Source organism: Cynocephalus volans, chromosome 14 (genome assembly GCF_027409185.1).
Source record: "Cynocephalus volans isolate mCynVol1 chromosome 14, mCynVol1.pri, whole genome shotgun sequence".
Taxonomy (NCBI): domain Eukaryota; kingdom Metazoa; phylum Chordata; class Mammalia; order Dermoptera; family Cynocephalidae; genus Cynocephalus; species Cynocephalus volans.
The window spans coordinates 10,078,329-10,150,417 of record NC_084473.1 but is presented as its reverse complement, the minus strand read 5'-3'; the positions used below and the strand labels follow the sequence as shown (position 1 = coordinate 10,150,417).

The 72,089-nt window shown below is 44.8% G+C and overlaps 1 protein-coding gene across 1 annotated transcript; it reads right to left on the bottom strand.

Annotated features, from left to right (window-relative positions):
- Window positions 1–19,277: 19,277 nt before the first annotated feature.
- Window positions 19,278–67,596, bottom strand: GRHL1 (grainyhead like transcription factor 1). The gene is made up of 17 exons (XM_063077739.1): window positions 67,577–67,596; window positions 67,147–67,479; window positions 64,362–64,548; window positions 61,597–61,667; window positions 59,330–59,720; window positions 58,188–58,264; window positions 56,529–56,685; window positions 56,225–56,336; window positions 55,166–55,260; window positions 37,518–37,676; window positions 30,496–30,547; window positions 29,019–29,158; window positions 27,899–27,936; window positions 25,133–25,224; window positions 24,695–24,780; window positions 21,963–22,027; window positions 19,278–20,864 (listed from the first exon to the last, which is right to left on the bottom strand). The coding sequence occupies exons 1-17, from the start codon at window positions 67,594–67,596 to the stop codon at window positions 20,750–20,752; spliced, it is 2,190 nt and encodes a 729-aa protein (XP_062933809.1). The 3' UTR covers window positions 19,278–20,749.
- Between the last annotated feature and the right edge of the window lie 4,493 nt (window positions 67,597–72,089).

Below are 72,089 nucleotides of genomic sequence, written 5' to 3'. Positions count from 1 at the left end.
CAGTGGTGTGCTGGATCCAGATCACGCTGGCTCCCGGGGAGGATGGCACGCATTTCTTCTCAATCCCACGTTCAGCGATGTCATGTTGGGAGCTTGAAATCCACCACGATGGGAATATTTACACCACAGAAATTGGCAAACACTACAAATTGCACGCCCCCCCCCCCACCCTGAGCTGCTTGTTAAACGTTTACCAGCACACCACTGCACGAGGCCTGGAGGATAAGGTGGGATGGGGGGAGGGCTCAGCTATCTATTACTGAGGGACAAACCACCCCAAAATGTAGTGGCCTTGAGTGACAGTGGTTTATTATTTCTCACCATCTGTGGGTTGCGTAGGTGGTTCTTCTGCTTTATGTGGAATGAGCCAAGGTCACTCCTGCAGCTGCGTGCGTGCCCTTGCCCCCACTGGGATGGTCTGGCTTCCTGGCAGCATGGCGGCTGGAGGTGGAGCTTCCTCCATGGGCCTGGGGCTGGCACCACATCGCTTCTGCCACATTTTATTGGCCAAGTGAGTCACAGTCTGTCCAGATTCGGTGTGGGAGGGGACTGCGCATAGTGGGAGGTTCGTGGGGGCCATCAGTGCTGCAGTCTACCACAGGAGATAAGAAAAGCGATCTCTGTTTTGATGAGGAACTGGTGTCTCTAAGCAATATGCCTTGCATATTGGTGAGCTTGGTGTGCTGAGTGTGGCCCATAATGAAGGGGTGCGCTGGATACCCAGTCAGGGCAAGGTGCAGGCTTCACCCAGGTTGTCCTGGACGCTCAAAATAGCCCTATGAGAGAGGCCGAGGGAAGCGTGAGATGCTTGCTCGAGGGCGCACAGCTCCTCAGTGGCTGCAGCTGGCCGCCTGCTGGTCTGGGAGGCTGAGGAAGGATTCCTGCTCTAGGTTCCCCTTAGCCAGTGCAATTCTGGGACATGGGGTCTCTGAAGGGGCCACAGCCATCTCGAGGCCCTCCCTGGATATTAAGAAGAGGAAATGCTCACTAAAGAGGGAGAGCAAATGCTGCCTCCCCCAAGCCAACGCCGTTTTCCTTCCCACCTTCCCTGTGACCAGTGGCTCAGCAGCGTCTGGTCCAACTGTGCACCAGACACCAGCCCAGGATCAAGGTCTCTGGCTCTGTGGGTCTCACTGGAACCTAAGGCTGAAACACTCTGGCTTAGCTGTCTACACTGCCAGGCCATGACCCCGAGAAACAGGCAGCGTGCTGACGTGGTTGCTGGGTGCCCTTTGAAAGCCCCTTGCCACACCTGGATCTCGGGTTCCTTACCTGCAGATGGGAAAGCTGAACTTCTGGGTCTCTAAGAGCCACCCATCTCCACACCAGGTGTTCTAGAAAGAGTCTAGAGACCCGCGAGTCCACCCACACTTGGCCAAGGTTTGGCTCCTTGAGTGTCTCTAAGGGCTTTTTTCCCTGACCCTGGATAACCCTTTTCCTTTGCGAAAGTATGGTCACAGATGGTGCATGGGGTGTCTTTGGGCTCCTGCCCTGTGCTGGGCACTGAGGACGGGAAGGTGGACAGGGCTTGGTTTGTGGGGGAGAATGCATGGAACACTTATTAGGACATAAGAGAGTAAGCTGGAGGGAGTGTAACTTTGTACAACTTTCTAGAAAAGTCATTGGGCAATATGTATCAGAAATTTCACAATGTTTATATCTTTAGACCCAATCGTTCCACTCCTGCGAATCTAACTTAAGAGACCAATTAGAAGCCAGGGGAGAATAAGGGGTTTATTGCAGGATTAATTAAAACTTGAAAATAACCTACGTGTGAACAACAGAGAACAGGTTAATTAGACCATGTCACAGATACTTAAGGAAATATTTCAGTTGTTAAAATGGATGCTATAAAGAATTTTTGGAAAATGCTCTTTGAAATAGCATTAACCAAAAAATGCAAAACAGAATGGATGAGACAGGGTTTGAGCTCCATTTAGGAAAAAATAAAAAGAATTCAAAGAGAAGAAATTTAACAGAATACCAAAAGTAATCCCATTTGTTTTGTTTGTTTTTTGGCAGCTGGCCAGTAAGGGATTCCAAACTCTTTGACTTTGGTGTTACCAACACCACTCTCTAACCAAGTGAGCTAACTGGCCAGCCCTCACATTTGGGCAATAGATGATTTTATGGGTGAATTAAAACATTATTTTCTTTATTTCTCAACCGTCTTTTAAGGCCTAGTGCAAAAGGAATCTCCTCCATGAAGCCTTCCATGATTCCCCCAGATGGAAGCAATGTCTGACCCACTGATGCCCGGGACATTTGCTGTGACTCTCTCGTGCATCTGCCATCTGTGCTGTGCTCAGGTCTGTCTTCACCCAGGCCGAACCTGTCAAGGACACGGCTGTGTAGCCCATATCTCTGGGTCCTCATGCCTGACTCCAGGCCTGTTTGCACTGTGCAGCTACTGGCCAGCTGAGGTGCACTTGGACTCACAGTTCTCTCGTTCTTTTGCTTCCAAGAACCCTTTTTAATGTTAATATTTTTTATGGTAACAACTATACTGTCTATCAATCGGAAAATACCCAATGACAAAAGGCACCCTCTCATTGCCCCATGAATCCAACAGGGCTCCTTACTGGTTAATTTTTCTCCTGCTTATGATTCAAGTTTTCTTGCTTTATCACACATTAATAATTTTTTATTGGATGCTCAACACTGTGATACCACATTGTTGGGAGTCTGGATTTTGTTGCATTCTTTGAAAGATTACTGAGTTTTGTTTTGGCAGCTAGTTAAATTATTGGCAGGTCAGTTTTGTCCTGTCAACACTCGCTTTCGGGCTTTGTTAGGACAGCTCTAGAGCAGCCCCTACTCCAGGGCTAGTGTAGTTCTAACCCTTTTCAAAAGGACTGTAATCAGAGCAGTGATTACCAAGGATTGGGGGTAGGGGGAGGAAGTGATGACCAAGGACAGAGGGCATGCTCTGGGTGGTAGAATCGTTCCCGTCCTGACTGTGGTGGTGACTACCTGGCTGTATGCATGTGTCAAGACTCATAGAACTGTACTCCTAAAAACAGTGAATTTTATTCTATGTAAATACCTCACTAAATCTAACTTTCAAAAGAAGGTGACTTTTCTGAGGTCTCCACTGGGTGGCTGCTGTGTTTCACACGGTCCCTTCACTCTGGCTGGTTGGAGCTGCAGCATCTCTGCACCTGTGTGTCCTGCAGGGCCTCCCCTCAGCCCCGCAGCCCCTGGTAGCTCTTCTCTGCCACCCCCATTCCCGTGGAAGGAGGCCCTCGAAGGGGGAGGGGCAAATTGTTTTGTCACATTCTTCTCCCCGTCCCCAGCCCTAGCCCCCTGCCTGGACCCCTCACATCACACAGCTTGGCCCACCCTGAAGCAGGCCAGCCTCTCCCGCCCCACTCGTCCCATCCTTGGAATGCCCTTCTCCACGTCCTCCTCCAGGGAACTCCTGCCCAGCCTTCACTGTCCAGCATCGTGGTCACCTCCTCTGTGAAGGCTTCCCACACTGCATCCACCTGGGCCTCCCCCGGTGCAGTTCCTGCCATTCTAGATGCTTTAACTGCCCAGTTCCCCCACCTTTCAGATTCCTGGGGACAGTGTAGGGCCACCCTGCACCCCGCCCTTCTTGTCACCATGTCCCTTGTTATGAAGTCTTGCAGGAAGTCAGGCTGTCTCCGGACTGGAGCCTCAGGGGGCCAGATCCTGTGTGCAACATGGGCTGAACCAATCGGGTGCTGGGACTTTGCCTCTGCACTGAGCAATGCCCCAGGAGGGGCCAATGGCAGGTACTTGCAGTATCCGGGGAGCCCTGCATCCACCAGCCAGGTGCAAGGTGAGTCCTGGGCAGTTCCCCACCCCTGTTCCTGGGCCGTGACCTTGGCTGTGCTCCTGCCTGTTTTCCCAGTGATTTCCCAGCTTTCTTATCAGAGAGTTTTCTGTTGCTTGCAACCAAGAACACTGACTGATATAAATGGAGACATGCAAATTGGCTGAGTCCCCAGCACCTAGTGCAATGCGCGGAACAAGGTAAGATCCCAGGATGGTCAGTTCCTTCCCCTTCCTCTTTTCTCTTTAAAGGCATCCCTCTGCTTCCAGGGTAACATGCCCCACCTGATGGCAAATTTCCCTGGGGAAGAAACAGAACAGTTAAAAGCATCCCATGACCAGGCTTACTGCATGTCACTCCTTGCAGGGGCTCCTGAGATGCCCCAGGCCCACCCTCCCACATGGCCTCCTTCCCAAAGTTAGTGGCCAGGCCACTGGCAAACCAGACAGCCTAACCTACCCCCCAATGGTCACACGCACATGCCTGTATGCGTGCAAGTAAACACACATGCACATGCATACATGCACATGAACATGCACACACTGCACTCACACACATGCACACATGTACATACAGGCACGTGGGCACACTCATACGTGCACATGCATGCACACAAATGCACATGCACACTCTCAAGTAAGCATCTGCACCACACACGCACATATGCAATACTCGTGTATACACATGTGCATGTGAGCGCACACAGTCACATACACACATACACAAAGGCGCACGCACACACACCTGTCACTGCTGCTCCTTGTCTGCAAAAAGGCCTTAGCAACACCCCTGCCCTGCACCTCCCACCCCCAGCTCTGTGCTCCTGGGTCCCCAAGTCCATGTCTAGGCAGGGCCTGGGGCTGGGAGTCACCAAAGCCCATTGTGTCTGGCACCTGTTTTCAGGGTCTCTCGCCTCTCTGTGCCTCAGTTTCTCCATCCAGCCCTATGTGGTGCAGTGGGGCCTGCTGTGGAGGCTGGCAGCTTTGCCTTCAACCACTCCTGTTGTGTGTCTCTGGGAGGAGGCCCCTCCCTCAGGCATCCTCAGGGACTGATGCAAGGAGCCCATTTTTCACTCTGTGTTGAGGACGGGTGTGGGATGTGAGGAAGGGGCTCCCTGTAGGGCCATGACTCACCGTGGGGAGCAGAGAAGCTGGCTGGGGTGGTGGTCATGGGAACGAGCTGGATGACAGAGGCTGGTGTCTTGGGTGGAGTCCTATGGTAAGGACTGCCTATGGACCCTGCTGCGTCAGCAGTCAGAGTCACGCCTCTGGCCCTCATGATTAATGACATTCAGGGGGAGAAGGTGTCTGTGGTAGAAAGCTGGATAGATCTGGGCAGGTGTGGGGGGCTGTGGGCTCTGAGGTCCTGTGAGCCTCCCTACACAGAGGGTGGGCCTCATGATGGGCTCCAGCCTGGCCCAGCCCTTCAGGCCTTGGCCGGAAGCCCTTGTCCTGCAACTAGGCCCTGCTGCAGGTGACAGGCCCCATCCCTGTTCTCTAGTGCAGCCCTGTACACCCAGAGCAAGGAGGGGGACTAGGGAGGGAGGCCCTTGTGCCAGCGACATGTGACTCCTGTAAACTTCAGGGGCCTGGAATCATCTGGAGGCCAGAGTTGGAAGTGGGGGAAAGGTCGCAGCGTCACACCAGCTGTGGGACTGTGTGCCAGGCCAACAAGAGAAAAGGTGGCAGCAGCCAGCTGGGCCAGACACCCCAGGCCAGCCCCTGCCTGGCCATCAGCCACTGGGAAGGCTGCACATACCTCAGACAGGCCTGGCCAGCCATCTGGTCTCCATGGGCTGGAGGCCCCGCTGCAGCGCCCCCCGCCTCCCTCCTGCACGGGCTTCTCCAGGCTTGGGCCTGACTCTCTTAACAGGAGGGCTTTCTGGGGCCAGCTGTGGGGTGCAGAGAGCCAGAGCAGAGGAGTGGCTGGACAGGGGTCTGGTGGGTGTGAGGCCTCGCCACGGGGCTCCTGCTAACCATCTGCCCTCCACACCTGTGCACAGAGGCTCTCAGAGGAGAGAGGCAGAGGCAGAAAAGAGATGTGGGCAGTGTTCTTCCCCTCAGCTAGGCCTGCCACATCAGGCTGCAGCCAGGGACCCGCAGCACTGTGTCCTGAGCGCATCTGCTGACTGGGAAATAGCTCACTTGTGAGGCCCACAGGGGGACCTGCTCACGATGGCCCATCCAGGCATCCTGTCCTTTCCCTTTACTCAGCCAAGGCGACTGCAAGTCTTCGAGGCTGCCAGGACCACCAAAGCCTTCCACTCAATGCACGTGCCTCAGGGCACTTCACCAGGCGTTGGCTTTTGAACATTGAGGTTGTTTCCAGATTTTTGCTGAGTTTGTTTCAACCAGCAGACAGTTAAGCCAGGCTCCTGCTAAGTGCTTCCCAGTGCATGGATGAAAGACAATGAACCTGGTCCTGCTGCCCTTCTAGAGCCCACCTGCTCCAGACAGAGGCAGGCATCAGTTGCAGAAGCAGAGGATTCTGCTACAGCAGGGAGGTGAGCACGTGGACAGGGAGAGCAGGGGAGGGGACCTGGGGGGCACAGGTGGGGCCTGGACTCAGCCCAGGCTTGGGGGTGGGGAGCTCCAGCTAAGCTGACGGTGGATTGGTGATAACTGGGGAAGGGAGAGGAGCTTTGTTGTATGAGGGACAGGATTGGGTCAACTTTAGATGCAGGCAGACCAGAGCTGGGGGAAATCAGGAGAGGGAGATGATTGTTTTCAGTAGTAGATTCAGGTAATCTTTTAAATTTTTGTAAAATGTGGGGGGGAGGGGGGAGGGAGAGGGAGATGGGGAAAGCTTGGACAAGGGGCATAAAGAAAAATTATGATTTGTAACAATATATATATGTTAGTGATATTGATTTGATCAACATATCTCAATGTTGAACCCCCAAAATGTGTATAATCAATTTTGATTCAATAAAAATTTTAAAAAATAAAAATTATAAATAAATAAATAAATAATTTTTTGTAAAACAGCTCAATTGAGGTATAATTCATATACAATAAGCTGCACCTATTTAAAGTGTACAATTTGATAAGCTTTGACATGTATGCAGCCCTGAAACTGTTATCACAATCAAGATAATGAACATCTTGTACTGGCCAAAAGAAAAAAAAGATAATGAACATCTCCATCTCTCTCCAGGGATTCCTGAGCCCTTTATAGTCCCCTCTCCTGCCCCCACCCATCCCCAGGCAACCACTGATCTTTCTGTCACTGTGTATTAGTTTGCATTTTCTGGAGTTTTACATGAATGGGATTATATAATATGTATTCAGCACAATTATTGTGAGACTTGTGCAAGTGTGTGTGTGAGTTGTTCATTCCTTTATTGCTGGGTAGTTAGTCCACTGTCATCAGTCAGCTCCTGAGGGAGCCTTGAGAACCAAAAGCCCAATCATGATGAAAACCAACAGCCTGGCACCACCAGACGGGTGGAGCTGGCGTGGGCTCCTGCAAAGCCTCAGTCCTGGGGAACTGCCAGTGTTTGTGACCTGTCTGGTGGATCCCTGGAAAACCCCACTTGCAAGGCTGCCTTTATTTGGCCTGACTCGGAGTGCACCCTGTACAAAAAGCCATTTCCCCAAGGGCATTTGCCAAAAAATATTTGGAAGAAATTGTCTAATTTCATGATTGCCTGAGGAGGTGCATAACAGTTGAGGCAGACACTAGGCAAATCAAAAGCTTTAGAGAAAAATAGGGCAGTGAAAAGTGCATTTTGAGGGCTGGCCTTAGCTCAGTTGGTTAGAGCGAGGTGCTGATAACGCCAAGGTCCAGGGTTCAGATCCCTATGCAGGCCAGCCATCAAAAAAAGAGAAAAGTGCATTTTGGTGTTTTGAAAGGCTCGATATATTCCTGGAAACCTAGAAGGCCATGCACATTCATGGGGTGGGCTCATGCTCAGGAAGGCCCCAAGGAGGCCCCAAGATCTCACCTCTGGTTGACCTTGAGGCTCTGCACAAGCAGGAAGTGAAGGCGAAGGCAGAGTTGCCCACTGCCTGGCTGAGTCAAAGGTGAGCCCAGCACCCCCACAAAGCCACTCAGCCAAGGCTGGGAGAATTCAATGTTTAAGGAAACCTGTCCAATCACTAGCCAGCCACTAAGCAAATTGAGCAGAGATTTCAGTGCCCATGAATGACATGGAATATAGACTTTACAGAGTTAGTTCAGAAAAGCCACTAAACAAATGAAACAGCAAGGGCTGTGTGGAAAAAAACAAAACACAAACTGCTTGTTTTTCCTTTGCTCTCACAGCACAGTTAGCAGCACAGAATGCTGACTTCTGACTTCAGTGACCAAATGTGTGGGGATTTCTCCCCACCAGCAAGCCAGTAACTCTCCAGCAGACGCCAGCTGGGCATCCTCTAATGAATTTAATTCCAACACTATCTACCTGGAGAGGGCATCAGCACTCACAGGGTGAGGGCTCAGTCTCCAAGACTGCCCCCTACTTTAGATGCCAGTCCCAAGTCCAGGCCTCTGGAACTTGTGACCCACCAGCTATAAATCAGGGTTCCCAGAACCCTGTTTTGGGGTTTACGTAATTAGCTGAGCAGCTCACAGATCTCAGGGAAACACTTACCTTTACCCATTTATTACAAAGAATATTTGAAAGGGTACAAATAAACATCCAGATGAAGAGATACATAGGGCGAGGTCTGGAAGGATCCTGAGCACAGGAGCCTCTGTCCCTGTGGAACTGGGGTGTGCCACCCTCCTGGCAAGTGGAGGTGAAAACCCCCTGTGTTCGCTATGGGAGGCTCTCCGAACCCAGCCCTCCCGGGTGTTTGTGGAGGCTTCACTGCATGGGCATGGTTGATTAAGTCACTGGCCACTGGTGATCAGCTTAACCTTCAGTCCCTCTCCCCTCCCCAGAGGTTGGGGTGGCGGGACTGAAAGTCCTCCCTTGATCTTTCCTGTGACCAGTCCCCACCCAGAAGCTACCTAGGGGCTGCTGGCCATCATTAGCATACGAAAAAGACTCATCACTTTGAAGAGTCTAAAAATTTCAGTTGTTTGTCAGGAGACAGGGATGAAGACCAGATATATGTTCAAAATATCACAACAAAGCCTGGGGAAGGGGAAGAATCTGATTTCCAGAGTAGCCACATGGTTCTATAAAATGCCCAATTTGCAACCAAAAAAATACAAGACATGCAAAGAAACAAAAAAGTATGGCCCCAAATAAAACGAGTAAATACACACAAACAAAAAAAAGGAAGTATGTCCCATACACAGGAGGGAAAATCAGTAGACACTGTTCCTGAGGTGTCCCAGACGCTGGACTTCCTAGACAGATTTTTTTTTTTTTTTTTTTAAAGATGACCAGTAAGGGGATCTTAACCCTTGACTTGGTGTTGTCAGCACCACACTCAGCCAGCGAGCGAACCGGCCATCCGTATATGGGATCCGAACCCGGGGCCTTGGTGTTATCAGCACCACACTCTCCCGAGTGAGCCACAGGCCGGCCCCCTAGACAGATTTTTAAATCAGTATTTCAAATATGTTCAAAGAATTAAAGGAAAACGTGTAAAGAAGTAAAAGAACGTGTGAGAATGATCTCACACCAAGTGGCACCTCTGGGGTGCTGTCAGCTTGCCCGGAGCCACTTGCTCTCCCCCACTCGTGCCAGGATACAGCTGCCAGGTTGGAAATCAGGGCTGGGAGACATCGAGCCCCCTTAACTGCCCCCACCAGCCCGAGGAGCTGGAGCCAAAGCAGCCGGGCAGCCTGGCCCCAGGAAGCCACGAGTTCAGGCGGGGCGGTCCTGCGGGCTCCTGAGTGGGGCCCGCCTGCTTTGGGGATGGGCTCCAAAAGAATAAAAAGGAAAAGAGGGAATCAGCTATCGGGAGTGGGGTGGAAACTGGAAAGGGCACTGCTGTCTTTATGCAGCCACCCTGAGCCAGGCCCTGGGGACGGTTGAGAGATGGCCGGCTCTGTCTGCTGCTGTGACAAGTCACTGAGCCCCCAAGCCCCAGTGAGCACCTCTGTGAAGTTCCTGCCCCACCTGGCCCTGCCCTCCCACTCACAGCAGCTCTGGGGGCAGCCTAAGGACAGGGCTGTCCTCTCCCCCGGGCTCTCCGCCAGGGGCTTCCGGAAGAGGAGCTCCTGGTCCTGGGGGCACCCTCACCCTGCAGAGCCACAGCCCCCAGCCTGCCAGGCCTGCAGGACATTTGCAAACAGAGATGAAGTGCTGTGTGTGGGCACCTAGTAACGGGCTGCAGGCTCGCTTCGTGCTCCATCCGCAGCGCCAAGCAAGGAGCCCACTGCCCTGCTCTGGCCCCATGGGACGCGGGCACAGAAGAGCGAGGCCAGAGGTAAATCTGGCATTCTGGGAGTTGGAGAACTGCAGCAGGGAGAGGACCTCAGACCCAGAGGGCCAGGTGAGGGCTGTGGGAGGCAGGGCTTCCACCTGGGCCCCCTCCCTGCACAACTGAGACCAAGCTCTGGGCAAACAGACCACTCAGCGCCCACCTTGGGAACAGAGCAACCCCTAGACTCTACCCAGGGATAGGGAGATGTGCACGGTGGCCTGTGCCTTCCCCAATAAGCACTGCTTGGTTGGAGTGAGCAAGACAAAAGCCATGCTGGGACCTAAAACCGCTTGGGCTCTAAAAGATTTTAAAAGGACACAGTTTTGTTTTTCTTAGCATGCATTTTTCTGAGTTCCCTCTTTTCTCATGGTTATTTAATATTTTAAATTTGGTTATAGGGCAAGATGACATGATTTACATGAGTGTAAAGTTGTTTTCCAGGCAGCCTGGAGCAGCAGACTTGCACGTGCTGTCCAAGAGAAACCAAGGAAGACATGAGCAGAGCTGTGCTGATTCCGTGCCTCCGACAGGACGCTGACATAACAGCAAGGACGGGAGCAGAAAGCAGTCCTGGTGAGACTTTGCACCTGGAACCGTACGTGAAGCCCTTGCAGCTCACGTCCCCCTCCCTCCTGCTCTCCACTTCCCTCATTCCATTCCCTCAGCCCCTCCCCCTCAGTCAATCCAAGTCTTTGAGATGGCTTTAGTCTGGCCACTCTCCTTCAGGTTGACCAGAGAGATGGGTGAGCCTGACATCTCCCCTCAGGTCACCAGTGTTCCTGAATAAAAGCTGACTTCCATTTTCACCCACATTTGACTCTTGAGTGGTTTGTTTTTGGAAGGGGGCAGGCAGCCGGACCTGTATGCCCAGTATCAAGTTTATGGGAGCCTCAGCCAGGAGCTGAGTGGCCCCTGAAACATGACCTTGGATGTATTAGGGTTCTCCAGAGAAACAGAATAGGAGATATATGTGAGAGAGAAAGAGACAGAGAGAGAGAGAGATTGATTGTAGGAACTGGCTTATGTGACTATAGGCACGGAGAAGTCCCATGATCTCCTATCTGCAAACTGGAGAACCTGGGGGGGCTCCAGTTTGAATTCAGTGTGAGCCTGAAGGCCTGGGATCTGGGGAGGGCGGCAGGCAGGGGAAGGCCCATGGTCCTGGTCAGGGTCCAAAGGACCGAGAACTAGGAGCACTAGTGTCCGAGGGCAGGAGAAGGTGGGATTTTCAGCTTGGGAAGAGAGAGCAGTTCGACCTTCCCGTTTTACTCAGGCCCTGGGAGGACTGGACGATGCCTGCCACACCAGTGCTACCCTCTTCCAGAAACGCCCTCAACAACACACCCAGAAATCATGGTTTTCCAGCTACTGGGCATCTCTTGGCCCCTCGTCCACCTCTTGTCAACTTGCCTAGCACCCACACGCATCTTCTCAAACCACACTTCCTCTCCAAATGATGACAATGACAAGGTCATCATTCCACCTGATGACACACCTCTCCTGGGTACAATGAAACGCACTAACCCCTTCTGCAGAAGAGGAGGTAAAGTCCTTGAGTGACGTTTACGCTTCTCCTGATATCCCATAACTTAAATCCTAAGATGTAAAGTTAGCAATTCTTAAATACTGATATAAAGTCAATACACCTGATGTTACATGATAAGGGAATAAGAAAAAGATACTTGCTAACATATGTAGGATACACACGAATGACACAATGAGGAGGAAATACTCCTGACAGTCACAGCCCTCACTTCTGTGACGGTCATGGTCACATGGTCGTAGCCGGTTTTCCTAATTACCTTTTCCTACTTCCCACTCTGCATTCTCTCTGCCCTTGGCGAGCACCTCAGCTGTCGTGATTCTTTACTTGGCAGTGTGACCTGAACCTTCATCCTTGGAGAGTCGGGGCCTTTAGTGGTCCTGCCTGGACTGGGTTGTAATTTCCCATTGGCTTTAATCACAGGGCGTGGTGGTACTAAGGGATGTCCTGTATTCCAGACACACTCTTCCTTACCTCCACGAGGAGTACAACTTCCCCTTCATAGTCTGGATCAATCACCTCAGCCAACACCACGACTCCCTTCTTAGCCTGTTGACTCAGAGGCCTGAGGAGCTCAAAATGGCCGGGTGGCAGCTCTAACTTCCAGCTCAAGGGATCACTGTGGTGTCTCCAGGTGGCAGCATTCCTCTCTGGATCCAGGACCTCTAGACCAGCAGAACATAAAGTTGTGGGCACGGGAAGCAAAAACTTTGCTAGTGGGTCCCTAGGGGTGATGGTGAGTGGTGCCACTCCGTTTCCACCCCTTGATTCCTGGACCCGTGAATCCTGGCTATGGGAGAGACAGCATCATACATTGAACGCTGACGCGTTATACTGCCTTCTGGAGAACCTTGCCCCAGCCCTGCAAGGAATTATCACCTAGCTGGTGCAGTAATGGAGTCTTCAATGGCCATTCCACTGTTCTATCAATTAGGTGCTTCAAGATGGTGGGAGACATGGTAACATAGCAAATTCCTTGAGCATGGGCCCATTGCCAAACTTATTTGGCTGTGAAGTGAGTTCCTTGGCCAGAAGCAATGCTGTGTGGAATGCCATGATGTGGATAAGGCCTTCTGTGAGCCCACAGTGCTAGTTTTGGCAGAAGTATTGGGTGCCGGAAAGGCAAATCCATATCCAGAGTGTCTATTCCAGGAAGAACAAAACACTGCCCCTTCTGTAATAGAACTGGTCCAATGTAACCAACCTGTCACATAGCTGGCTGATCACCCCAAGGAGTGGTGCCATATTGGGGACTCAGTGTTGGTCTCTGCTGCTGGCAAATTGGGCACACAGTGGTGGCCATAGCCAGGTCAGCTTTGGTGAATGGAAGTCCACAGTGCTGAGCCCAGGCATAACCTCCATCCCTGCCACCAAGGCCACTTTTCTCATGAGCCCACTGGGTACTGACAGGTAGCTGTGGAAAAAAGCTGACAGGCATCCACAGAATGTGTCATCCTTCCCGCTTGATTGTTGTAGTCTTCCTCTGCTGAGGTCACCCTTTGGTGAGAATTCACATGGGACACCAATATCTTCATGTTTGTGCCCATTCAGAGAGGTCTATCCACATTCATACCTCTTCCCCAAATTTCATTGTCATCAAATTTCTAATCGTGTTCCTTCCAAGTCCCTGAGCATCCAGCCAAACCGTCGGTTACAGCCCATGAATTGGTAGTCACATGTCTGGCCATTTCTCCTTCCAAGCAAAGTGAATGACCACACGCACTGCTTGAAATTCTGCCCACTGGGAGGATTTCCCTTCAGCCGCTGCCCTTCAGGGGTGTCCCAGGAAGGAGCTGTCCTCCCGCAACTGTCCACTTTCGGGTGGTGCCTGCATATCACGCAGAGCCATGTGTGAACCAGGCCTGAGTCTTCTCTTCCTCTGTCAGCTGATCGTAGGGAACTCCCCATGAGGCCACAGGCACGGACTGAGAGAAGGCAGTGCAGCAGGAGCAGGATCCACGGGCATGTGGGCCATGTATTAGTCCATTTCATGTGGCTATAACAGAATACCTGAGACTGGGTAATTTATAAAGAAAAACGACATTTATTGCTTACAGTTTCTGAGGCTGGGAAGTCCAAAGTCCATCTGGTGGTGACAATGACCCAGGGGTCTCACATTGCAAGATGGTGGAAGCAGAGAACAGAGAGGGAAAGACAGACTCTCCTCCTCTTTTAAAGCCCTCAGAACCATGCCCCTGACCACCATTTTTAATCCATTCACTCCTGCGCAGTCCTACAATCCAATCACCTCTTCAAGGCTCCACCTTTCATTTACCATAATAGGATTTCCCACCCTCTTAACAGGCACAGTGGGAGCTAAGTTTCTAATACATAAAACTTGGGGGACACAATTCAAGCTTCAGGGAGTTTTGGGGGGACATAATTCAATCAGGCCACTTCTTCATGTAACTTGGGCCAGATCACGTACATACCACTTCCGTTTGATGATAGAGTGCTGCTGTGCATGGCCAGCTTTGTGGCTGGGTCAGATAATAGGCAGTTCATGATGGGCAGCTCAGGTCGCACAGTAACTTGGTGGCCCACAGTCAAGCGTTCTGTTTCTGCTAAGGCCCAGTTGCAGGCCGAGAGCTGTTTCTCAGAAGAGAGTAGTTATTTGCAGAGGATTGCAGGGCCTTGCTCCAAATTCCCATGGGCCTCTGATGCGCCTCACCTGTGGGGCCTGCCAAGGCCTGCAAGCGGCATACCTGTCTGTTGCTAACTCCTCAAGCACCATCGGGTGTGCTGGATCATGCGGCCCAAGGAGCAGAGCAGCTTGCCCAGCAGCCTGGACCCATTGCAGAGCCTTCTTTTCTGGACACCACTCAAAGCTAGCAGCTTTTTGGGTCATGGAGTAAATAAGCCATAGTAACACACCAAATGAGGAGTATGTTGTCTTCAAAATCCAAAGATGCCCACTTGCCGTTGTGCCTCTTTCTTGGTCGCAGGAGATCCATGTTTTAGCCACCCAACCAAATTTAGAAAGCTCTATGTTTATTTCAACGGATAAAATGTTAGCCACATTCTGCACTTTTCTTTTCTTTTTCTTTTTTTTTTATAAAGATGACCGGTAAGGGGATCTCAACCCTTGGCACGGTGTTGTCAGCACCACACTCAGCCAGTGAGCAAACCAACCATCCCTGTATGGGATCTGAACCCATGGCATTGGTGTTATCAGCATCACACTCTCCCGAGTGAGCCACGGGCCGGCCCTACATTCTGCACTTTTCTTTCCTCCGTTTTTTCATAATGGCTCACCCTGAGCAGTCTGGATACTAAACTGGTGTTTTAAGCTTTTGGGGCTGGAGGAGCTCATATCTCAGCCCCGGCAGATTCTTGTTCACAGAAAGCCCTCTCCTCTTCTCCCTGGTAAACAGTCCACTGAATCTCTTAAGCATTAAGTATCCAGTAATTTCCCTAGTCAGCCATTGAGGTCTCGGCATATGGTAAGACACAAAGAAAGAAAAAATGTTCGAAGGTAATAGGGAATAAAAAACAACTATCTTGCATTATTTTAGTTTTTATCTTCTTTTCCCTGAAAGTTAAGCTCCTTTGCTTTTTTTTCAGTAGGGCAAAGAAACCAGGTCATGCAACAAATCAAGATAATCATGATGTAACTGTGTAAACATATGATCTCAGGCGATCCTGATCATAGGGGCTGGTGTGCACTTGCATATGAGGTGATTTTGCTGGGCTTTGGATTAAATTTTCTATAAAGAGTAACAAGAAAATCAGGCACTAGAAAGACTAGAGGTCAGAAAGGAAAATCCACTTCGATCATTGACATTTGCAGCCTTCAAGTATACATGTCAGTTGAAACTGTGTTCCCCAGTTGGGAATACTTCAAGGAAAGTCAACTTTTCTTTCCTAATCTCTGAAAGAAAACCCATTCACCAAATTTATTACCCTCCTAAAAGTTTGTTAAATAGCCTTCCTCAGCAAATTATAACAGAAAAGAGTGGTAGAGTTCCTCTTTAGCAGCAACATACAAGAGAATATTCGAGAGAAGAGTTGGGATTCAGGGAAGTCCAGTGGTTTTTTTTTTTAAAAGATGACCGCGGTAAGGGGATCTTAACCCTTGACTTGGTGTTGTCAGCACCACGCTCAGCCAGTGAGCGAACCGGCCATCCGTATATGGGATCCGAACCCGGGGCCTTGGTGTTATCAGCACCACACTCTCCCGAGTAAGCCACGGGCCGGCCCCAGTGGTCTTTCAAATACTCTTGACAAACCTTTGTTTCATTCATTCAGTGAAAATTTATTGATCATTATATCAACAAGGATCGCAACAGGAAACAGATGGCACACTCAAAATAGGATGATTCAAGGAAGGATTATTTGTGAAGATGGGAATGCAAGGCCACCTAAAGGGATGGTCCTAACCTCCAGCTGGCAGCAGCTAATCCCTGGAGGAAGTGGCTGCCAGCACCCAGAGGGGCAGAGCCGTGCGCAGGAGACCACCCGAGGCACAGTGAGCTTCAGGAACAGCCGGCTGGAGGTGGTGGGTAGGAGCCAGGGACTCAGTCTCTGACCCCGCTCGCTTCCTTCCATCTCCCCCCACCCATATGGTTGATGTGGTGCACACAGCTGAGTCTGCGGGAGGAGATGGTGGAGAGGGGATCGGCAGGGGCCAACAGGGGACATGGGCACAAGTGTCTACATGGTGCCAGGCACCTTTTATAGGTGTTTAGGATTCATCAGTGAACAAGTCAGACAAAAAATCTTGTTCTGGCAGAGGGAACATTCTAGAAAAGGGAGGCAAATGATGAACAATGAGTATAATAATCAAGTAAAATACATAACAGGTTAGAAGGGATGATTGCAGGTTAAGGAGGGCCATGGGACAGAAGGCGGGCGTGGGCTGAGGAGTGGGGAGTGGGGTAGGGTGGAGGGACCAAGTGGCACTTGTCCCTCACCTTGAGAGAGATGTGCTGACATGCCCCACGTGGCTGGACCCCAGCAGTTTTATTGAGACAGTCCCCTGAATCTCTGTGGGACGTTTCCTGCCCTCCGGCACATTGTCTAGCGAAGATGCTCATTCCTGCTCCCTAGGTCCTTCCGGCACTGTCATCAATGGGATGGACGGACTTGGCATCCTGCGGGAGGGAAAGGTTCCCCAGGTCCCTACAGACTAGATTCTCACCCAGGGCTGGAGAGTCGGGACAGCCCCAGGGCAGGGCAGCAACGTGGGCTGTTGGCTCTGCCAGCTGAGAGCAAACTGCTGCTGACCAGCCTCACCCACTGACACAGAGAGAAACACTTGCCAAGAAGGGCAACCCTGAGCCTCAGCCTTGATCAGCTCGTTACTAACACCGCCAACGTGCCATCAGGCACACGAATCTTTCTTCCTGGTGACGTGACCACGACTGGGTAAACATCTCTGATACCACCTTCAGCAGCAGAAAGCTTAGAGTCAAACCTGGTGGCTTTTGTAAGCTGCATGCCCACGTTTGCTTACGACGTTGTGCAACCTCAGACCCAGCTCTATAGCACGTTCAGGGGGTGGGTGGAGGTGTTCAGCAAGGTCAGAGTGGCTGAAGGAGAGAGGAAGGGACGCGGTCAGAGGCGGGGACAGAGCCCACATACACTACGAGCACTCGACTTACTCTGTGTGCAGCAGACCACTGCAGGGTCCTAAGCAGGTTGAGTTACATTTCAGGAGGGTCACTGTGGCTGCTAGACTGAGAATAAAATGAGGGGACCAGAGGAGGACACAATGAGTCCAGTTCGGTTACTGCAAAACTCCAGGCCAGAGTTGAGGGTGAGAGATGGCTGGATTCTGGATGGATCCCGAAGGGAGGGGCAACAGGGCTTTCTGAGCGACTGGATGCAGGATGTGAAAGAAAGAGGCATGGATGCTGACGCCCAGGTTTTGAACCTGGGCAGCTGAATGCATGGAATTAACCCCCATCTGCTGGTGACTGCTCCGTGCCAGGCCCACGCTGTCACCAGGCTGAGGTGACTACGGAAGGTACGGCGCGTGGCTGCGAGGCTGGAGCAGCATGAGGCAGGGGAGGGCAGGGAGGCCAGGTGACTAAATAGGTCCATACAACATGATGCGATGGGGGTGTCTATCCTTTCCCTGGGGGTGCAGAGGGGCGTGCCAAGGAAAGCTCTCCAGAGCAGGTGGTGGTTGAGCAGAGTTGCAAAGAGTAAGCGGAAATCCTCCAGCCAAACCAGAGGGGGCCTTGAGGCCATGGGAAAGACAAGGGCCAGAGCAAGGAGCCTAGGAGGAGCAGGCTCGTGCACCGGAGGCTTGTGCGTGGTTCCTGCAGGGGGCGCCGCTGGGGCAGATGGGCAGCCGGGGGCATGAGCAACGGACACGGCTAGGACCAGCCTTTGCAGTTTCTGCCGACATGACCCAACCCCCAGTATCAAGCCTGCGAGGTGAGGTGGCTTAGAGGTGGTGAGAGGCCGGAAAGGCACTACTGCCACAGTGGAGATGAAGAGAAGGAACAATAAACAAGAGACAAATGTCAGCCCTATGGTCTGACTGGATGCTGGCAGTGACAGAGGGCAGAGTCAGAGATGGCACCCAGCTTTCCAGCTAGGATGTCAACCAAACAGGAAACCCAGGAGCAGAAGCGTGATTAAGGAGGAAAATATGAGTTCAGTCTGGGATGTGTGAAGTTGAAGTACCTGGTAGGTCATCCGGGTAGAGACTGTCTAGTAAGGGGCTGAATCTAGCGCTCAGGGGAGGGTTCTAGATTGGAGAAAGTTGGGGGGTGTCAGTATTCAGGTGATCAGACTCAGAATTGAGACTGGACCCTGGGAACAAAACCTGTGCAGGTACACAGTTAGGAATGTCCAGAGGGGTGGGGGGCCAGCAGTGGGAGGCAGGAAGGGCCCCGAGGGAGAGGCTGGGCAGGCCCGACCCGACCCGACCCCCAGCTTCCTGTGCCGAACTGGACTCTGGACCCACCGGGTGATCCGGAGGTGAGGCTGTGGGTGAAGAGTCTGGACTCTTGGCCCAAGGATTAGAGTGAGACACACACAGATGTCACAGGAAATCTATCAGGGAGTTTACTTCACTAACTTGATCATGTATTCCTTAAAAATATATTTTAATGTCTATCACATTTAGGCCTTGTATGACCTGAATATACTCAGGACAGCTGTTTTAGAAATTCTGATGAATTAAGACACTACTGGTAGATTTTTAAACTAAACATTTTCTGGTAGGCTTTTAAAAACTTAAGACTAAGATTTTAGGTATGAAAGTGTTTACCTTCAGCTTTAGTGGTTAAATTTTGGTAAAAACTGAAAAGTTATTCAGGGTTCCCGTATGTAACAATTACCTGGATTTCAGACACCTGTAGGGAAAAATTAACAAGAACGAAGCAATCTAAGTACACATGTTAAGAAATAAGGAGAAAGTGCTAATAAGGAGATGCTTCTTGGCTCTAACATCTTAAGATTTCAAATGTTATTTTACTGACTAATGAAAGGATAGAGTCCAATTGAATAACAGGAAATTACATATTATGAAATAGACATATAAAATTTAATTGCTTTGGTTTAAAATACATCTTCACTGATATAATTAAAAACAAGACAAAATCAATTTCATAAAACAAAATATAAAATATTATTGTTATATGACCCGTGTCCCATATCTTATCTTAGAAAACCAGGAATTTAGTTCACATACTTCATTAGAGTATTTTAACCTAAGAATATAACTATCAATCCTACTTATACAAATGACTTATTCTAGTTCCCTGAACCTAAAGATACCCGTGATCTTATTTTTGTTATAAAATTACATTTTTTAGTATTTTTATATATTTAAACATGTGTACAAAATATTCCCCTGCCATAGTAATATATTCTCATAAATTCATGAATGCTTTCCAGAATTGTGAGCACACAAGATGATCAAAGCTCAAAGACTCTGAAACATGATAAAATAACAATCGTTTCTTATATCAGGAAGATTACGAAGAATGCCATTTTGAGAAGAGTCACTTGCTACACAACAATTACATATAATTAAATTATGTGTTTGTAGTTACTGTGTGTGTTTATATAGGTCCATCTGACTGATACTAGCATATACCACAGACATGAATTGCAGTAGTTTTTCTTTTACTTCATTTGTTAAACAGTGCAGAAATCCAAATAACAACATTCTAATAGCAAACAATCTCTGTCATTTCAGAAGGTTTTGCTGTGCAGTGGAACAACTGCTTGTGTTTGGGAAAACACAGAAAGCTTTGCGTGGGTTTCACTAAGCACAGTATTCTATCTGCTTGGTACACATCAACAAAAATAACTTAGCTTTTTGTCTAGGGAAAGTCTTTAAGGTAGGTCTTATTGCATATCTTCACTGTATGTACACAGACACCATATTTATATATTATATATTTATATAAGACATGTATGTACACATTTACAGACACAGACCTTCAAAAATATATTGCACTTATATACAATGCAGCTTTATCTTACCTAATTTCATACTGTAACCCATTAAAGTTCTTCATAAGAAAGGCAGTTGATATGTCCAAGAAAGTCGCAGAGGAAGATTTCGGTAACATGCCCTATTTTAGTGAACATTTATTGGAAGATGAGAGTTAAGGGAGAAAGGGCTCACCCTCCACTCCGCAGGTGCTGCTTCCACTAACCTGAGGCAGCGGGAGTCATTCCGAGTTCAGACAAGAGTATAAAATCCCTAAATCCAAGCCCCTTGTTTCTTTCTGACTTCCTCTAGTGAGCAGGCCCACTAATGTTGTAGAGACAAGGCAGATATTCCAATATTATGATAAATAACATAGCAGAACCTACAGGTTCCAAGAGAGAATGTTAGATCTTGGAAAAAACTTTTCACTTTTAATACTAAGTATATCAGAACATTCAAACTAGTGGTCTATGGATTTCTCCGTCACCTGAAACACACCAATGCAATATAGTAAATGCTATCTCCAAGCCAAATGCAGCTCCATCTCCAACTCGAAAGGAATCCCTTCCCTTGACACCCGCCTGTGTTTGCACAATGGCCGATGGGCGGACCTGCACCTGCCAAACAGTAAGATCTGGGTAACACCTTCATTTAAGTCGGGGGCACGGGGGACCTGCTGGCCTTTAGATTTCTGTCAGGGTGAGTTTGTACGACCCGCCTGCTTCTTCGATCTGAAGCTGGAAGGTGTCTTCATTGGAGTAATGCTTCACAATGTTGTCATCCATGTTCACCAGTATCCTGCAAGAGGAGAGACAGACAGGTGGACTTCACTCGTCCCCGCTTCAGAGGCACAACTAGACGTTATAGTTAGCTCTGCCACTTACTAGCTGGGACCCGTGAGGTGAATGATTAAACCTCCCTAAGCCTCAGTTTCCTCATCTGTAACATGGGGAAAACAATCGTGCCGATCCTATGAGATTGTTGTGAGAATTAGATGAGGCTGGGAATCAAGAGAACCACTTGTAACAGAGCAGGGCACATGGCAAACAAAAGCCACCAGCTTACTTACTGTTGTCATTTCTGGCATGTAGCAGTCACTCAATAAATAGCACCTATTATAATATAACAAAACAACCTACAGAAGGAAAACTTCGTGGGTCCAACTTTGGAAAGCATGGCAATAAAATTAATCTACATGATCTGAAGCCATGGCTGCTTGACAAATTATCTTCCCTGGCAAGTTATCTTCAAAGTTTAAATGAACTCCTATTAAGTTCAACCCTTCCCGCCAGACTCATCTAGAAAATTCCTGTTAGGATTTGTTTTGGAATTAAGCTGAAAAATTCTCATGCTATATCCTGCTTGACCCAGGGCAGGATGGTGGAGGAAAGAACAAGGCTTCAGAGTCAGTCAAAACTGAATCTGGGTCGTGGCTCCACCACCACCAAGCCACACGATCTCGGGCAAGTCTCTCCAGCTCTCCGAGCCTCAGCTGCCTTGTCTATAAACTACGAACAGTAACGCCCATCTGAGAAAAAGGACGTGAAAATTAAACAAGGGGACACGTGAAGCACCTGATCCAGTGCCCACTCCCGATGGGCACTGTGCTGATGGGGCTGTCCTCAGTGCACCCCACCCCACCGCGCGCACCCTGAGCTCGGAGCCACCCCTGCTGCCACGTACGGGAAGGGCAAGTACAGATTTTACTTGAAAAAACAATGCGCAAAAATGTCCTTGAAGGTAGATCAACGTTATGTAAATACTTTAAGAAAAACCAGCTTCTAGCATTAGTGTTCCTCTGGCTGTTTCTGGATTGGGCACACGCTTGTGTGTCCCACACAAGGCTCACGGAATGTTAACGTGCTCAGGGCACACAGAGTGCTGGCCACTGCTTACCCCTTTTTACACTTCTTAAATATTTTTCCAATCTTGTCATGGGGAACGTCATATTTGTCTGAGATCTAAAAGAGCAAAGAGAAATAATTACAGCACACTGTCTTCATGGCTTTAAGAAACAAACAACTATTTATATGCACGCACATGCGTGCGCGCACACACACACACACAATCACTCAACTTTTTTTCAAAACCGCAAACACAAAGAAATGGAAATGACCCAGACCATGTCCTGAGGGGGGTGTCCTTTGAAGGGAGCTAGAATCAGGTTCTTGTTATGTCCCCCTAATTTATGCAGACGTCAATAAGCCGATTGGTTGGAAAAAAAGTCTACAACTAGGACAAGGTGAGTGTATTATATGGTCAGTTTGTTTTTTTAATAGATTTTATTTCTACAGAGCGGTTTTAGGTTTATGGAAAAAGAGAGTAGCAAGTACAGAGCTCCCACAGCCCTGCGTCCCTGTCACTCACATCTTATGTCAGTGTGCTGCATCTGTCATGCACGGTGAGCCACTACTGCTGCAGTATCAACTCAAAGCCACTGTTCACATTAGGGTTGGCTCTGTGCTACACCTTCTGTGGGTCTGACCAATGTACAATGACCTGTGTCCACACAGCCCTAGATATTCTGATCATCTGTATAAAGGCCTTGCTTTGGGGTCAGACACATGTAAATGGAATCACTTTATTAATTAGCAGGGGACCTTTCTGATGCTCAGTCTTTCCTCATCAAGAGGGCTGCCAGTTACCTCAGCTGGTTACAGCGAGGTGTTACAACATCAAGGTCAAGGTCAAGGGTTTGGATCCCATACCGGCCAGCTGCTATGCTGTGAAGATGAAAGAATGTCTGCCACAAAGCAGAAGTTAGCATTTTAGAAACAGAGTTATGGAAAGAGGAAAGCATTTTCATATCCCATAGTCCAGAAGAAACATCAAAGTCCCTGATCACAAATCAAGATCTCTGCCCCTGCTGGCTCTACCCAGAGCCTCTGCAGTAAGTGGGAAGGAACCTGTGAGAGCACGAAGGCTCAGGCCACACGCAGCCGCCGCCTCCCCTGTCTCAGCCCTCCCCTCTCTGTAATGGGCAGTGTGTGGCCCACACCTCGCAGTGACCCTGCAGTGACCCTGCCCCTGTCAACTCTGGCTGTCTTCCTTTGAGGGCATACAGGCTGTTTGTAAAGAGAAAGGAGGAAGTGCTCCAAGGACAAATAGCTGATGCAGTCTCGGTCAGACGCTTCATTTGGACATGTTGCCCAGACCACTCTCAGATGGGGACCGTGGAGGAGCCCCAGCCTGCAGGGCAAGCTCATGGCAGCACTGAGAGGGGGGCCTCTGTCAATCTAACAAAAGTATGCACTTCAGACCAAACCCCAGCTCAGGGCTCTCACCAGACAAACAAGATCACTTCTCTTCTGTATCACAGGATGATAGCACTTTGTACATTTATGAAATCCCAGCCCCAAGAGATGTAAGAGGCTGTCGTGAGCTCCTTGCGAGTTGTGAACAAATCATACTGGTAGAGTAATTCTCCTCTTTTCACTCTCCTCTCTCCCCACGATCAAGAGATTGCATGATTCTTAAGAAATCATTAAGGGTCCTCAAAAGATAAAGAGAAGCCCTGGAGAAAAGGCAGGAAGCAGTCGACGACAGTGACCATGGTGCTGTCAGTGACACCCGCAGGAAGGGCCACGTGGAGACACCTGGAAACTCCGGGTGCTTCTCCCGAGAGACTGTCCCCTCATCCTGCTTGACTCGTCTTCACCGCACTTACCTGTACCCAAAAAGTTAGAGGGTAATTTCTTCGCTTATTTTATTGTCTCTGTCTTCATAACCAGAGATAACTCCATTAAACACTGTGCCAACCACTCCTGTAACTCCAGTGCCAACAACAGTGCCTGGCATAGAGCAAGCCCTTAATAAAGATTTGCTACACGGATTCAACAGTCTCTAGTTGTCAGGGGTCACCGGGAAACATATTTCTAGTCCAATATGTGCACGCTTCGAGCTCAAAGATTTCTATGTCTATCAGGGACTGAGATTGGTAAGTATCAGGATACAATACCAATCACTTCAATTTTATCCTAGGGCGAAGCCAAAATGGGAAATCAGCATAGCACCCCTCCACATCGTCTCTCTTACTGACATCCCAAAAGGGAATACTGGAATCAGTTTACCCCAGCCCTTTGCTGAGATCCTGTAGGAAGGATTTATGGTCATCCCTGGTTACACCTCTAATTTTCTCAAATATGCTTTGGGTAAGATCTTGACACAGTTCAGTAGTTCCCTATGATCAGGAGTTTCAAAGGCTGTATGAAGTTTTTAAGATTTTACTTGATAAAAAGTTTTTGTTAGCTTCTAAATGATTTGCTAAATGGCAGTCTCCCTTTAACCCAAGTACATCAAAATTAAGCTATTTCATAGGCCATGACAAATTCATTCAATTCAGTGCAGTAGACACGACTGAGTGATTACCACCTACCAACTCGAGTGCCAGGCACAGTGCAGTAAGACCCCCCGGGTGGATGAGACAGACGTGGGCAAATGAGGACCACCTGAGGCAGGATAAAATGTGGGACAGGCCACAGGCATACACACAGCACCATGACTCAGAAATGCATCGAAGATTCCAGCACAACTAAGGAACGTGGATTGTCTAATATAATTTTTTCAGTGAAATTCTATGTAAGTTTGCTTTCATTTTTAAAGGAGATCACAGAGTTTATCCTACTTACAGCTTCCATCAAGCCCTTCAAAGAGGGAGTCTTGAGCATCAGGGCATCAAAGACTTCTTCTGACTCCTTTCGAACGTAGAGCAGCACTAATCAATCCCCAACCAGGAATATGGAAGTGGAAAAAAAAAAAAAAAAAGAAGGTAGTTAATTTACATGAGCAAAATACAAAACCAGATCACAGGTACTGGTCAAAACAAAAAGACACATTCACATCAAGGACAACAAACACAAACCAATACAAAATTTGTCTTAAGGGACACAAGTTTCAACTGGTCTTTTAACTCTGTTCTAAGTCCAGCTCAAGCTGGAGCTGGTCCAAGGGAAGAGTACCCAAGAGAAACTGCACAAGACATGTCTGAGTGATGTTCGCCTGTGACAGGTTCAGAACTTGCTTGCTTCTGATTTAAAACTCCCACTAAGAAATGGAAATCAACACACCTCTCTTTGGTTCTTCTATCCGGGTCAGTTTAACAGGAGGTGGGACAGAAAAGTCATCTTCTGCTCCAAATGGACCCCTTTTCAAGGCAGAGCTGCAGGCAAACCAAAACGCACAATTATGACTTCAACTTAAATTACGACTTCAACTTCAATCAACTGCATAAACAAAAAGAGTTTTAGGGTATATCACTGAATTTTAGATTCGAGATGACTTTCATGCTTTATCTAGCCCAGCTTCCTTATTTTGTGGATGGAAAATCTGAGGTGCAGAGAAAGGTACTAACTGAACCAGGGCTTGTGGACATTTAATAGCAGACCTGGGACAACACTTAGGTTACCTGCCTGACATCCGCCATCACTCTCACTCTAGAGGAAGCTGCCTTCTCAAGGATGAAGAGCTTCTTTTCAGGAAAAATTTTATGGAGGAGGTAGGATCTGACGTAACCTTGTATAGGTGGTAACAGAGGAGACAGCACTTCAAAAAAGCGAGAAGGTATAAGCAGGGAAACGTGAAGCAAGGCTGGCAGAATGTCCCAGAGGAAGACAAAGCTGGAAAAGGAGACCGGCTCCACTATGGAGCATCTTGATTGCTCAGCTCTAAGGAATTATACTAATGGCCATGAATTTTTATCTGATTTTTTTTTTTTCTTTTTTTTTGTCTTTTTCGTGACCGGTACTCAGCCAGTGAGTGCATCGGCCATTCCTATATAGGATCCGAACCCGCGGCGGGAGCGTCGCCGCGCTCCCAGAGCCGCACTATCCCGAGTGCGCCACGGGCTCGGCCCTCTAAGGAATTATAGATTTCACATTGCAGGTGAGAGGAAACCTTTGAAAGTTATGCAAGACAGAATGCTGTAACCAAAGCATGTGGTCAAGACTACAGGGGACTCCAGGCCTTACAAGCAGAATAACCAGTTAGAGGACTTTGGTGATAATGGGGCCTACGATTCTAAAGGCTTAAAATGCAGTATTGAGGCTGGCCAGTTAGCTCAGTTGGTTACAGTGCAGCCTTATAACAGCAAGGTCTTGGGTTTGGATCCGTGTACCGGCCAGCCCCCTGCAAAATAATAAAATAAAAAATACAATAAAATATAGTATTGTCAGTGGAAACAGAAAGGGGACAACGGACCCAGGAGCGTTTGAGGAAACAAGGGCCCAGAGCGAGTGACTCCCACATTATGGACTGGGGTGAGTGAGACAGTAGTAAAACAGCTAAAAATGAAGCGAGTGCTTGATTTTGAGCAGAAGATCACTTCAGGAACAGGGGTTGGGCCTTGTCATACTGTCTTTCTCAGTTCCCAGCATGCACCAGGCACCCAGTGAAGGTACCTGTAGGATTCGTGTTTGGAAACACTAAGAATTAAAGAGGCAGAGCAGTAGGCTGGCCTCCAGATGGCAACAGGTGTGGGGGTGTGAGTGTCCCCAAAATGACAGTCCAGTCTTCAGAGTGGATAAAAGATGAGGGACAGCAGAGGGCTGAGGAATGACATTTGTCAAAGCCTAGGTTCTTTCTGCCATAATGCACTTTTCTGAGGGTAGATTAGTATCGAGAGAAAAGGAGATTTAAAAACTGAATCTTCCCCATGTTGAAACACTCGGTCCTAAGGCCACCAGGAAGAACAAGCAAGGCTGGGGTCTGGATAAGCTAAGCGGGGCGGGGGAGCTCTGACGGCCCAAAGAGAGTAGCAGAGCCTCAGCGTGGGACAGCATCTGAGCAGGTGGGCTGCGGCATGCGAGGTCAAGCCCACGTGGGTGAGCGGGTGTCCGCACTGGGGAGGTTCATCAGCATCCTGATCCTCCAGAAGAAAGAGAGTTCCTCAAAGCAGAGGCTGATTCTAGGGCTGGAGAAGGGAAAACACAAGTCCCGAGAGCTCAAAGGAGGTGCTCAAAGGATGAGGAGCAGGTGAAAGGACCCAGGAACCAGCCTGAAGGGATCCCACTGACCAATTCTGGGACAATCAGAGCATGAGAGTATGTGGTAGTAATGGATTATGACTTATTTAATAAAACAGGAAACTATGAGTCCATCCTGATATAAATAAGTTAATGAGTAAATTGAAAGTTTGATGAGAAATAAGGTATTTACAAAGCTTCACTCTACCTCCCCACAGAAAAACACTTATTACAAAAGGAGAAAGTTCATGGTGGAAAAGCCTGGCAGATGCCACCTCAATCAAGTGATCCACGTGAACACCACTGTTGATGGGATAAACCAAAAGGGAATGTCCCTGACAGGTCATCCCAAGAAGAACACAGCCATGCCCTGTGATATTCCTGCCAAGGTGACAGCCTGGATCTAATGATGAGAAAACACAGACCCAAGCTGAGGGACAGTCTACAGAACAACTGGTTTGAAATCTTCAAGAGCATTCAGTCAGGAAGTCAAGGAGTGGCTGAAATTGCTCCAGATCGAAGGAGATCAGAGACATGGTAACAGACTACAACTTGGGATTCTGAACTGGACCCTTCCTGCTATAAAGGACAATGTTGGAATAACTGGCAAAACCCGACTGGGGTCTGAGGACTCTATGGTACTAACGAATCCAGGTTCATATCCTGATTTTGACCATGACATGGGAGAATGGCCTTGTTTGTAGGAAACGTGCACCAGAGTGCTCAGGAGCAAGGGGTCGCTGGGCCGACAGTTCACTCTCAAAGGGCTCAGGAACGTGGGCTCTCTGAACTGTAACTGCAGTTCTTCTATAATTTTGAGATTGTTTCCAAATAAAATGAATTTATTAAAACAAAACAAAACATAAATCTTACCCTTCACCCTCCAATTCTTCTGAGGCAATGGGCAGAACCTAAGGTTTAAAAAAAGATTGCTTTTTAAATATATGCTCAAATGTTTCAGATCATAAATAAATTATTCCTAAAATGGGAATAATTTTTAGTTTGACCAGTATTTCATACAATGTCCTTTGGACTTATTTTTCAGTAACAGATTCTTACAGATATCTTGAACTCCTCTAACTCAGGGCATGACAAACTATGACCCGTGGGCAAATGCGGTACAAAGCCTGTCTGTGTATATAAAGTGTTCACTAAAACAAGGCCACACTCATTTATTTACATATTGATTCTGGCCGCTCCTGTACTAGAACGGCAGAGCTGAGTAGCACAACTGAGAAGACTGTATGGCCCAAAAAGCCTAAAATATTCACTACTGTTGGGCCCTTTACAGAAAAAGTCTGCTGACCCCTGCGTTCCCCAAAGCTTCACATTAGAAACCGAATATACTGGCAACAGCTTCCCCCAAGAACTCTGGAAAATCACTAGTCCTTACAAATCTGTTTACAAAGTGCATGTAAGACTGTCTTTTTTGATATTTATTTAAGCTCAGAATAAAAAGTATGCTCTACTTAATCAAAGTTCCTATTTCTAGCAAGCTTCTGCCACAAAGCAGGGTGTGACTATTTTTACAATTTAACATTAGTTGCCAAAACATGGCTGCACTTCCCCTGCCAGTGATGATTCAGTAACTGGAACCATGAAGAGCCTTCAGACGTTCTTTATGCTATTAAGGCTACCTAATATAGGTAGTCCCCAAGTTAAATTCACAACATCGAGGCTCCTAATTATGTTACTGTTCTAGCATCTTTTAAATGAGAGAGGATATGAATGAACGAACGAATGAATGAATGAATGAATGAATGAATACAAAGAAAATTGTGCTGGTAGCTCTGGTACTGCATGTCCAAACCAACAATGCTAACGTATCTCGTCATCTGGGCATCAGGTCACCCCAATCGGATATCCCAAGAAGCTGACTAACTGGTCAAACCTTACTAAATTTTGGTTTCTATTTACCATGAACAATGCCAAAGAATTTCTTTTTGCCATGCCTCGCTTTCTTGTACCCTCCCCTGGGATGCTGGCCACCTACATGAGTGCCCCGCTGCAGGTTGGCAAAGTGCACGTCCGGAATAAAGAGGACAGGCTGAGTATCGAGATCAATAAAGGGTTTGAAAACCGTGATATCCATTCGTTTGTGACAGGGAAGCAGTGGCACTTTAACATCAGACACTGGAAAAAAAACAAGAAAACCAATGTCAACAGATTATACATACAGCCTGGATGCAGGCCACACAGCATTTTCCTCAAGGTTTAAGATATTGAAATTGTAGCACTATGTAAGATACAGATCATGTTGCCTGAACTAAGAAAAATCAGTTTATGTAAAGGAATTTGTGGTGTGTACTTACACTGAAATCAATTGAATGTCTTATCAAAATCAGAAGAGAAAAAAGTTATCTTTAAACACACACGACGCTGGCTGGTTGGCTTAGTTGGTTAGAGCATGGTGCTGATAACACCAAGGTTCAGGGTTTGATCCCTGTACCAGCCAGCTGCAAATAAATAAATAAACAAATAAATAAATAATAAAACAAACACAGATACACACACACAGAAGAGGCAAAACATGTAGTTTTCATCTGAAAGGCTAAAACTTACTGTATGAACATAATTTGGAAGTAATTTCACCTCAGCTGTCCTCATTAATAATTTACATTCTAACAGCACTGTACCCTTGAACTTCAGAACACATCAGGAAACTCAATACCGAGGTTAACAGTAAGCATGACTCTCTAATTTTTAATTCATTAAATTATAGACTCCATCTCCTCCTACAATCTGGCCCTAAGTACTTGGTAATGAGGTTTCCTAGTTAGTTAGCTGCTCTCTGAAGTGACATTGGGAGCTTGTACTTTGGTGCTGGTAGCAGAATCCCGACTAAGGTGCTGCAAGGTAAATATCTGCTGAAGCAGACAGACTGCTCAGAGAACATGCTAGAAGCCCACGTACTACAGATGAAACACTGCAGGCTCTGAGCAGCACTTTTTTTCTTTCAGATACAGAATTCTGTGAATATTAATATTGGTCACATTTAAAGAAGGAAAAACCTTCCATGGTGAAATGTCCAAACAGAAGCCTTACAGGTTCTGCAAATGTTAGAATACTATGCATAAGAAAACAACACTCATTTGGAATTAAGACAACCTGAATTCTCAAGGACATTATTATTACTTTAAAAAATCTAGACAAGTCCCAATGTTTGCAGCTATCGACATGGAACGTGTGCTGCTTTTCAGGACAGGAACCAGCAACCTGAACTAGCCCTGACAGCCAAAGAAGCCTGAGCCCTGGAAAAACTCAAGAATCCATCCTGCAGTTCCCCAGGAAAATCCCTCCATCTGCCGTTGCATCTGAGGAAGGACACAGTGCTACCACTTTGCAACAGCAAAAACACCTGCTACTACATCTGTGCTTGACAACTGAGGCCGCCACTCTGCAGCCTGCAGCACGGCGGGCACGTTTCTACTTACAGGCACTCGGCTGGGAGCTGGGGTCAGTGCACTTGCCTTTTCTCTTGCTCTGCTTGCGTTCTTCATCCCTGATCTTCCGCTCAGCTCCCTGCAAGTCAAGAGAAGACAAAATATGGTTCTGTTCACCTGATCCTCTTTAAAATACTTAACTCTCATCCTGATCGGTGGGGAAATTCTCCCCTCCTCTCTGGAAGTGAACTCCATTACCTACTGTATTCATGGGTCTTATCATAGTGGTTTCCCCTAAAAAGCCTGTTCTTAAAATTATTTTTAACTATATGAAATCACAGGGAACAAATAAAGTACTGTTTATTTAAAAAACAAATAAAGCAAAATTCCTCTCAATAATGGATGCTGCAAGGTAAAACAAAAGCTGAGAAAATCTGCCAATGTGCCAACTGCCTGCAAAGATGTGAGCGCCCCTCCCCTTTGTCTGGTAGGAAAAGAAAATGAAAGAAAAAATACGGTTGACCCTACTTTTGAGTGCACATTCCTGTATGGGCAATGTTGTCACTGATAGCTGATTCTGCCCAGGGACTCGGCAACAACCAAGTGACAGATATGACCAACTACAATTCACAAAAGCAAAGATGTAACTAGAAATCCGCATAATCACTTAAAAAAGAGAAAAAGTGTACTCTGTGTCCTATAGAAAGGACATGTATGTACTATGTGTACCAGTTATACACAGAGTGACAGTGCCAAGCGACTGAGCCCTCAAAAGTGAACCCACAAAAGTAAAAAAGAATTATAGTAGTAATACATATGACCTAAAATTAAGCAATTAAGAATAATAAACGTAACATTTAATCATTTTGCTTCATTTATTGGCATTAATTTCTGAATGGCACAGATTTCTTTACAAAGTTATCCAGTTAAGTATGAACTGGTGGCTGATTTTTCTGTTAAATAAATTCCCTGATGGCAAAGAAAGGCAATAAAAATTATCCCACTGATCTTGGCATTATTATATAATAAGGACCACATTTTAAAAAACAGAATACAAAACCACCTTCTGTCTCTTCTAGAAGGTCCTAATATTGGCAAACATACAAACTGCTTTTAAAAATTGCTATGTAATACTGACACAAACATTACCTCCATAAGATATTTAAAAAAAAAAAAAAATTTTTTTTTTAAAAAAACTTTTACCTCCCTGACATAGAGGAACAGGTAAATATCCTCAATCTCCTCACCATTATGGTATGGAGTTGGTTTGTGTCTCTCTCAGTCCCTTCTTTTTTTTTTTTTTTTTTTTTGTCTTTTTCGTGACCGGCGCTCAGCCAGTGAGTGCACCGGCCATTCCTATATAGGATCCGAACCCGCGGCGGGAGCGTCACTGCGCTCCCAGCGCCGCACTCTCCCTAGTGCGCCACGGGCTCGGCCCATCTCAGTCCTTTCTAATGGTCTAACAATAACTTCGTTTTGGTGATAAACGACACCCCCCAAAAGGCAGTTTCACAAGTCAGGACGTTCCTTCCATGTTCGTCAGTTGTACACACAGACTGATAAAGGGCTTCTGCTTCTACCCTGGATGAAGAACACAGACTAGATTTACCCTGTACCCAGAAACAACAAAAACCAGAAAAATGCATGAAACAAGGATTCTGAAGGCCCTGGCCAGCAGGCCACAAAGAACAGTGATCCCCAAGGAACAGCAGTAAAGGAGGTGGCCACTTGGCTGAGAGCTTATGGCCTCCAGAGAGTTTCCAGGCTGGGGCAGGGCAAGGGGGAGTCGGGTGGTCCCCCTGGTCCGGGTTCCCCATGTTGAGGAGACAGAGCTGAAAGTCTGGCGTGATCAAGGCAGTACAACAAAGTACCAAAGAGGAAACAGCTACACGCGAGAGCCCCAAAGAGATCTTCAGAGGGCCCCTCTCGAGGATTCAGCAGAATACTGGTAGGCATACAGAGGCAAGAAAACCACTCAAGACTGGCAGGGAAAAACATCTGAAAAGGTTAGAGAAATAGTGCCTGAAACTCACACAGGGCCAAAGATGGTACGTGTTTCTACCAATCAAACTGGAAAAGCATCGCAGGGCATCGGATAGAATACTCTGGAAAATCTTGCTCAGTAGTGCAGAATAATTAGCTCTACACTGAGCATGGCTCCAGACTCACCTATCAAATCATAAAGATAAGATCTGAAAGAATCAAACCATTTCCAAGTAACTTAACTAGATCTCAGGACAAAGTTCAAGAACATTCATAGGAATACAAAAATGTCCAGCATCCAACAAGGTAAAATCCACAATGTCTGGTATCCAGTAAGCCTGCCAGGCATGCAGAGAAGCAGGAAAACATGACTGTAGTGAGGACACGCAATCCGCTGAAACTGACCCAGAACTGACACAGATGTGAGACAAGGACATTAAAACAGTTATTATAACTGCATTCCATATGTTCAAAAAGCTAGTGAAAAAAACTAAACATGCTAAGTAGAGACATGAAAGGCATAAAACAGCCCCAACCTGAACTTCTGGAGATGAGAACTACAGTGTCTGAGATGACAATACACTGGATGGGATTACCAGCAGTTTAGACTCGGCAAAAGAAAAGCCTGGTGAACTCTAGGACATAACAATGGAAACTACCCAAAATGAAACACAGAGAGTAAAAGTAATCCCCCAAAATGAAAAGGGCATCAGAGCATCAATGAGCTCCGGGACAAGTTCAAGCACCTTATAGATGTGAACTTGGAGCCCCCAAAGGAGGAGGAAGGAAAAAACATATTTGAATAAATCATGGCTGAAATTTTTCCAAATTTGATGAAAACTATAAACCCACAGATTTTCAACAAATCCTAGAGGCTCAATGAACTCCAAGAACAAAAAAGCATGAAGACACACGTCATAAACAAATTGTTCAAAATCAGTGATTAAGAGGAAATCTTAAAACATCATAGGAAAAAAGATACATTGCGTACAGAGGAGCAGACTTCCCGTCAGAAACAAGGCCAGCAGAGGACAGTGGCACAGCAGAGTGTGGAACGGAAAAGCCCGTCTGCCTAGAACTGCACACCCAGCAGAAAGACCTTCCAAAACAGAGGCAAGATACAGACTTTTCAGACATGCAAAAGGTGGAAGAATTTGTCACCAGTAGGCACACACTGTGAGAATGTTCAAGGAAGTCCTAGGATGCCATGGAGAACCATTTAAATATAGGCTGTGCTGACTCTTTCTCTCAGTTGTGTCTCAGTTGGCAACTAAAGAGACTGAACTTGGGCAAACACTTTGGGTACTGCCCCAAAGAGTTAAGCCGTAACATCTGCTGTGATGACTATTGCTCTGAAGAAAAAGAAAACAACTTCTGTGGGAAGTAAGTGTCAATGAAGTTTTTCTCCGTTAGGATGGACCAGGGATATAACATTCTCACTGAAAGAGGAGCTGCCAAATTTCCATTGGTTAGAGATCCAATTTCTGCTTCTGTTTTCTCTGAAAAAGTACTAAATTGCTGCTGCTTCTGAAATAAGAGAAAATTCCATTTATCAACCTAGTTAAGCAACTCATAATAAAGTGCTGACATAACTTTCTTCTTAGGAGAGAAAAATAATGTAAATACCTCAGAAGGATACCAAAAGTCTTATTTCTAGTTTCTTACTGCTAATGTAGACCAGATTCATAAAATGTGAGTTTTTAGAGCCAGCAGAGGGAAGTGAATTGACAGGCACCAAATAACAAGTGAGCCAAATCTCAGAAAGGACAGAATCAAGGAGGCAGGTGACATATTCCAGAGAAGGGGCAGCACAGGACAAACCTAGAACAGAAGAAACAATCCCGATCACGAAGGGCAACAGGAAAGTCATAACCAGATCCATGAGAATCAGGAGTGGTATGAGGTCATGTGGGGTTTCATGTGGCTGAAAGGTTCAAGGACTTTGAAAATTTAATTACATGCAGAACACACATAATATTTTCTCATGTAGGATTTTATATCAACCTATAGTAGCTCTGAGATTAAAAACTGGGGATGAAAACACAGTGTATAATCTCACCTTCTACATCCCGTAAGTACCCTGCTATCATACAACACTAATTACCACTTCTACATACCATAGGGCAGAAAATGGGAAACGAGACCAACAGCTTTCATTTCCATGTGGATCTCTAGGATTATATATACCCAAGCAGCTAGGGAAAAAATAATGATGAATATTTTTAAGGGCCTCACCAAGAAGGCCATAACCCATGAAGGCTGAGGTTATTTAAGTATCTACTGACTTAAAGTACCGCTAGAAGCAGATGCCCGTTTTCTTAACCATGGTGATGTTTTTTTACCAAGCTTACAGTGCTCATACCAAGCAATGAAAAACACTGCTTTGACATGCCATTATCCAAAACCTTGGATAATACGTTCCTACTACATGTGAGCTAAACGAACACAATGAGCAGGACACAGTAATACCAGAACATGAAATCACGTGTTGCCCCAAACGTGATTTTGCAACTTTCAAGAAAGGCATTCTGCTTCACAGAATACACGAGACTAGCATGCAGTTTTTAAACACACAGCAAAGAGAACTGGTTTCTAAAGTTTGTACAACCACTGATTAATAAAGTAACTTTGGACAATTCATGAAACCTTTCCTGTGTTTCATTTTCTAGATCAACTACAGGAGGCCCCCTAGAAATGACTTAATACTAAAACCATGTTTGTTTAAGAGCATGAATCAATAGTGTTCCTTCTCTTCAAAACTGCTTATATAATTTTTACCATCTGATTTGGAAAACTCCAGTTCATGTTGACATCCTCAGACACAGCAATAGTCAGAGTGTGATCTGTAGACCAGTGTCAGTCCACAGCCATCATGGTCCGAGAAAAGATACATCGGAAACGGAGTAAATATTTGAAAAGCAGTTAGAACAATTTTGCATCTGCTGAATCAAATAGTAAAATATTGGGGACTTCATTTATGTGCCATTTCATTCTTCTAGCAATTCATTTGAATTTTTATTGTATTTTACAGAAGCAGAAATTAATGACAGATTAGAAATAAAGCACGTGGTCCTTTACCATAGGTAGCTGGAGAGACGCTGTTCTGAGAGATGACAGCACTGAACACAGAGGGAAGACCTTGCTGCAAGAAATGCCCTCTTGTACGTGTCTTTTGACAGAGCGATTTCAGACTTAGGGTTGCGCAGCTGGAACCCTGAGTGCAGCGTTGGTGCAAGGATCTACTGTGCTTACTACCTGATGATGCTAGCGGAGGTCTTAGGAAAATAAATATCTTTGTGGCATTCAAAAAATAGATTTATGAATTCTAAATAACACCAAAGAAAATTATAAAATTTAAATAGACATAGAATTTTTTTTAGAAACAGGACATGTAAAAAACTGTTTTTACTTGAACCAGTAAAAGCATAATTTCTTCCTAGATTTTTAGAAAATAAACATGGACGTTCCAATAGTTTTTCTTCAGGTTTTCTTTTGCCTAAAAAGAGGAGTGTGGGTTGGCCGGTTGGCTCAGTTGGTTAGAGTACCACCTTGCAGCACCAAGGTCAAGGGCTTGGACCCCCAAAACAGCCAGCCACCAAAAAATAAAAATAAAGAACAAAAAGGAATGTGGGATGACGGGAAGAAATTTGACGTAGGGTCAGAAATCCCTGCTCCCCACTAGCTGTGACTTGTCATTTGTCAAATGCAGCATAGGAGACAGCACCCGTGGTCCCCACGATGCCCCCATCCTGATCCCAGAGCCTGGAAACAGGTCGGGCTCCATGCAAAGGGGAAGCAAGGCTGCTGATCAGCTGACTCGAAGACGGGGGAGATCATCCCAGATCACCTGTGAGAGCCCAGGGTAATCATAGCATCCTTAAAAGCAAAGGAGGGAGGCAGAAGAGTCAGGGCAGGAGGTGTGATGTGGACACTGGACCAGCCATTGCTGGCTCTGAAATGGAAGGGCCCAGGGATGAAGGCGACCTCTGGAAGGTGGGAAAGGTAAGGAGGGGATTCCCTTTAGAGGCTCTGGAAGGAATGCAGCCTTGCCTACACCTTGATTTTAGCCTAGGGAGACCCATATCAGATCTGTGACCTAGAGACTGGAAGATAATAAGTCGTGTTATCTTAACCCACTAAGTGTGTTCACAACAGGAAACTGGCACACCCTGGCATGTCAGCAGATGTGCATCTGGGGCTGGAGGAAGCTTTCCAAACCTGGGAGGTCTCAGGCTCATTCCTGTGGGCAGAGACTGTGCTGTGCCCCAAGTGCACAAGTCGGGATGACAGCCCAGGCCTCTAACAGCAAATTTACTTCCGGTTATCTAGTACCTTCTAAAAATCTCAGTTAAGTGAGAGGTTTTTTCTAACAGGATGAAAAAAGAAGAACTGGCAAAATAAAAATGGTCCAATATTTTCAGTAAGAAAAGTCAAAATCTTGTTGGCTCTTGTTCTGTAGATGCTCGTTCACCCACGGCTGCCCCTGGTTCTGAGACACACCGCCTCCCTACCTTCAGACACACGGGCCTGCCAGCTTCTCTCTGGATTTCACCCAGCTGAGCCCCTGGCTCTGCACCTGGAAGAAGTGATCACCTCTGCTCTAGGAAAAAGGGAGAAAGCTGAAACCACTGGGGGCCCTATACTATCTCTTCTCGTCTCCCTGCTGCTGTACAGAAGAATCTGAATCTTGCCTTCTGCTGGTGAGTTGACTAACAACGCACCAAAGGGCCTGGAGGGAGGAGCTGGTCAAAGGGCAGCCCTGTGGGAGGCACCCACACGCAATCCTCAGCCGGCGCTCAAGAAGAGTCCAGCCCAGCGGCTGCCCACTGCAGACCTCGGGAAGCCGGGCTCGGGCTGCGGCCTCTGCGCCAGCCTCCCTTTACCAGACATGCCCACAAGACACATTTAACCCTTCTCATCTTCCAGCTAAAATGAGATTTTTTTCTCTCATATATAACGTGTCTTTGCAAGGCTAAAACAATAATGGCTCATTTAAAATAAGCTATTCTATATTAGCAACAAGACATTCATATGGATGTTAAATATTAAAGACGCCCCGGTCTTTTTCTGGGAGGAAGAGAGAGTGTGTCGAACGCTTTATTCCAGGCATCCCTACCCGATCCTACCTTGTCACAGAACACTTTGATCTGGCAGTAGGCCCGGTGAACGGGCTTGTTGCTGCGGTTGTTGTAACTATAGGTGTCAATTTGAATGTTAAGAGGCAACCCCTTCACGCCCTTCTGAGAAGAGAAATCTGTGCTCAGGCAGTTCACAGAGATGAAAACCTGCAAAAGGAAGAGACAGCTTCGTAAGCAGCAGGCACCAACAGCCAACCTCCGCACAGCAGGTGAAAATACTAACATCACCGAAGTGACTCCAATATATTTTAAATAAAAGCTTAGCTGCTCATTTAAAATAAACAAAGAGAAGGCAGCTCTGACCTCTGTTTGGCTCCCTTCCAGAACACCTAGTTCATTTCAGCTGGGACGCGTGGAGGAGCCTGGCTGGCTTTCCTGATGTCATCATCTCCCAGTGTTTCCACTGTGGGGCTCTCTTTGCGGTCACATTAGTAATGTGGGGTACTGGAAGTTGTTACTTAGAGAAACCCAGGCAAATCTCTGTACAGCAAATGAACATGCTCCACCTGCCCGCCCTGCTTCATTCTGGATTTTAACCGTGTTTTAATGTTTTGAGCTCCCTTTCAACCAGTTTTGGAATTTATGTCTGATTCATGAGCACCACATAGTGGATATTATTGGAATTACAACCCCTTCAGGCCTAGGATCTACCACAGGCAGTAGTGGCTGTCACTGACCCAACTAAGTCACAGACAGGGACAAGTTTAAGTTATAAAGGGAGAACCTGTGAGAATATTGAGAAGGAAGGAGATGCTGAGGAGAGAGGTAAATCAGAGGCAAAATGACAAAGGCTGGCTCTGGAAGGTGTGCAGAGGCTGAGCCAGGTCTCTCGCCCCCCACTGGTCTACACACTGTCTCTAAGCAGGAAAAAACAAAACACCCTGAAAAGATCGAGAACTTGTCCAAGTTAAAAGATTTAAAAGTCATCTCTCTTCTTGCCCCCACACTGGTCTTCTCGCTGTTCCTGGAAAACAACTGGAATGTCCAGTTCTGCCTGCCTGTGCCGGCCACTCCTCTCACTCCCGGTTTCCTACTCATCAGGTCACGACCCCTCGTCGCGCCTCTCTGTCTATGTGCATCTGTAAAGCCCAGCTCAAGTGCCAGCTCTGCGTGACGTTCCCAGCACCATGCATGTACTGTGCCAGGACCTGTGCTGGGCACTCCAGACACACTGTTGCCTCGAATTATTCCCACGACCTGGGAAGATAGTGCTATCCTTCTCCAGGTGAAGCCCAGAAAGATTTTTAAAAGTTGTCCCCAAGGTAGAAAGCAAATGAACTGGGGTTCATCTGGAGGACCTTTCTCCTCTACACCCTGTCGCCTCTCTTCCAAATCAACTTTTCCTAGACTGATCACCAGGCTCTTACTCACCACCTGGGATGGCCTGGCATTTGAAGTGCCCATGTCTCCCTGCCCGGACTGGACTGCGCACAGCAGGCCAGCACCACACTCTCTGCTGCTCCTTCTCAACGCCGCGACAGCGCCTTCTCTAGGACTGCCTTATCTTGTCTGCTGTGCCTCTTCCTTCCATTTAACTTACTTCCAGTAAACAACCAAATTGCTTTAATTTTTAAAATACCTAGATCTAGTATGTAGGCCAAAAGTGGCCACATGAATTTCAACTGCATTACAGACAATGTGTGCTTGCCTTTGTATCTTTTTTTACATATTTTTTCAAAACACTTTATATATAATGCATAAATTCACAAATCAGAGGCAAGAAGAGTCTATGGAACACACTCAGGTTAAAAAAAATTCAAACAACTAAGAACATAAGGTAACCACAGCACCATAGTTTTCATTTTACAACCAAATGCAAGGTCTAAACTTTTCTCTGTCATTCTAGGCCATGTGGCTTGAGTCCTAACTCAAAAACAGCTGCCTGGGAACGGTACACTTTACCCTTCACAATTCCAGGAAGTCTGTGACCCAAAATGATATTCCCTTTACAAGAGGATTTCATGGTAATCCAACCCAAACCTAACCTCCCCTTGCTTCCCAGTTTTAAGTTTCTATTCAAAGCAGAAATAAGCGTGAGCCAAATCCCAGGATCAGTATAAATATGGAGCTTCAGAAAGGCTTTACCCTCACTATTATTCCGTATTACCTGCAATCTCTTACTTATGTACATTTTCTCCTATTTTTAAAAATTAATTCTTTCCAAATTTGGCAGGTTTTCTAAATTTATCAAAGTTTCAGCAGTCCTAACTCAGCATTTAAAAAATGCCACCTTGCCTAGATAAATACAAAAACATACCAGTACACAGCAACAAAGGTGTAAAATATTAAAATATTACAGACATGAGGTACAAGGACAGAGGCCCAAAGACCCCAAAAGAGAAAAAGGAGGACGGTGCTCATGAGGCCTGTTACAGCAGGATCCCAGGCAAGACACACAGGACAGTCAAGTACATGTGCTGGGCTAGGGGCACACAGGCCGCATTTAAGCCCCAACAAAGGCCACGAAGGGGAGCAACACGCCCGAGTTACATTCCAGCAAGAGGCAATGTGCTCAACAGACGCAGCTTTGGTCTGAAAACGAAAGCATCTGAGCTCAGTCCCAGCTCTGTCACTAATGAGCGCCGTGACCCATTCGTCAATGACAAGTGAGTAGGACAACCTCTAGATCACTCCCGACTCTAGACTCCCATGATTATACATTTACATTGAAAGAGGATGAATCCTACATCCCTCCTCTGTTTGTGTAATACATTCAACCAATCAACTTTTTATTAATCATAGTATTATAAAAGTTCCATGTAAGGCTGCCATTTAATCTTAGTAACTACTCGTACAGAATGAAGAATGTCACCCAGCAGTGGTTTTCGAAGAGTGGTGCCGGGAGCAACAGCCCTGCCTGGGAACTTGTTAAAAACAGACATCCTCACACCTGCCCCAGACCCACTGCATCAGAAACTGGAGGGGAGGAAGGGCTGTCAACAGGCTCTCCAGGCGACTCTATGCACACTAAAGTCTGCGGATCTCGTCTCTCAGGAGGGCTTTACAGACCTGCGAGAACTTTAAGCAGTCCTGGTGCCCTGGCCACCCCTCCAAAGATTCTGGTTCCATAGCCTGGGGTGGGTTCTGGACGTCAGGACTGCTGTCTTTGGCGCTCACCATGTAGTTCAGGTGATCCACCAGGACGAAAACCACTGCTGTGCAGTGATTTGTCTTCTGCTCTATGCACTGATACACTTGATCCAACAGGTCTCCTTTGGCTTCAAAAGTGAGATTATTAAAACAAGTCTCAATACATGGTTTCCCTTGTTTTTTAAGAGTTCAGATTTCTTACATGTATTTGTATGTTTCCCATCAGGTTTTTTTTAATTAAAAATGTTTACAGAAGCACAGCCCCCTCAAATAAGAATATTCATTTAAGGGCCGGCCCGTGGCTCACTTGGGAGGGCGTGGTGCTGACAACACCAAGTCAAGGGTTAAGATCCCCCTACCAGTCATCTTTTAGGAAAAAAAAAAAAGAATATTCATTTAATCAATAGAAAGATACAGATTAAAGCATTTTGTTCAACCTTCCTATTCATTAAGGTCATGCAAATCCTCAAATCCTCATAGTTCATAAGATATTGACCAGAAAAGGCCTATTAAGCTCTACTTAGTTTTATTACTCAAGTTATGTTTGATTTTCACAGGGATTTGTGTTTGTGGATTAACTTGTGCATTCAGTTGAAGGTTTAGGGTTTAACTGTGAACTGCAGTACAGGCATGGTTTGTGACGTCTTCCTCACTAAACTGGAACCTCCTTGAGGGGACAATAGTTTAATCACCCCTTTATTCTTCGTGCCTGGCACACAGCACATGCGTAGCACAGATGTCTTCAACAAAAGAAGGAAAAATGCATAGGGAGCAGGGGATGAGCACGGCGAGAGCAAGGCACTGTGGGTGCATAAAACCCTTTTCACACATTTATCTACACCAGGAACTGGTTTTCTGTAAAGGGCCCTGTATACACCATTGCCCCAGGGAACCGCACTGTCTCTGTCAACACAACCTGCACTCATGGAGAGGACAGCAGATTCTAAGGGAAAAGCTCAGCTTCTAGCAATCTTTCATTTGGGAAGGTGGTGATCTTCAGTCAGCAGCACCAAAAACAGGAAGGTATGGAAACACAAGCCAGAGATCTCCTTTGGGTCCTGTGGAAGCGACGAGATGGCATATTGTGTTCCTCCCTGTAACAGGTGAGGCTGGTCTCCCTAATGGGCAGCGCCTGCATGAGCCAGACAACAGGCCAAGCCACCCAGATGTGGATGACACAAGCGTGCAGACCACTCTCACCACGCCGACAAACGCTTTCTAGTGATGTGGTTACAGGAACAACTCCAGTACGTCCTACAGAGGATGGAAAGAGGTAGGAAGTAAGATGGATTACGCATCCTGCTCCGCATCCATAAAATACGTGGTAGAGCGTGCACACACGCGCGCACACGCACACTTAAAAAGCCCTAGTTCTGAAGTCTGAGAGCAGGCCTAATGATACACAACGAAATGGAAATTTAAGAACTCAAAAGACTACCTTTTCTTCATTTTCATACTTCCTTGCCACTTTTTTTGAGGAAATATTTGATTTTATTCAAATAACTAGAATGTTAAATCTCAAAAGATGGGCAACTAATGTTCCCACCCAAAATTGTTAGAAGAGAAAAAAACTGACCACAAAAATCAACTGCTGAACTGGCCAGAGATGCTCGGCAAGATTCCTTTTCAAATGTCCAACCCATTTTTCTGAGGACAGTTCCTCATTCTTGGCTGAGAATTCATGCAGTTAGAATGTTGCAAAAGATTTATTTTTTTTTCCTCAATGCTCAGTTTTAAAATGAGAGGAAAACAACAAATAAAGTGATTTACATTATCAAAGGATTAACTTGTAGAGATTGTTATTCCAAACACTTACAAGCAAAGAAACCACCAGGAAATCAGATCTTGAGCTAATTGGTAATGATCTTTCCGGGAAGCGTGACAGCAGCTACACAACACTGTTCACAGCTGGCTGCTCCTCTTAGTCCTCGAAGGAAAAAAGAGGAGGAGGAAGCACGAAAGGAAACAGCACGTGGAACACAGAAGCCCTCAGAGGCCGCGCCCCGGCAGGCAGAGGGAAAGCACCTGGGGACGGATTTCATAAACCCCCAACTCAGCTACTCTTTTTGGGCTCTGTCATCACCAGCACAAACTGAAGCACGATTCTGGTAAAATGTGCTGTCTAGTCTAAAGAAAGTAGTCAGATACGTGAACTGTAACAATGAATTTAATTTGTGAGCAGAAATTATAGAAATATTTTTTACCTACCTAATTCACAGAAAAAGCATTAATGAAGCACTTGGAATTTAACAGTCAAAAGTTACAAAAATTTTTAGTTGAGTCAGAAACTAAATGATGAAAATAATTAAGTATGCTCTATCAGGATATTTTTCATGAGCTAACAAAAGGCCTGATCCTTTAAAAAAATTTACCACAATGACAGTAATACTCGTTTTATATTATTACTCATGCACAAGGAAAAAACCCATCATCCAAATAATAATCTTAATGTTTTTCCACTGGAGATTTAGGTAAAATCTTGCATGTTTCTGTAACATTGCTGTTGTAGTGGTGAAAATATTTCCTTGTGACTTCTGTGATATGTTTTATTCTACTTGTTTGAGCAAACCAATTTCAAAATGTGAACATTTAGATTTATTAAGAATAGGACCATCCTTATGTAGGTTCGGATAAGGTTTTCTTTTTAAGGGATCTGATTTTCAAACTAACGCTCATAAGAGGCACAGACCTCACCCAGCAGCTGTAACTAGGCTCACCACAGCTGTAACTGTGAGGATGACGATGTGCCGTCTTGTCACTTCCTCAGGACCCAAAGGAGCAGCAGCACCTCGGTGCCTAGGAAAACTAAAGTGGTTAAGAAAAGCCACTAACAACCTTCGATCGTTCTCCAAATCCTTCAGGGCCTCCAAAACAGAGCTCCGACTCCCACTCCAGTTTCACATCTCCTTTACAGGCACTTTACACTTTGAGGATCTTTCTCTGCCTCTCAATTTTAGAACCCCCTTCACTCCATTCTCTACTGACATTTCCCCTGTCGAGAAGCACCCGGCACCAACTGATACACCTTCTCTGCTGAGCATTCCCTACGCCACCCAAATGGAACCATCACTCTCTCAGCTGTGCCCACGGCACTGTTTCCAACCCTGTTTTACCACTTACCAAGATGTACACTAAGTAGCTTTTTCCTCTCCCCAGCCTCCGCCAGGCCAGACTATGAGCTTCTTTACAGAACTAGCCACTTCTCTATACTGTAATCACCTAGGTCAAGGTCATCACCTAGGTCAAGGGCAGGAAAGAGCCAGCACCTGAACACACCACCTCTATTTAACTTCTGTTACTGTTATTAGTAACTAGAGTTAGAAAGTACCATAAGTCTCCTGAGGACAAGGATTGTGTTATTCATTTTTAAAATTTCTTCCAGTGTTTAGTATATATTTTATATTTGTTCCAATGCCTATTACTATTACTAAATGATACTGAATTAAATATTGGTAATGAAAAACCGTGGGTATACAAAAATCTACATATTATCTCCAAATCTTGTTTTAACAAGTTTCAAATCCTCACAAAACTTTAAACAAACACAATGGTGCCCCGCTGCGTGCCTCACTGCGGCCACAAGGGCTGTGCTGACCTCACACCCCCACCACCGCTCGCCCCATTCACACACATCAAGCTGCCAGGCACATTCTGGGCTCTGAGTGCCAGCTAGTTCCCCTCTCCTTTAGGACTGCACTCAGGTGTCACCCAGGGACCCTCCCCTGATCTTGCTATTCCAAGTGAGTTCCATTCCTTTGTGTCCACTTGTATCACTGCACTTTCTAGAGTGGCAATCCCCCCACCACACTTTGAGTTGTGTGGGAATGAGGTCATGTATTACTCATCTCTGCACTTCCAGAGCATCTTGGCAGTGCCTGGCCGATAAGAAAGATACGTTTAATAAATGAATGACCCCAAATTCCTAAACTGCAGCCAAATAAAAGTACATGCTACTATGATATTTGAACTACATTTTTTCCATTCTTACAATGTACCTGACTCTTAGACCCTCAAAAACAACCCTCAAAATTGGTACTATTCTGGCCTCATTTTATAGATGAGGAACCAACAAGGTTTCCAGGTCAGGTAACTTGTTGTCCAAGTTCACAAATTATTTGTAGACATATCTTTCCTCTAAGTGACTTGAACTCCTAGGACATCTTGTAGAACACAGAATGCCAAGCGGTTTTTTACACTTACTGGACATTAAATATTTATCTGTCAAATGAATCCATTAAGTCAACTATATATACCCTTTGAATTACTTTGGAAAAAATTATGGTATTTAGGGGCTCCCAGAGATACACTGAGATATATAAGGTGAGTGCTGGGGTAGAGATAAAACCACATCATGGGCCCTAAAATAGTTTTCTATCCCATGTATTTACTTCTACAATTTCAAATGTTATCTAGTATGACCGTCTTTCTGTTACAGAAACTGCAGGTACCTAATAATCTTCAATTCAATAACTAAATATAGGTTATCCCTTCATTTGTAGCTTCATGTTGCACTTATAGATGTGGTGAAGTCTCTAACTCTCTCAGACTGCCGGGCGATCTCAGCCTCGCCACGGGCAAGCCTGGCCTGCACCTGGATCTTCCCGCACTGCACAATGCCTGGGCCTCAGAATGTCAAAGCACCTCCTCAGACTAAGCTCTCAGTTTTCCCTTTGCCACTTGAATTCACAACAGCTACTCTGTGGGGGGAAATAAGAAAAAAGAAAATAGGTCCAATCAAATGTCCTTTGCAAAAATATTCTGCAGTTCCCATACACCTGTAACTGTACTTACTTGACCTTAGGTTGGATCAAGCATGCTATCTCATTTGTAAGAAATCATATTTTTGTGGTGTAGCAGAGTTAATATCCTTGTTTTAGCACCCCCACACCACTCTGTTTATGCTACTTTCATGGCACTTATCCCAACATATTATGGTATTTGGTGGCTTAAAATACATGTTTCCTGCTGCCCCCCAAAAAACATTTTTACTCAGCATATCCTCACCTTCAGTGCTTAGGACAGTATCAGGCCCATCCTAGTTCGGAGTCCATAAATATACATTGAAATGGATGATCTAATTTGAATCCAACTGAACAGGAGAGGAATGCACAAATTATACCAAATGAAAATACAACGTCCAGCTATACTGCTACATTATGTTGAATCATAAGGAATTAGTATTCGATATTTTCAAAACACTGAACAGAGAAAACTCAGGGAATTTTATGGAACATATCCAATAAACATCTAAAAATATTTAAGAAAAATTTTTTTCCTGCAGTTCCAATAAAGCTTCCTATGATTCCCTTAGCTAAAAATACTTTTCTTCTGGAAATTTTAAGAGCATGTTTTCAACCTCAGTTAACAACAGGTATAATTACACAGAGAGTGTAATCTCCTGAGGACAGGCTTTATGTTTGAGTCATTTTTTATTCCCTCACTGCTTGCACAGAGAAGTACAATGAAAAATTTGCCAATGAATGAATGTATAGTTAGGGAAGTACCTTTGCTACATGACTTCTGAAGCCAGTTCTTCTACATGATAGCAATAGATTAATTACCTTGCACAGAATTTCCTGGAAGGATGTTAGAAATGAGTCAAATTGGTCAATAATGAGAGGAAAAAAAAAAAACTTCAAGGAAGAATGGTGTTTTTCTCTTGTAAGTCAGATTATACATAGCAGACCTCTGGAAAGCTATCGTCTATCGAGCTGGGGGCGCGCCTGCTTACCTGTGTCGTATTATACATTGCCGCTTGCATTGTGATGCACAATTAGAAAGTTCGAGTGAGTTCTAATTGCCTGGTAAATATGAGGGTACTTCAAAAAGTTTGTGGAAAAATAGAATTAAAATACAATACAATTTTTTTCCATCAACTTTTTGAAGTAGAAGGAAGAGAAGAAAAAAGAAAAGTGGGTTGATTTAACTATGAAAGATGCTTCAGCAAGTTGGTAACTGAAAAAAGTTCTATGTTCCAGAAACGCACTTATCCTTGTTGTCTACCCTCAAAACATTCACCTGTCACGTGTGTATCATACAGTCCATAGTCTCTGGCTTTCACCATCTTTCAACTCAAGAGAGACAGTGTCAAACTGTGGCTGAGGCTCGGGCTCTGGAAATACACACAGTAAACTGATGACAAAGCCAAGGCCAGGCCCCATGTCCCCTGACTCCAACCTCAGTGCTCTTTTCTCAAAACCACATTGCCACACAAAGAATACAAAGCTGGAGAAGCACTTACTGGGAAAATTGTTTGGTGTAATAGGAAAACTTAGGGGAAAAAGTGACTCCCAAATGGCTTTGAGCAGAAGGTTGTTTTTTGATCATAACTCATGAAATAAAGGTCCCTTTATTTCAAACCAAAGAGTCTGTGCCAAACTTCTACTTGACTTCATATAAAGTCACGAGACATAGCTGATGACATGGTTCCAAGGGAGATGGCTGCAGCCAACCAGGACACAGTCCCACGTACCTCTGGGAGTCGTCATCATTTTGACCCATCCTCATATTAAAATTCAACTTAGTCAAATACATATATAATATCCATGTCATTCTTAGAATATAACTGATCTATTAAATTGAAAGTAGAAACCCTAGAATAAATTTTAATCTAAATCTCCTGCATATCAGTCAAAAAGATTGCTCTAAGTCAGTTCTAAGTAGCTCTCTTTAGGTAGAAATCTCCTGACAACTGAAATTAAAATGTCATGTCAATAATGTAGTTTATTCTCACCCCAGGTCCAACAGCACTAATTAAAGAGAATATAATCACTATTTTTCTAATATGAAGTTATAAATGTCACCTGAAGCCGATGGAGAAACAGTTTCAACTAAGAAATCAAGATCCACGTCTTGGCTAAAGTTTAATTGGCTAGGCACATTAATTGGGCATTATATGGCAGACACCTAACATAATCCACACTCCTTCCCCCCAACCAAAACAAACAAACAAACAAACAAACAAACAAACAAACAAACAAACAAACAGTAATTATCTCTGTTCTGTTTGAGCCTTGTGGTTCCCCTACTTCTTACTTCACTTGTGCAGGCTTAAGTAATTCACAGAGCCCGAGAAGGCGGCAGACACTGAGTCATAAATGCTGCGGCAGAATCCAGTTCCACTACAGGTTGTCAGATGCCCCCCAGGACATCACACCCCTGCTACTCTGAGGATGGGAGGTGACAAAAGATCCCACTGCAGAACGCTTTCTCCGGGAACTAAGGGATTTCCAGTGTACAACTAGCATTTGGGTTATTTCTTAGGCTATCAAATGACCGTCAAGAGAAAGGAAGAATCGGCAGGGGTAGGGAGCACAGGGATGTGGGAAGAGAAAAGCACTAACATGAAATCTTCCCACATCTAGGCGGGGCATTTTCCTGCAGAGAAAACAAGGACTAGTCAGCAGTGCTTTGCCACAGCACCGCCTTCCCACGCCGCCCACACGCCACCTTAGTTTCTGCAGTGCACAGAGCCAGGGAAAAAGTCACAGAGATAAAAAGAGAGACAGAGAAAAACACCTTCCGGAGGTCCCTGCACACTACTGTTCTCCCTGTCATATCCTACACACAGCACCTGATGAACTTAAGGACACTTGGCAGATATGGTGGCACATGTTGTCCCAAATAAGTAGAATGTTTGTTCTGAAATATGCAGAACTGGATGCAGGTGTGACCCGAGGCAAACACAAACCACATTCCACCACCACTAGGGCACAGAGTGGGCCAGGCAAGTGTGCGATCCCAGAGGGGAGACTCAGCAGGCCAGTTGGCTCCCCTCGACAGTCTAATTAGAAGGTATTTTCCACTTTAATAAAAAGCTAAAGTCCCTAAATTAACATAGAAAGTTCACTATATGAGGGTACTTCAAAAAGTTCATGAAAGAAAACAGTTAAAAGACAACATGAATCTTACCATGAACTTTTTGAAGATCCTTCGTATTTACTAAAGGACTAGGAATCTTGCGTGTAGAGAGCTGCCATGTAGGAGAAACCTAAACGCCAAGGCCCCACACTGCCTTGAAATCTCCATGCTGGGTAAATTCAGTTACTGCTAATAATGTCAAGACAGAGGCAAAGCTCTCTGCTTTGGTTTATAAGTGGCAAAGCTGGTTGAAGTGACAGATTTAGAAAGAATTTGCAGGAAGGATCCAGGAGAAGGAGGGTTAAGGTGACTACCTGTCAAAGAAGAAAATTCTATAGAGGAGCTTATTGTTTCTTAACAGCGGCAGAGCGGAGGAAGGGGAAAAATTTGCCCCCCCCAAAAAAGAATGAAAAACCAATCCAAGTGACAGCACAAATAGTGGCTAAACAGACACAGGCGCTCGAAACCCGTTTCACAAGATGCAAGTTTCACTACCAAACCAAAGCTTTCTTCAGCTGCCAAGTCTCCCTTATCCAAGCAGAGACATCTTATGCTTGGCCCTTACCCTCGGGCATGTGCTATAATAAATGCTTGCTATTGTTACCTGCGGATTCTAAAGTTCCACCATGATTCAATGTATTTTATTTTACATCTGGACAGAATCTCTTGCTTAGACACTACAGAGTATACTCAGGGAAGTGCTTTTAAGCCAAAATCCAACAGACCTAGCTTAACAGAAAAAGTGAAAAGTTGCAAGGAGAAATCATCCTCACAATCATACCCAGAACAGTTTCTTCGAAGCAAAGTTTCTAATTCCCAAGAAAAAATTTATTCTATATCAGCTAATTAAAGGCATTCTCCACAAATTTCCAAAAAAGAAAATTTTCTTGTTATTTCCAATACTAATCAAACTACAACTCAAAAGACTATTCATTCCCTATAAAGGAATGTGACTCTCTCTGGTACCAGAAAATTTTTTACTTTAATAAATATTTATTTTCAAACTGCATAAAATAAAACCCCCGGAGTTGAACAAATCTCAATTCACAAGCCTCCAGGACTACGTTGAGTTTTCCTTGGGGTCCAAGGATAGAAACACATGGACAATCTAGTTAGCTTTGTGCTCTGCCCAGACTCTACAAAGTCTTATCCTTTGTTTTGAAAGGAACAGCACTTCCTGACTTCTTTTTCTATTTAGGCCATGGAGTACACGCTTTAGTTTTAAATATCCTGCCTTCATTTAATTGCAATTGCAAGTAAGGTATCTGACTCACTTCTCTTTTCCTTCCTCCCTCCCATTCACACTGGAAATTTAAAGCTGTGAAACCAACCAAACCTGTCCCTGCTTAATGCAACCAAACATGGCAACACCTTATTTTAATGGCACACTTGATTGATGCTTCACTAGAATGGAATCCCTATAAACGCAGCAGTTTGTTCAGACCAAACAAATTAAAAATTACTCTCACAATGAATTCCAAATATTATGCTCAGACAAAACAACAAACTGTTATTAAACTCGTAAACCTGCATCCCACATGCACACACACACAAAGTCTTAAGTTCAAGTTACCATGATGGTTACACCTCTCTTTTACAGAATGAACTCTGCAAGCCTCAATAATCCCTCACCAAGAACTCCATACGCTTTTGCTGAGACAAGGAGACAACAGGGAAAGATACTGATGCTCCCTCCAAACACGGGCTCCCTCCAGATAAAGCTTCTTGGTACCCTAGTTGGCTCCAAACTCTTCTTTTAATCCTCTTTCTTTTGTAACATGAGCCTTTCCATGACATAAAACAGCTGGCTCTGCAGGACAACCCTTCCAAGTGCCTCAGAGTTCCATCTTATAGCTGATAATTATAATTAAAAGTAAAAGCACAAAGTCTTATTTGACATGGTTTTTTCTTCCAGGGAACAAGATGCTCTGATTTTGTCCTCTCTGACTGCCCCAGCCGCTTCTCCATGGGCCGAGGCACCACATTGAAAGTGAAGAATGGAAGGGGACGGAACCAGCAAAAGATTAAAAGTGTGTTGGAACTGGCTCTGGCACACCCAGGGATAAGCTCATGCCATCAAGCAGAAGATGCAGTTCCCTCTGTCCCAAGCAACCCAGTCACAAACTGAGACAGACACCTTCCTCCTGGAGGCCGGATGAAGATTCAGGAAAAGCAACCAGCTGGTCCCATAACAGCGCTGCAGGAGAAATGCCCAAGTCTTCAGGGTGTTGAAAGCTACGGAATACACAACACAGAAAAGTCAGACTCGACATCTGACTGCTTTCCCGATGTCACCTACTCCAGTAGGAGCTTGGCACATGGCTAACTGTAGGCTGTGTCACTGATATTTTTAAAATGGAACGCATGAATGGTAGCTGCAACGCCATCCACCTTCTGGGGTGAGGATTTAAATGTCACCACTAGAAAAAACCTATTAGTTAGATATTCTGTGTCCCAGGGCTCATTACATTCTTAAAAAGTTTGCTTAATATTCATGAAGGTCACACCTACCAAAGAAATCTCGAGCTCTGCTTTGAAGCGTAGCTGTTTTCTTATCCGCCATACCGCCTAGTTAACTGTAATCAAAGGCGCTCCCGCAGCACCAGCAGACAGGACACCCTCTCAGCGTTTCCCTGGACTGAAGGCGGATGAGTGAGTCTGTTTCAGAGGCCCGAGAGGCTAAGGACAGCTGGCAAGTGGGAGTGGAGATTGGAACCTGGGTCTGCAGGACTCCATGTCCTGTGCCCTCCATGCCTAACTGGCGACCTAACTTTCACTGGACTCTGACAGTGTAGTTTTTGGTTTATAATTTCCACTCCCCTATAGTTAAACACCATTCATTCAACAAACAATGTAAATTACTTCTCTTCTACTATAGGAATTTATATTAGTGAGTCCATAATGCTGCTGTATTAATAACAATTCTTACACTTCTAAATAATCCCTGTCAAGAGCACTTTCTCATGCATTTCAGTGCCTGGGTCTTCTCCGAAAGCCTTGCTTCAGCGACCATGCAGTAAACACATAACTGTTCAGAGGACTTGGTGCTTCCTATGGCCACCGGGCAGGCAGCACCGTCTCATTACATGCACGCCGGGGAGGGCACCTTAGCACGGCGCCTAGCATTTAACAGGCACTCGAAGAAGTTCATTCTCTCCCTAACCTCTTTTTCCTCTATTTATTTTAGATCTTCAGGCTTTGAGAGGCTCTTACCACTAACCAAACTCAGTGCTGTTGTAAACTGCTAAGGCTTACAACCCAGGCAAGCAATTACACTTGAACCCAAGATGGGCAGCCTATCCAGAATCACTCCCTTGGTTTAGGAAATACAAAACTGTTGCAGAACAGACAGCTCCAATTTATAAATTCTTACATCCCCAAAGTTCATTTGTGAAATGCTATAAACACATTTTTTCCTTAGAAATCATGACACTATATTTAGGATCTCAGGCTATTCCACAAAATCCCATTCAGCCCACAATCCACCTGAACTACGGTATATGCGCTAGTAGCCTGGGCCTAGCATAGGGCCCAGCAGGCACTCAAATACTGTAGGTTAAGGTTCTGGATTCCTGCACTGGGGCAAGGCATGTGCCTGGCTCTGGAGAAAATGTTTCCATGGCTGGGTCTGCGTTTCTCTTCCTATCACATCCTAGTCCTCTCTTCTCCAGGTGACCAGTGCCCTCATCTCTTACCCTACAAATTCTAAACTTCAGCACCTTACCACAACTCCCCCTTTTAATGTTTCAAAGGGAACTGCTTCTTCTCCCTGCCAAAATGACCCCCAGCAGCTGATCTCAGCTGTACATCAGCAGGGAAGAAATCTGATTACTTCACAATGAAATGAGAATGTCTGCACAGAGATTTTTGACTCTTTAAAAGATGCCTGACTACCCAAACAAATCTCTCTAATTTTGTGGGAGGACAAAAAATGAATCAAATAATAGACAGATGAGCACCTCCCCAGGGACTGTTTCTGGGGCATTCTGCTTTTTGAAGCAACTTTCTTCTTCCCCACTACTTTGAAAACTAATCATTTTTACAAGTTCCACAACTTCTTAAAGTTTCCATGGTAACAGCAGGTGTATGTGTATGCTGATGAACAGATGAGTGTGAAGACAGCAGATGAGTTCTGGCTTGGGCAGTGTTTTCCCCAAAGTGGAGCATGAGCTTGGCACATCCTTAAAATCCAGTCACCTCCAAAGTGAGAGGCAGAAGCTATGGGTAAGCTTCAGATGTTGACACAGCTGGAACTCTGCTTTTATTCATCCTGCATGGCCCAAAGGGTATATGAGACATTATTTTTTAAAAAAAGGGCAGGGGGAGGAGATGCCACATTATCCCCAATAAATCCTTATGTTTGTGGGAAAGAAGGAACTCAAATTGAGAATCAGAAAACACATTCTACATGAGAACAAATAAATGGGCAAAGAAAGTAGATATTTTCAGAAAAAAGTTGTAAAAAAAAAAAAACCCAACTATACAGGATTCTGCACGTATATCTGTTCACTCTAACTGCCTGAGGCATTAATTACTTTAAGTATAAAAACAGAAAACATCAACTTGGCCAGGGAAAGCAAAAAATCTATACTTAATTGCAACACACGCTTAAAGTTGATGCCTGATATCAGCTTCAAAAGGCAGCAGCCTCATTAAGAAATGGCACAACACCCTTCCGGCAGCAGGCAAGGGCTGAAAACCACGTCAGTGCTGGGGGTCTGGAAAGGGAAATGAAACTGAATTTACCCACACCAATTAGCAATGCTATTATGGCTACTTAAGACAGTATTTCTCTGTCATACAAACATGCTGTAGGCCTTCAGAATAAAATGAGCCATTATCCCCACCCATCATCCTGCTTTCATTGCTCCCACCCTGAAAAGTGACGCATCAAACAAGCAAAACACCCTGCCCATATGTACAGCCTTTCAGCCAAGGTCACCAAGCTTGCCTCTAACTAGTACTTATTAATCCTGACAACACCCCAACAAAGAAAAGAGTTGGCCACGACAGCCTTTTAATTTTTCTTCGGGGGTAAAGGGGAAAAACTGAGCTAGTGAACTGAGGGACTAACCAAAGGTCACAAGTAAGTCAGAAAAGTGAACTCAGGACTTAACAGGTTCTTTGTCACCTCCTGCCCACCTTCCCAATTAGTCCCTAGTGGTGGACAGGAAGTATTTCTCCAGCACGCTTCAAGCACAGAAGCACACAGAGGGCACAGGGCCACCGCTTCTTACAGGTTGTTCTTTGCAGCCAGAGCACTGAGTCCTAGTATGATATTTAACTTCAAAATAACTGTAACAAGAATCATATAAAATGGAAAGTTTACTTTTCCCCCTATTAGATATTCTGCAGTGAATTCATTGTTTAATCAAGTGCCAAGCTCTGCACTCAGACTTCATGCAATTACAATATCCTGACTCTATCCTGCAGTCTTAAAGACGCACTTTTGCCTTAGACATGATGACCACAATAAGAACAGAAAGCAATTATAATACAAACTTAACACAGCTCTCAAGAACCCAGCCATGTGATTTTTATAAGCCATCTTAGATGGTATAAAATGAAGTCCTAATACTCAGTGCCTAGTAGTGTCTTATTCCATAAATTACTAAAATTCTTGTTGAATAAGTAAAAGAAAAAATAAAAAGGGCAGGTAGAAAAAGGACAGAAAAGTGATCGTCACTTTATACGAGGTCCTTGAGAGAAAAGTATTCCTAACAGTGCAACAAAAACTAAAGATCAATCTTATTTTAACAACTGTCCAAAAAATAACATACATTTCTATTGTGTTTCTTGAGGTTACAATTTTTAAAGTAGTCAAAGAGAAGGCCAGCCCGTGGTTCACTTGGGAGAGTGTGGTGCTGATAACACCAAGGCCACAGGTTCGGATCCCTATATGGGGATGGCCGGTTGGCTCACTGGCTGAGCGTGGTGCTGACGACACCAAGCCAAGAGTTGAGATCCCCTTACCGGTCATCTTTATTTTAAAAAAATATTAAATAAATAAATAAAAATAAAGTAGTCAAAGAGAAATAAACACTAGAATTCTAATAATTTAGTGAAGAGAAGGATTATACTAAAAGGGAAGAATGCCACGAGAAGGGCGGAAATGACTTAAGAATATGCTTAGTTTTTTGCAAAGGGTACTAAAAACTCCAATCAGAATTATCCAAATGACACCTGAATTGGAGGTAATTCTTCCACTGTAAACAAAGCCCACTCTCAACACTGAGTTGTATTTACAAGGTAAGGATATGAAACAGAGCGACATGAAGTACAGCGTTGTGGAGACATCCTGTATTGAGAGCCCCTCTCAGGAAGCTCCAGCAGTTTGGTAGGCACTGTTTCACTAGTCCTCTCATCATCCTTGAATGGAGGAAGGGAACAGGTGTTAACTCCACCTTGCGAAGGAGGAAGTGAAGCAAGGGAAGGAGGAGTCAGAGTCAAAGTCAAACAGCCAGGGGCGGCAGACTACAGCTCCGTTCGGAGGGTCATATTTGGAATTCTGAATTTCTCTTGTTTGGAGGAGGAGGAGGATAAAAAGGGGAGGAGAGATAGGTTCATAACATCTGGGAATGAAAACACATAAAACTGTAAAAAACCATATGTATCAGCTGTCATATCAGTAAACTGTCGCTTCTCAACAGCCGGAAATACAGGAGCCCTTGGGCTTTATTACTTACCTTTGCTTCATCATTAATGTCCCAAGTGAAAGAAATGGCATTATAGGCAATCTCCTCAATGTTACTGATGGTATTGAAGCTTTCTTTATAGTCAGCTATGTGAAGCAATGAAAAAGAAAAACAAGTTCATGACTTTTTGTTTCAATATGAGATTATAACAGTGCAAAGTTTTCCATATTATCACCTCTGGATAATTTAAATTAACGTTTTGCTGGGTTGAAAGAAGTTTAAAAAAACGAAGTTTTTTCACAGAATTTTTGGAATAGAGGCAAGCTTGGAGGTATATTTAATTCCATCTCATTATGTCAAAATTAGGAAATTCAAGTCTAAAAAGTTTAAATAACGGCCCCAAGGTCACAAAACTAATCTGTAGTACCAAGATTAGAACTCAGTTCTTCCAATTCTTTTGAAAAGAGGACACGTGCATCACACAAGGTAAAGAAGAAAAGTAATGCTAAGGTCAACGCCATCTGCGACACAGACAATGCTGACAATGCTATACAGGAAACTATACCCATGGCAAGAACAGACGTCTGCATAAAGCTCCTTCGATAAACACGGATTTGCATGGTCTTCTATTACACCCCAAGTGACGAATCTCTGGTTTTACTTACAGACGTAAGAGCTCAGCAAACAGCTCTGCATATAACTAGGGAAGACTGTTAGGTAACTGCACATTGGCAGAATTTTCTTTTACTTATTTGTTTTTTCTCTACCTCACCATCGTCTCCAAATAATCAGAATCTCTTAAGGTAGACATTAACCCTCGAAAATTTTGTAGACTGAAAAAGTAGAGACATTCTTATGGTAGCTGGCTACACAGCTCCTGGCCCCAAGTGTCACATGGAAAGCCACTGCACAGGCATGCGTCTTCATGAAGGAAGTAATGGTACGAGCACTGATTCCAGGAGGCCAAGGACAGTGTTTGGAATAGATCAGTAGCTGGCATAAAAATTCAAATGCTTTCGGCAGGAAGCTGATCACTGCCAAAAATAACTGGATTCAGAAAACTGGACGCTTGCCCCTCTGGGAATAAAAGCAGGCTCTTGCGCTACTCACCTATGTCAATGCATCTCTGTTTGGCAGTGTGCTGCCGGGAGTGCCAGTACTTCCAGTGCCTTAACTGATCTTCTCTGCTTTTGTCTTCAGCAAAAACCACCATGATCACACTCTGTGAACAAGAGTGCATGACAACATAAAGACACTAATGGGTGAGTATCTTTGAGAAAACTTATTCAGTACTGGATTTCACAGTTTAGACTTAAAACTGCAATTTTAAGTCTTCATTCAGATCTGCTCCAGACCTGGAAATACCGGGCTCTGACTAGCTTTGCTAGAGAACAGAATTAAGAGCAGAACTTACTCGAACTTTGCTGATGGGGTGATGGATTCCTTCACTGCTGCTCACCTCCTTCAAGGTAACAGGGTAGAACTGGCCTTTGTTCAGGTATGTCATGGTGCTATCTCCTGGCTTCTGTCGAAGCGATTTGGAAGCTTCTAGGGTATATTCAAAATTGTTCCTAAAGGACAAAGAAAAGTCGTAGATCTCAACCCACTCCCTTGTAAGCTTCCCATATGCTTTAGTACAACCTTGATATACTTCAGGGTTGATGCACTGAGAGATCAGACCACCAGTGGACATCCAACTGACATATTATAAATAGCATTGGCTACCTTTTTAATGATAAAAAAAATCTTAAGCAAAAGCACATAGCAACTAGAAATTCTCAGATTTCTCAGATGTGGGGCTACAAAATGACTACTAAAAATCCTATGATGTGAGGTTAACAATTACACATTTGCAGGCTAAGGATATTAAAGATACTAAAAACTGAACAGGACTTTGGAAAGAAACCCTCACAAGATATGCTGCCAATCTGGTATTTATGCAGCAAGGGCTGCAAACGGGAGGGAGGCTGGCAACACCCTGTGGTCAGATTCGACCTGGCCTGCACAGTGCTTTTGTTGTTGTTTTACTTATAACTGAGATGTCTTTAGATGAGCACTCCTCAGTTCTCCACACTTCCTGTTACCTTACACAACCAATCATATATGCCCCTAAAGTTAAATAACCTTCCAGGCCAGGGGTGGGCAACCTAAAACCATTTCTGTAAACAAAGTTTTATTAGATGACAGCCACATCATTTATTTATGTACTGTCTATGGCTATTTTTGCACTGTAACAGCAAAGCTGGGTAGTTGCAAAAACATACAAAGGCTGTACAGACCACAGAGCCTAAAATATTTATTATCTGACCTTTCATCACAGGAAAAAGTTTGCCCACCCCTATCCTAAAGCCTGAAGGCATTTGAGTTTGTGACTCCTACACCCTGAGGCAGATCTGTAAGGGAAGTCTCAACTCTCATAAAATCCTAGACTTAAAAAAACCTTTTTAATTGCAAAATATATCATGTTAAAAAATAAATAAATAAAAGAGAAAGCTATAAAATGAAATCACAGACTCTTCTAAAAAAAAAAAAAAAAAAAAAAAAAACTGAAGGTGTTTATGTATGTTTCTAATTAACCTGACAAATATTTATATTCCCAGAGTGAGATATAATTTTGTGAGATTAAAAAGAAGTTGTCAGGTCAAAAAAAGTTGACTTTGCTTATTTTATCATTAGTGAGGTTAATAAAAAAAATAAAAGCCGGTATCCACTTGACGTTACTCTTAAATTTTCACCTAATTATATACTTTGGAAACAGAAGGGACCTCAGAGATCTAATTTAATCCCCTCATCTCTCCTTTTAGATTCCATTCTGTCACCATCACATAAAGAAACCAAAGGAAAGAAAAAGCACCAACACCAAGAATTAAGGAAACTTGAAACATAGGTCAAAGAGTTCAAAATTAAATGCACTGAAGCAGATGTCCTCTACCCAAGATATTACCACGGTAAATGTAGTAGAAAAAGGTGAAACCCCGCTAAAGCCACCTCTGATTTATCGATATCAAATTAACAAAAAAGGAACAAGTCATAAAAGCTGAAAATTAAAATCAAATCAAAAGACAACTATTACCCAGAAACACTGTCAAAAACATAGTCCTCTGAATTCATGCCAGGCATCCGCAGACTGAGATCCGAGGGGAAGAAAACCTGCAATATCAATGTAATAAGCCACAACTATTTAACTTGTTATCATGGTTACTAAAGACCAAGGTCTGGTACAGCATAAAGGTATGTGGCTTACAGCAACCCACTAACCTTTCAATATTCATTTCCAAATAAAAATTTTAAATCTACCAAAAATTTGTAAAAATTAAAAAAAAGAAAATTACAAAAAGAAAATATCTACTTTTATATACCACTCAAGTAAATTAAGACAATCTATGTAGGTACTCCCACAAAGTGCTTGTGATTCATTATCCCCATTTTCCATCTTTCCCAGATAAACTGAATTGTTCAAACTCTAGACTCTGCAACCAAAATTTCATGACTTTTAGGAGTCACTTTATCATCGTACCAAGTCAAGATATAGTATCAAGTCTGCACCATGGCTGGATGGATTTGATGCTTTTTCTCAGGAAAGAATACTACTCTACTCCTAACCCATAAGCAGAGATAGATGTTCTTTTTGTCCACCAAGTCATTACAGTTTCAAACAACTTTGGTCCCTAACTTTTACCTGAGTGAGGTGTTCATCATAATAAAACTCTCAGAACTATGTGGAATTAATTTGTAAATTTCACACAATGCACTCGTGATCTATCTTCCTCCCTTACTCTACTTCCGACCAAATAAACACCAAGCAAATAGAAAATGATAAATCATTTTCTATTAAGACCAGTTGTAGGGAATTTGTTTTGGTCTAGGACAAAAGCTGAGAACAAACCATGTGAATGTATCTGTTGTCAATGGAAGATTACGTATGGAGCTCTCTCTCTCTCTCTCTTTCTCCAGCAAATCACTTAGCTGAAATCATAATTGTCTAACTCAGCTGCTGGTAAGATTAGCCATGTGCCCTTGATAATAATTTTTGGTTTTATAGGTTTAGTTTACAAATTATATCCATTGGCCTTTTCTCAAAAAAAAAAAAAAAATCTTTTATTACTAATCCATTCATTTCAGGCTGAGTTTCAAGCTTACATAACGAGGAAAAAGTGGAACCCAATACTTATACAAACACAAGCCGTCTTAGGAAGATGTTTTTCTTTCCTGTACCTCCTGAACGCCTTCCTTGAAGGTTTCTGAGAAGGTAGAGTCCGGAGTTCGCCTTTGCGCATTGAGGGGTTGAGCAGCAGAGCTGAACTGGTCAGCATTAAGGTTCCGGTCGAAAACTACCACCCGCTCAGTGGGCTCAGGATGATACACTGCTGGGGGGATTCCCACAGCAAAGCCGTGTGGCTGGGTTTCTGTCTTGATGGAGTGGGTAGGCAGTGTTGCTATGGAGACAGTGACTGTTGTGTCAGGAGCTGTCAGATGGCCTCTCTTATCAATGCCCAGCTGGTTGCCATGGGGAAGGACAATGTTAAAGGGCACGTTTTTCAGTACTTGCACTCTGCTTTCTCCGGCAGAAACGAGGGGCTGCTCGGTCACGACTGGTATGCTGTTTCTTTAGAAAAGACAAGAAAACTGTGTTTTCAAACTCAGTGCTGATACAGTTCTTTGACAGTTTTTATTTTCCTACTGCACTGGGCTGTTGAGTCCCGTGCTACAGTCATCTACTTGGTAAAAACCAAATACACAGAAAATGGCACAATTCACATTAGAGAAAGAAAAAAAGACTGTATAGTCATAGGTCAAGTAAAATCCAAAAGTATTAAGTACAATTTCATTTGAAATACTGAGGACTCAGAACTCTCCTCTAATAAGTTTTATTTTCAATAATCCTAATAAAAATGATCATATTTTACTCGAAGCCTGAAGCTACAAATGTAATCTAATTAGTTGGGGCTAAAGTGCAGACTCTGGAGTCACACTGCTGAGGTTCACATTCGGTGTCACCTCGAGCAAGTTGCTTCAGCTCTTAGTAACTAAAAGCTCATCTACAAAATGCGGATAATAATGGTATCTATTCTCACAAGGTTGCTGCGAGGACGAAATAAGATGATACACCAAAATGCGTATAATGATGCCCAGCACACAAATGTTCAAGAAGTGTGAGCTATTATTACTTGGCCACTGCTTCTCCTAACACTTATGCTATCTGGCTTTCTCATTCGCCAAAAGAAAATCTATTATTACATTGTACCAGCAGATATATTTGCATAAAATTAATTTTAGTTAATAAATATTTTGGGCCATAAAGATAATTTCTAGTGAGTGAAATGAATGAATTTTCAAAGCCCCTGAAATCACACAAGTTGGAAACTTTAAGGAAAAAAGCAAATGGGCAATTTTCATACATTTCAAGATCAGTAAAACTATTCAAACCTTACACCATCAATTCACTCCTAGGAATTTAAAGACAGAGAAAAAGGAAATAAAAGGAGAAAGCTATATAGAAAGCTGTTCATTAAGGCCTCGTAACTGCGAAAAACTAGATAAGCTGCAGTGATAAGGAATATTTAGAGTTTGCTTCAAAATACTTCAGAAAAAATAAATAAAACATTAATTTAAAAGTTGAAGAAGAGAGAGGAATAAATCAAACAAGAGGAATTATGCTGATAAGTATTGAAGCTGGTCATGAATACACGTAAGTTTATACTATTCTCTGTTTGAAAATACCCATAACAAAAGTGAAAAATAAAAGCCATAAGCCCTTCTCCAAAGGATAATTATGAGGATTAAAACAGCAACATAGAAAATGTTTCTAAAAAAAGTAGAAGAAATATAACCACAACCACAACCACATAAAGTCTGTATGCACACGAAAACAATAAATTGTCAGGATCGTGGGACTGTGAGTAATAATTCTTTCTTTAAATATGTTTTATTCATTTATTAATAATAAAACACAGGGCAATTTAAAAGTGTCTTAAAATTTTTTTTCATGCCAATAAGATCAAGCCTTAACTTTCTGAAAGTTTTAACTTAAAATATTTCAAAAATAATTTGAACAGGAGTTTGAATACAATTTCATTTACTTTATTAACTTTTACTTAAGTGGTTATTCAAGAGTCATTGGTACTTAATTTTTTTAAATGATCCCCCACCGTTGCCACATCCTCCTTAAGAAGACCTCAAAAACAAATAAACAAACACTTAAGTTATCACCAAAAACATCCCTTGAAGAGGAGAAAGTTAACGTTTTCATTTTCCAGAAAAGGCAACCACACCTAGAGAAACAGGTAACTTCTCGGAGCAACAGAATCAAACCAGAGCAAGAGAGGTAAATCAGTAATGAAACCTGAGTTTAGATATTAAGAATCCAACTTACCTATCTCTGCCACTAGTGCTTGCTCATTTAAACCAGCTTCCATTTTACTTTCACGGAAAGGTGGCATTTTTCAAGCATGCTACTTTGTGCTGCTGCAATTGAACCTTACCTTTTGCTGTGATCTGGCTCTGGGTGCTCAGCATCTGGCTTTGCTGTTGATGACCTCCTCTCTCTTGGAACCTTATACATCAACACACAGGAGAAGAATTTAGCTCTTCTCCAATGAAGGATGGTTCACCCAAAAATACAGTCTTTTATTTTTCAGTAAATCCAATCATTCATTTATTTACTCATTGCCAATCAAACACCAGGCCCTGGGGATGCGCAATGAATAAGACAGGGTTTGCCCTCGAGCAGCTTATAATCTGGTCACCAGGTTGATGTGTAAAAAGCAACTGTTACTTATCTGCTAAATAAACTCAGAGTATCACAAATTTACTTTGTCATTGGAATTTGGATTTCATCTCTTAAAAGAAATACCTCTGGCCTGGTTTTACCCACTTATCTATTCAATATAACAGAAAAGAAGCTACTGAAGACACAGTTGAGTTCTTTCAACTTTCTCACTGCTCTTCCCTACTACTCTCCTTTCAGATCAGATGCAAAACCCAAAGGAACAGCCATGTTAACTGTTCATTTCTTCTAAGATCCAAATGCTGGCTTCATGTGATAAATTTCGTTAGATACTTAGAATTCCAATGTCCATTACCCAAAGGACAAATCTAACTCAACTTGTTCTATTCCTTTTTTGATTCTGTTTTTCTTTGCAAAGGAGGTAAAAAGTAGGCAAACGTTAGTGGGTGTCCTGTTGGCAGCAACCCAACTGAGACCTGATCCCAATAGGCACTCCAAAATCACCAGGTCATTGGAAAACAGTTTTCAATGTGAGAATTCTATCCCTGCATTCTTGTCTCACTATTAAAGACAAAACAAATTATTGTTTTATGTATTAACAATGTGCTTTTAAAGCTTTACCAAAGTTATTACATAATGACTGATGCCTATAACCAAAGAACTGAAAACAATTCAATAATTCATTTAAAAAAGAAAATAATTTTACACCTATCACAAGAAGCCTGATAAATAAATACTACTATTAAATTGTCATCCTTCATGGACAGACATAAGGATTTATCTCTTCCTGAGACGTAAAATACTTTTACACTTTTAGGACACCTTATTTAGGATGCATATACACGTACCCACATGACCACTAGTGTTATTACCTTGGTCTTACTGGCACTAAACTTATCGGTTTTCTCCCATTCTCAAAAGTTTCAGTTAAAAATATGTAACTTCATAATTAACATCTGAGGAATTCATGATTTTTACACTGATTGGGTCAATAAAATAAGCCATAAGAACAGATATATAATAATTTGCACTTCAAAGGAAACCTTCATAGCTATGCTTCCCAGGCAAGGGTTTTTCTAGTATCATTAGTTATCATACACGTTTCTGTTCATGGTCAAAGAAAAAAAACCTTACCTCAATCTATCAAATGCAACAAGTTGGACACATGGCCTCATACAAGGAAATAATTAAATATTTTGTTCAGTTCCCACCCTAATTTTGATAATCAAACCATATCTTCTTTGCTTTTTTCCCCTCTATATTTCTTATATTTAGGAAAGAATACAGTGCCAGAATGTAACAAAAGGCAAGTAATTGGTGAATCTACATAAAGGTACTTGGAGCTAATTATCTAGTATTTGAAGCTGTCTTGAGGTTTAAAAGTTGTCAAAACAAAAAAGACAGCAAAAATAAACTTATTACTAATATATATAATAATTACTGTAATATACATAGACACACATATATATCCATAAGAAGACCCTGTCATTGTGAACCTTTGAGAATCGCGAAAAGCTCCTGTCTTTATAAAAGCAGTGGTGACAACACAATGATTACATACAATAGTTACATGTGGCAATAAAATGAGACAGGCCACATGGCAAAGTTGTGCTTCAACTCAATCCACTCAGTCTGTTTTAAATTGTATCCTGAACTCTTAACAGCCATCCCCGAATATCTGCTAATGCCAAAGGGGACACAGAAGCAAAGCCAGTGTCGCAGCAGACAGCATGCTGTACTGAGAAAAGGACAGCCTTTGGCACAAACAGAACAGGAATAAAATCCCAGCTGCACACATCCTGGCTGTGTGACCTGAGCATGAGAAGTAATATACGTGGTGATCACATCCAGCATAACACAGGCATCTGTGCGTGGCAGCTGGCATTACTAGGACAACCACGATGATTATGACACAAGTCAGTGGTGTCATCTCCAAATAAGGAAAATCATGTAAAAATCCACGAAGATTATAGATTGTGTTTAAATAAGACTAATCCAAATTTCTTGAAACTGTAAACAAAATATATCCTGATCTTAGAACTAGAAAGTCCCAGACTAGAAAACATGGGTTTTTTCCCCCCATGAATCCTACAATCAAATAAAATCAAGCTCTGGAATATCATTTAAGGAAAAGGAAATCACCTTGACGACACAGAAATAAAATTTACAGCGCAGGTAAATCAGTCCTGCCCACTCTTCACAGCACTAAGAACTACCTTCGGTAAAATGTTCAAATCCAGTAAGATACATCTACCATCTTCTTTCATGGTAGCTTTACCTTTTAGATAGAGCCAGAACAGCTGGCTACTTCACACATTTTAAAAGCAACCCTTTGATTCTGCAAGCGTGGATTTTCAGCTTTGAACCACACTAAGTCAAAGTAGTCATTAAACTACTTATAGTCGGTACAGTAGCAACTTGCATTACATGCTACCAGCAAATGACTGTTTTATATGCACCTGAATCAAGTGCATCTTAGACTGTTGTTAAGGGTTGTAAAGAAAGAGCAGGCAAACCTACCTTATAATAGTCATAGAGCAAACCCAGAGCAGCTGCGCTGTCTTCATCTCCGTTGATGCTCATCATCGCTTTGGTTGCTGCAGTGAGAGGGTTTTCCAGGAAGGATTTCCAGGCTTCATCCTCACTAGTATAAGAGCGCCGCTGTGGATAAAGTGCTTCATTCTGAAGAACCAACACTGGCCGTTTGCTTTGGAAAAAATAAAAAAAAAATAAAAATAAATAAAAAAAAAAACAGTTACACTTTTCTACTGCAAGGCTTCATGAGCTAATTCTTAAAGAACCAAACAACCAATTCCTTGAAATTGCTATAAAACAGTCTGTTGTTTCATCAATGACCCCAGTAAGTCAAATTAAGACATGACCAGAAAACAAACCACTTAAATGCAGAAATGCAAACAAATGGGTCCGTCAGTAAGATATAAGATATTTAGGTAGCCAGGGAGCCTGTGGTTAACCTACACAATGAATGCAGAATATACTATTTGGCAAGGAAAAAAAAAAAAAAAAGAAAATGCCAGGCTATTCAAACACTTTATATAAACAAACACAAGGACACAGTCAGGACTGTGCCCTCTTCAAGAGAGTATGTGTGGCTCATCATGCTGCTACATGTCATTTTCCTCTCTGTCCTGTTGATGCCTGGCCTGAAAAAATTTCCTACCTAAAAACAGGGGGGGAAGGGCAGAAAGAAAAAGGGATACTACTTCATTTAATCCTTGGGGGTAGATGAGAAAGTTAGAATACTCTACTTACTGATTATCAGCAGATTGGAATGTGGCCAAAGGGGACTGTAAATCAATAAAGAGACATAATTTTCTAGGATGGGAGTTAACTGTTTATCTTAGAGATAAACACTTAAGAGTCTACAACAATAAATGAAGCCACTGAACAAAAAGAGATTAAAAAAAAAATAGGTGGGGAAATCTGTTTTAAAAAATCTTCACTAGTTTTCCACACTGGGCAAGAACTGTTTTCAGTTTAACATTGTAGTTTGGTGGGAAAAATCTAGAAAAATCAATGGTGATCTTAGTGAAGCCTTACAGAAGATTTAATTTAAAAGATTAAAGCAAACATTACTGATTCCAAAAACCTGAAATGTAAACAGTCTCAACAACTGTTCAGTTGGTACTATTTAACAAGTCAATAAAGAGAAAAATGGAACACTGACTCTAGTAGAATGAAGCACTTTCTTTTAAAGGAAAGAAAATAAATTTTAAATCTTTGGCACTACTCTGAATTATCACTATTCTAACAAGCAAATTTAAAGATCAGTTCTCATTGCAACACACAAATGAAATATGTAAATGGCCTAAAGGTGACCTACCTATTCTAACAGTGAATGTAGAAAGACCGATTATCTTTTCAAATAATCAACAAAGGTTAGGGCTTGGCAGTCACCCAGACCCTTTAAAAAGAGATATAGATTTAGAAAAAAGAGAACATCTTTGACAAAGGGGTAAAAAAAATAAACCCAATTTAATTTACCCTCAGTCAAAATGAAATATGAGTATTTCAAAGCCAGTGTTTTTACTCATGCCTACACATAAAGTCCTAGGAGCTTACATTTGGTAAGAAAAGTCTTGGGATGGTGTACTATTTTAACACAAAACAAACACAAAGTGTTGTTCAAAGGAGATAGTAAAAATGGAGGTTATACAAACCTCAAGTTTTTAAGAAAATAAATACACAAAGTGGCATTCCCTGAGCCATCAGTACCAGCGTATGACAGCTACTAAACCAGTGGAATCTTGGGGTGATTTACTGGTGTACTGCTAAGCTATTATTAATAGTGTAATAGCTACTTCCAGAAGACTACGACAGCATTGGCTCATTCAATTCCCGTAATGCTAGTTTTTCAGCTTCCCTTCTCCTCCCACCCCCACCCCAAATTTGTACAAGCAACAGAAAATAAATATTTTTCAAATGGCTTTCTGTTTGTGATCACCCTGAAGGTGTTTCATATTTCCAAAGTATGCCTAAGGCCAAAATGTTAGCTTTGGAAATTTTGTCTTATCTAAACTATACCTCAAGAAATAAACACAAAACCAGTCGCAGGCTGCTGCTAGTCCCTAAAGGCTCATCGTCACTGTCAGGTGAGTCTTAAACTCCTCACCAATGGTCCCTCAGACTTCTGAGATATACTTCAAGCAGCAATTTAACTGCATATTCCACAACACAAGATCACTCCATTAAAGTACTCCGTACACAACATCTAATCTTCTAATCCAGAAAAAGAGCACACTTCAACAAAAGGATCCTTACCAAATAATTATAAAACTGGGAGAGGTACCTATCTGCCCAGGAATTACTGATGTGAAATACACTGATTGGCCTTTTTTTTTTTTTAATAAGTTTTTTTTTTTTTAATTTGGGGACAATTTTATATTTACAGAAAAGTTGCAAAGAAAATGCAGAAATATCCCTCACCAGGTTCCCCTAATGACTGACATTATCACATCTTACATGACCTTACATTTTCCAAACTACTTTTTTAAAATCACAAACTCCGAAAGGCATATCGGTTAGGGCTGTACTTTCTAGTTTATCACCCTGGTTTCGAAGTTTCATCCTCTTGATAGTCCCGAGCGTTAAAAACGCAGCGATCTGTAATCACCACCAATGATGCAAGTGGCACAATACCTGCTCCCGCAGCTCTCACACCCGCGCAGCCAGCCGGGGAAAAGACAAGGCACGACACCCCAGCATTCACCCCTTCCCTAAATTCCTCTGTCCTGGAAGTCCCAGCAGGTCGGCCGAGTGACAAGGCTGAGCGACAACAGATTACCTGGAGGAGGCTACTTGTGGGGCCGAGGAGCGCGTCTCCAAGAGATCCCTGAGCGCCACGGGGCGCCCGCGGCGTCCCCCCCCAGCCCGGCGCCCACCTCCCCGGGAGGAGCGGGAGGAGGGAGGCCCGTCTCCGGTGTCGAGTTTCCCCGAGGCGAGGGTCTCCTCGGGAGGCTCCGTTCGAACAAAGAGGCGGAGAGGGCTGCGGGGTCGAGGCCGCGGCGGCGCACGGTGGACAGCGAGACGCCCGCCCCCGCCCGCCGGGCCGCCGGCGCCCCGGGCCCGCCGCACCTGCCCACTTCGCCGGGCCGCCGGCGCCCCGGGCCCGCCGCAGCTGCCCACCTCACCGGGCCGCGGGGCAGGTGCGGGCGGCGGCCCCTCGGCGCGGCCCCCCCGCGGCGCCGGCCTTCCCGCGCCCGCGCCGCACTCACTTGTCGTACTCCTGTGTCATCGCGCTCGCTCGCCGCTGCCGGGCCGCAGAACTGGACTTTCGGGTTGGGACAGTACACCCGATCCGGGGGGGAGGAGGCGGCGGCGGGCGGCGCGGCGGCTGGCGGGTCCGGAGCGGCGGCCCCGACGGGTTGGGTTCGCTTTTCTCGCTCTGAGCCGGCTCCGCGCGGGCTGCACGCACCCGGCGCCGGGCTCGGCCACCCATTGGCTGGCGGCGCGCCGACCCGGGGCGGGGCGTCGCGGGCTGGGAGGCCGGACGCGCCGCCTGATTGGCCGGCGGGCGGGGCTCCGGGGCTGGGCCGACGGGGCCGAGCGGCGCGGCCGGGGGGTGCGCGTGCTCCGCGTGGCTGCTCTGCGGGCCACGGGCGGGGCTGGTGGCGGTCCGCGCCCGCCTTGGCTGGCACCTGCGGCGCCGCGGCGCACCTGCGAGCGCCCACCGGGCGCGGACCCCAGCCCTCCGCGACGTGCCCGGGCCGTGAAGCCTCCTCCTTCCTTGTCCACTCTCCGGCCCTCCGCGGCTGCAGGGATGGAGCCTCCGGGACCCGCCCGCACCCTCCGCTCTTGCCGTCTCGGGTGCACCCGGTGCCCGTGCGCCCGCCTGGGGTCCGCGACGCTCCGTGCCCGCTTCTCACCTCCCAGCTCTCGCGTCTGGTCACTTCCTGAGTCCGTGGCTTTTCCCCGAGAAATGGCTCCGCTCTTGCCCCTCCTTGCCCACCGCAGTGGATGCCCACCGGGTTTCTTCCTCGTCCATCCCGTGTCGCGCCCTGGGTGACAGTCACCGGGTACCTGCTCCGGGGTCCTCACCGGTTTCCCCAGCTGGTGGCGGGGTCGCCCCAGCCCCCTCCTCCCCGGGCGCCCCGTTCCCATCTCCGCCCGCCCTTCGCCCTCAGACCCCCGTCGAGCCCCTGCCGCCGCCCCGCTCCTCTGCCCGCCCCTGCTGGCCCGAACTGTCCCTCCCGAGCCGGAGCTCCCTTCTCCTCCAGGCTCTGCTCACTCATTCCACACAGGCTCAGTGAGAGGCCCCTCTATGCCGGTAGCTGTCCTGGTCGAGAGCAGTGAGCAGGACAGACAGCGTCCCCTGTCCTCCTGGGTGCTCGGGGTAGCCGGCGACAAAGTGCATGGCAGGGGTGTTAGCAAGTGGCGAGTCCTGCGACAGGAAAAAAAACGGGGCCCGCAGATGGGGAGCGTGGGGTGGGAAGCGGGTGTCGGAGACTTAAGGAGAGGCACCGAGCCACGCAGCTACTTGGGGACTTGGGGGACAGTTGGTGCAGGCAGAGGACTGCCGTGCGTGAGGTGGGAGCACAGTGGTGTGCTCGGTGGACAGCGAGGAGACTCGTGTGGCTGGAGGGGAACAGAAGAGGAGGAGGGGACATTCAGAGAGGGAATGGGGACAGGGAAGCAAATTGTGAGGGCAGGGCAGGCTTTTGTAAGGACTTGGGGTCTTACTCTCAGTGAGACGAGACAGCATTGGCCGGCTTAGAGTAGGACAGTGACGGGGTCTCACTGATGTTTTAAATAATTCACCTGGCTGCTGTGTGGTAGGGGGCCCGGGTAGGTCACTGGCACAGTACAGGCAAAGGACAACGGCGTGGCCTGGGGCGGTAGAGTAAGTGATGAGAAGTGGTCGAATTCTGGATATTTTCTGAAGGCAGAACCGACAGGGTTTCCTGAAAATTCGATATGGGGTATGAGAGAAAAGGAGTCGAGGAGGACTGGAAGCTTTTCAGCTGAGCCGTTGCAGGAACGATTTGCCATCCACTGCCACAGGGAAGGGGAGGGCAGGAGTCACGTTCTCGACATGGGAGTTCAAGATTAATTAGAGATCCAAGGAGCTGTATCAGGTAGACTGTTGGGGACTGGAGTCCAGGGGACGGGTCTGCGCCAAGGCTGACATCTGGGTGTCATCAGCGTGGAGGTGGTATTTAAAGTCTCTGGTCAGGGTGAATCTCCAGGGAAGTGGGTGAAGAGAGAGGATGGGACTGCACTGGGTCCTGGATCCTCCAACACTTGAAGGGCTGGGAAGAAGAAGAGCCAGCGGAGGAGACAGAAAAGGGCAGACCCTGAGGCAGGTGGAAGCCGAGTGAAGAAGGTGAGACAGGAAGGAGGGTCAGTGGGGTCACTGCTGCCAGTAGGACGTGACATGAGGCCCGATGAGGCAGCGTGGAGGCCATCGTGTCTTACTCAGTGCCAGCTCCCTGTCTGCTGCCTGTCCCCAGGCCCCTGGGCGCCTCCATCAGCACCCAGACTCCCTTCTCACCACCATGTCCACCATCCATGCTCTAGCCCTGGGTACTACACTGGAGCCATGCAGCCTGTTCTTTAATTGTACTCACTAGTTTTCTGTTTAGATAAATTCTATTTTCAAGGTGACCTAATTTAAGAAAAATGTCAAGTAAGTAATCACACAGGTGGTCCATAGTTCGGATGCAAGTGTGGTCCATAGGCTGGTGCTAAAGTGACTGACCTCAGAAACAATGTCCCTTTATCTTGCCTCTCCTCTTCTTCCTCTAATCTGTCTCTACACTGGCTAGAGTGACCTTGTCAAATACAAATTTCATGTCTCTCTATTGCACTCAAGATGAAGTCCAAAATCCTTAGCACAGTGTATAAAGGAACAGTTCAAACTCCCCTTTTGCAATCCTGTGCCTTCCGGTACTGCTCACCCCTAAGAATCACCCCACCTTCTCCCCCACCCCCAATTTCCTGCTCCTCCTCTCCGTGCTTGACAGACCACTAACTTCCAGACTCAGTTAGGACTCTCCATTCCTCCAGGTGGCCTGACTGACTTCCAGGCTTGTGTCCTATGGGACCCACAGTACCTTCCGTATCAGTCGTCACCACGTTTACCACATTCTGTTTATGTGTGATCTTCTGTCTCCACCACAGTGTGAGCTTTTGCAGAGAGGGCAGAGATTGTAAATGTCTTTCACTTTTATGTCCCCATTGCCTGGTACATACATAGAAGATATCCAGTAAATAATTATTGAATGGATTTGTCCTCTGCAGGCATCTGTAAGGATCTGGGGCTGATTTAAATGATCCTCCTTTTGCAGAAGATGAAAGTCTTTGTGCTTCAGTCCCAGTGCCTGACACATGGTAGGTACAAAATAAATAGAGGATGAATGAAGAACGATCAAGTCAGAAAGCCAAAAACAAGAACAGGAAGAGCCCAAGTTATTGCACCATAGATGTAGTAATAAGAAACATTGGGTCTATTTTGTAAATGTGAATATAAGATTGTGTAGTTTGTAATAGCTCTCTTAAACAGAAGTTAAAATCTGCATGTATGAGGATTGGGAACCCCATACAGGCCAGTTAACAACAACAAAAAGAAAGCATAAAAATCTGCATATATGAACTGTTGGCAATACCTTCTTTATTTTTAATTGTCTTTACTGTTTTTTAATTATAAAAATAATACATGCTCATAGTTAAAAAAAAAATAAAAGAGGCAAAAAAGAAAGGGATAAAGAAAAGAAAAGAAAGAAATAAAAGCCATACAGAAGCATGCAGAGTACAGTCTTCTCCACCCCCTACCCACCCCCAACATAACCACTATTAACCATTTTTGTGTATCTTTCAGATATTTTCTATGTGTATACAAGCATACATACAAGGGTACTTCAAAAACTTCATAGAGAAATAGAATGAAAAGAGAATACGAATCTTTCCACGAACATTTCAAAGTGCCCTCGTACATTTTATTTTCTTATGCAGATGGGACTTACACTGTGCACAGCCCTCCACGGCTTGCTTGTTTTCACTTCATGTCTTAAACATTTTCCACATCAGCCCACAGAAATCTACTGCACTTTTTAAAAAAATGGCCCCCAATTACTTCTTTGTATGTATCCATGGTAACTAGACTCCATTGGTGAGCAGCTTTTTTCCCATTTTTCACAATCATACACATTCACGGTACACATCCCTCTAACTACACCGTTGCACACTTGATCAAGTATAGCCATAGGATAAATTCCTAGAATTGGAGTTGCTGGAAGAAAAGGTACACGCCGCTGCAATTTTTATAGATCTTGCCAGATTGATTTCCAAAAAGCCGCCCCTGCTGAGACTCCTACTGACGGGGTATCAGACTGCCTCCCATGCCACCTCTTCGATGGCCATGGGCACTATCAAAGTTTGCTTTGCCGGTCTATTAGGTGAGAATAGTATGTCATTATTTTGATTTGCATTTTTTAACGTTATGAGTGAGTTTCACATCTTTTCATTTGTTTGAGGCAGTAACCTTTTTAAGCTCCAGAGTGCGGTAGTATTATTTAAAAGAAGGAGGATCTTGCAAGTTACCTTCCCAAGTCGTGGGCCTCAGAGTGGGGAGCTAATTTTGGACCCTTCTCCCACTAACATGACTCAGGGTGGGGGTGGGGGTGGGGGTGGGGTGGAGATGGCAGACTGGGAGAGTCACACGACTGGGTTGTAAGCCAGGGTCTTCTACTGACCAACAGGGTGATCTCAATAGAGTCACTTCTCTGAGCC

Coding starts and splice junctions, on each gene's coding strand:
- GRHL1 (XM_063077739.1), bottom strand. CDS start 67,596: ATGACACAGGAGTACGACAA. Junction 64,549..67,146: donor CCACAAGTAGCCTCCTCCAG/GTAATCTGTTGT, acceptor TTTTTTCCAAAG/CAAACGGCCAGTGTTGGTTC. Junction 22,028..24,694: donor TGAAGGGCTTGATGGAAGCT/GTAAGTAGGATA, acceptor TTGCTCTTTTAG/ATCTCAGACAAATATGACGT.